The sequence below is a fragment of the Aegilops tauschii genome, chromosome 2, assembly GCF_002575655.3.
Source record: "Aegilops tauschii subsp. strangulata cultivar AL8/78 chromosome 2, Aet v6.0, whole genome shotgun sequence".
NCBI classification, from domain to species: Eukaryota; Viridiplantae; Streptophyta; class Magnoliopsida; order Poales; family Poaceae; genus Aegilops; species Aegilops tauschii.
Genome location: NC_053036.3, coordinates 498,816,220 through 498,888,308, shown reverse-complemented (window position 1 = coordinate 498,888,308; position 72,089 = coordinate 498,816,220). Strand labels below are relative to the sequence as shown.

The 72,089-nt window shown below is 46.8% G+C and overlaps 2 protein-coding genes and 1 pseudogene across 2 annotated transcripts; all 3 read left to right on the top strand.

Annotated features, from left to right (window-relative positions):
* Window positions 1–43,797: 43,797 nt before the first annotated feature.
* LOC109755412 (AUGMIN subunit 6) lies at window positions 43,798–46,596 on the top strand. The gene has a single exon (XM_020314325.4). The coding sequence runs from the start codon at window positions 43,981–43,983 to the stop codon at window positions 46,081–46,083; it is 2,103 nt and encodes a 700-aa protein (XP_020169914.1). The 5' UTR covers window positions 43,798–43,980; the 3' UTR covers window positions 46,084–46,596.
* A 16,865-nt stretch (window positions 46,597–63,461) lies between these two features.
* On the top strand, window positions 63,462–65,205 carry LOC109755413 (probable carboxylesterase 12). The gene has a single exon (XM_020314326.3). It carries the CDS (start codon window positions 63,684–63,686, stop codon window positions 64,656–64,658), a length of 975 nt encoding a protein of 324 aa, XP_020169915.1. The 5' UTR covers window positions 63,462–63,683; the 3' UTR covers window positions 64,659–65,205.
* Window positions 65,206–67,249: 2,044 nt separating this feature from the next.
* Window positions 67,250–68,400, top strand: LOC109755414 (probable carboxylesterase 12; annotated as a pseudogene).
* The last annotated feature ends 3,689 nt before the right edge of the window (window positions 68,401–72,089 follow it).

The following is a 72,089-nucleotide window of genomic DNA, read 5'->3' as shown; positions in this document are numbered from 1 at the left end:
TCTGAGGATAGATCGGAATCTGGTGGCAAAACCGTCGTTTATTCCGGCGACGAGTCATCGACCGGAGAGACCGAGTTGTTATATCAGTTGCAAGATGGCCGGATTGGGGGCTGTTCCGACGGCGACAGTATTCTGGACCCCTTTGATCTGCCAAACCGGGTTGCGATCTTCATGGCCGGTACGCAGCCAGCGCTCCACTCTTTGACCACAGTGGCGATGATTTTCGGATCGGCAGCAGTGACAGCGGCCGGGGCAGGAGGCCCCGTGCGACCGCTGGCTCAGGTTCTATCTGATTTGTTTGATGTGTTGGCAACGCTAATGGCGGAGGTTAACCCGGCGGATCAGGATGCACACAATGCGGAAATCACGAAGGTGAAAGATCATATCACCCAGGCAAAAGCCGACTTGGCAGCTGAGGATACCAGGATGGCCACGGAGCGGGCCGCTTTGGATGCACAGGCTTACCAGATTATGTTGGATCAGAGTTCGTCGAACGAAGTCCTGAAGAGGAGGTACCAATCTCGCCTGCCGCCGGTTTATGACGCTGGAAACCTCTTTAACACCCCAGGAGCAGGGGCCAGTAATCCGCCAGTGGTAAACCGGGCGGAGGCACCTGGAGCGGGGGCGCCGGTTCAGCCACGTTTGGTGGATCCGCCTCGTCAGAACAACATTGTAACACTGCATGTCCCAACGCCACTGGGTAATTACTCTAAACCGATGGACAACATTGTCGCTGCCGCTTCACGGTTGGCGGCCATCCCGATCGAAGGCTAGTCTCCGGCGGCGGTTGAGACGCGTCGGGTTAGGGAGCTTCTTCAGACAGCTTTGGTTCAGCAGGAGGCTTATTCATATAGTCGCGATCGGATCCATTCCACTCCCCGCCCAAGCCGGAGTTACAGCAGGCGTATGGATGAGCCGACAGTGTCAAGCAACGCGCGGAACCGTGATCCGCCCCGTGGCAATAACCCGGCAGGTGGTGCTGGTGATGCTCAGGAGGTGGTGGACCGGGCTCGGGCACGTAGAGAGGCCGAGTTAGCGGCGCAGCATGAAGCCCGTCAGCTTACTCCGGTTCGTCCAACCACGTCGGTGGAACCAGGAGTTACTTCTAGTTCATTGGGAGTACTGTGTCTCATCCCAGCGTTGCGCAATGTGCGCCTGCCCAAGGATTTCAAAGGCCTGCGCAAGGTGCCGAATTACACCGCCGATTTATCCCCTGAGACATGGGTTGAAAGCTATGAGATGGCCATGGAGATGCTGGATGTGGACGATGCGGTGTGTGCGAAATAATTCACCATGATGCTAGAGGGGACGGCCCGCACTTGGCTGAAGAGCTTACTGGCTAATTCTATCAGGTCATGGGCCGAGTTGAGAGCCCGGTTTATCCAGAATTTCAAGGATACATGCAAGCAGCCCATGCAATTGTGGACCTAGCTGCCTGTGTCCAAGAGGAAGGAGAGTCAACAACCCGTTGGGTGCGCCGAGTTTCAGAGATTTTGCATTCATTGGACCGCATCAACGCTGATACCGCAGTTTTAACATTGGAAGGCAATTGCCGGTTTGAACCCCTGAAGTTGAAGTTGGGACGGCTCAAACGTCATTGTAATGACATGGGAACTCTCATGGCCGCTCTGGTGAAGTACGCCGACTCTGATAGTACCAAGGATCCCGAGTCTGACGATGATAAGATAGGGAAGGGAAAAAGGAGCGGCAACGCCAAGGGGCAGCACCACAACCCGGCGGGTCATGGAAACGGCGGCAAGTGTAAGGCGGACCACAGTTTAGACTTTGTGGCTAATACCAACACACATGACAAAGGCCAGCGGCGTAAGGGTACACTGCCCCAGCGCGGCGGAGGACCAAGTCCTAATCCGGATCGCCTGTCTTATCTGTTGAACCAGCCTTGCCCGAAGCACGGGACAAAGGAGAACACGTCCACGCATCTCTGGAAAGATTGTTACATCATGCAAGAGTTCAAAAATTCTGATTCTTTTCGGTATGATCATGGACCAGGCGGCGGTTCAGGCCCCGGATCTCATGGGCCGGGTTATGGCGGAGGAAATTCCGGTTCAGGCTTCCATGGTAATCAGGGTGCACATAACAATCAAGGTAATCAGGGCAACCAAGGTGGTTATAATCATCAGGGCAATCAGCAACAGTAGCAGCGGCAGTCGGGTTACTAGAGCAATCCGAATCAGTTGAATAGTAGGCAGTATCATGTCTTCACCACTAGCCTGGATAAGCGCGATCAGAAGCTTCATAAAAGGGTAGTGAATTCTGTTGAACCGGCGGTTCCCTGATACTTACGCTGGTCTGAACAGCTGAAGAACTTGTCGGAGACTTCATATCTCTCAACCTGGGCATGAGCTTGGAAAACCATTTTCAGCTCTTCGAACATCTCATATGCTCCATGTTTCTCAAAACGCTTTTGGAGACCCGGTTCTAAGCTGTAAAGCATGCCGCACTGAACGAGGGAGTAATCATCAGCACGTGATTGCCAAGCGTTCATAACATCTTGGTTCTCTGGGATTCGTGCTTCACCTAGCGGTGCTTCTAGGACATAATCTTTCTTGGCAGCTATGAGGATGATCCTCAGGTTCCGGACCCAGTCCGTATAGTTGCTGCCATCATCTTTCAGCTTGGTTTTCTCTAGGAACGCATTGAAGTTGAGGACAACGTGGGCCATTTGATCTACAAGACATATTGTAAAGATTTTAGACTAAGTTCATGATAATTAAGTTCATATAATCAAATTATTCAATGAACTCCCACTCAGATAGACATCCCTCTAGTCATCTAAGTGAAACATGATCCGAGTTAACTAGGCCGTGTCCGATCATCACGTGAGACGGACTAGTCAAGATCGGTGAACATCTCCATGTTGATCGTATCTTCTATACGACTCATGCTCGACCTTTCGGTCTTCCGTGTTCCGAGGCCATGTCTGTACATGCTAGGCTCATCAAGTCAACCTAAGTGTATTGCGTGTGTTCCGAGGCCATGTCTGTACATGCTAGGCTCGTCAACACCCGTTGTATGCAAACATTAGAATCTATCACACCCGATCATCACGTGGTGCTTCGAAACAACAAACCTTCGCAACGGTGCACAGTTAGGGGGAACACTTTCTTGAAATTATTATAAGGGATCATCTTACTTACTACCGTCGTTCTAAGCAAATAAGATGCAAAACATGATAAACATCACATGCAATCAAATAGTGACATGATATGGCCAATATCATTTTGCTCCTTTGATCTCCATCTTCGGGGCACCATGATCATCTTCGTCACCGGCATGACACCATGATCTCCATCATCATGATCTCCATCATTGTGTGTTCATGAAGTTGTCACGCCAACGATTACTTCTACTTCTATGGCTAACGCGTTTAGCAATAAAGTAAATTAATTTACATGGCGTTATTCAATGACACGCAGGTCATACAAAAAATAAAGACAACTCCTATGGCTCCTGCCGGTTGTCATACTCATCGACATGCAAGTCGTGATTCCTATTACAAGAATATGATCAATCTCATACATCACATATATCATTCATCACATCTTCTGGCCATATCACATCACATAGCACATGCTGCAAAAACAAGTTAGACGTCCTCTAATTGTTGTTGCAAGTTTTTACGTGGCCTGTATAGGTTTCTAGCAAGAACGTTTCTTACCTACGTAAAACCACAACGTGATATGCCAATTTCTATTTACCCTTCATAAGGACCATTTTCATCGAATCCGTTCCGACTAAAGTGGGAGAGACAGACACCCGCTAGCCACCTTATGCAACTAGTGCATGTCAGTCGGTGGAACCTGTCTCACGTAAGCGTACGTGTAAGGTCGGTCCGGACCGCTTCATCCCACAATATTGACGAAACAAGATAAGACTAGTAGCGGCAAGAAGAATTGGCAACATCTACGCCCACAACTGCTTTGTGTTCTACTCGTGCATAGTAACTACGATAGGCCTGGCTCATGATGCCACTGTTGGGGATCGTAGCAGAATTTTAAAATTTCCTACGCATCACCAAGATCCATCTATGGAGTATACTAGCAATGAGGGGAAAGGAGTGCATCTACATACCCTTGTAGATCGCGAGCGGAAGCGTTCTAATGAACGGGGTTGATGGAGTCGTACTCGCCGTGATCCAAATCACCGATGACCGAGTGCCGAACGGACGGCACCTCCGCGTTCAACACACGTACGGAGCAGCGACGTCTCCTCCTTCTTGATCCAGCAAGGGGGAAGGAGAGGTTGATGGAGATCCAGCAGCACGACGGCGTGGTGGTGGAAGTAGCGGGATCCCGGCAGGGCTTCGCCAAGCACAAGCGGGACGGAGAGGTGTTGCAGGGGGAGAGGGAGGCGCCAGGGGCTGTGGTGCTACTGCCCTCCCTCCCCCCACTATATATAGGGACCCATGGGGGGCGCCGGCCCTGGGAGATCAGATCTCCAAGGGGGGCGGCGGCCAAGGTGGAAGGGGGGTGGCTTCCCCCCCAAGCCAAGTGGGGCGCCCCCCTCCCCCAGGGTTTCCAACCCTAGGCGCAGGGGGAGGCCCATGGGGGGGCGCCCCAGCCCACTAAGGGCTGGTTCCCTTCCCACTTCAGCCCATGGGGCCCTCCGGGATAGGTGGCCCCACCCGGTGGACCCCCGGGACCCTTCCGGTGGTCCCGGTACAATACCGATAACCCCCGAAACTTTCCCGGTGGCCGAAACTGGACTTACTATATATAATTCTTCACCTCCGAACCATTCCGGAACTCCTCGTGACGTCCGGGATCTCATCCGGGACTCCGAACAACTTTCGGGTTTCCGCATACTAATATCTCTACAACCCTAGCGTCACCGAACCTTAAGTGTGGAGACCCTACGGGTTCGGGAGACATGCAGATATGACCGAGAGGCCTCTCCGGTCAATAACCAACAGCGGGATCTGGATACCCATGTTGGCTCCCACATGTTCCACGATGATCTCATCGGATGAACCACGATGTCGAGGATTCAATCAATCCCGTATACAATTCCCTTTGTCAATCGGTACGTTACTTGCCTGAGATTCGATCGTCGGTATCCCAATACCTTGTTCAATCTCGTTACCGGCAAGTCACTTTACTCGTACCGTAATGCATGATCCCGTGACTAACTCCTTAGTCACATTGAGCTCATTATGATGATGCATTACCGAGTGGGCCCAGAGATACCTCTCCGTCGTACGGAGTGACAAATCCCAGTCTCGATCCGTGTCAACCCAACAGACACTTTCAGAGATGCCCGTAGTGTACCTTTATAGTCACCCAGTTACGTTGTGACGTTGGGCACACCCAAAGCACTCCTACGGCATCCGGGAGTTACACGATCTCATGGTCTAAGGAAAAGATACTTGACATTGGAAAAGCTCTAGCAAACGAACTACACGATCTTTTATGCTATGCTTAGGATTGGGTCTTGTCCATCACATCATTCTCCTAATGATGTGATCCCGTTATCAATGACATCCAATGTCCATAGTCAGGAAACCATGACTATCTGTTGATCAACGAGCTAGTCAACTAGAGGCTTACTAGGGACACGTTGTGGTCTATGTATTCACACATGTATTACGATTTCCGGATAACACAATTATAGCATGAACAATAGACAATTATCATGAACAAAGAAATATAATAATAACCATTTATTATTGCCTCTAGGGCATATTTCCAACAGTCTCCCACTTGCACTAGAGTCAATAATCTAGTTACATTGTGATGAATCGAACACCCATAGCGTCCTGGTGTTCATCATGTTTTGCTCTAGGGAGAGGTTTAGTCAACGGATCTGCTACATTCAGGTCTGTATGTACTTTACAAATATCTACGTCTCCATTTTGAACACTTTCACTAATGGAGTTGAAGCGACGCTTGATATGCCTGGTCTTCCTGTGAAACCTGGGCTCCTTCGCAATGGCAATAGCTCCAGTGTTGTCATAGAAGAGAGTCATCGGGCCCGACGCATTGGGAATCACCCCTACGTCGGTAATGAACTCCTTCATCCAGATTGCTTCTTGCGCTGCCTCCGAGGCTGCCATGTACTCCGCTTCACATGTAGATCCCGCCACGACGCTTTGCTTGCAACTGCACCAGCTTACTGCCCCTCCATTCAAAATATACACGTATCTGGTTTGTGACTTCGAGTCATCCAGATTTGTGTCGAAGCTAGCATCGACGTAACCCCTTACGACGAGCTCTTCGTCACCTCCATAAACGAGAGACATATCCTTAGTCCTCTTCAGGTACTTCAGGATATTCTTGACCGCTGTCAAGTGTTCCATGCCGGGATTACTTTGGTACCTTCCTACCAAACTTATGGCAAGGTTTACATCAGGTCTGGTACACAGCATGGCATACATAATAGACCCTATGGCTGAGGCATAGGGGATGACACTCATCTTTTCTCTATCTTCTGCCGTGGTCGGGCATTGAGCCGTGCTCAATTGCACACCTTGCAATACAGGCAAGAACCCCTTCTTGGACTGATCCATATTGAACTTCTTCAATATCTTGTCAAGGTACGTACTCTGTGAAATACCAATGAGGCGTCTTGATCTATCTCTATAGATCTTGATGCCCAATATATAAGCAGCTTCTCCAAGGTCCTTCATTGAAAAACACTTATTCAAATAGGCCTTTATACTTTCCAAGAATTCTATATCATTTCCCATCAATAGTATGTCATCCACATATAATATGAGAAATGCTACAGAGCTCCCACTCACTTTCTTGTAAACACACGCTTCTCCATAAGTCTGTGTAAACCCAAACGCTTTGATCATCTCATCAAAATGAATGTTCCAACTCCGAGATGCTTGCACCAGCCCATAGATGGAGCGCTGGAGCTTGCATACCTTGTTAGCATTTTTAGGATCGACAAAACCTTCCGGCTGCATCATATACAATTCTTCCTTAAGAAAGCCGTTAAGGAATGCCGTTTTGACGTCCATTTGCCATATCTCATAATCATAGAATGCGGCAATTGCTAACATGATTCGGACGGACTTCAGCTTCGCTATGGGTGAGAAAGTCTCATCGTAGTCAACCCCTTGAACTTGTCGATAACCCTTAGCGACAAGTCGAGCCTTATAGATGGTCACATTACCATCCGCGTCTGTCTTCTTCTTAAAGATCAATTTATTTTCTATGGCTTGCCGATCATCGGGCAAGTCAGTCAAATTCCATACTTCCTTTTCATACATGGATCCTATCTCGGATTTCATGGCTTCTAGCCATTTGTCGGAATCCGGGCCCGCCATCGCTTCTTCATAGTTCGAAGGTTCACCGTTGTCTAACAACATAATTTCCAGGATAGGCTTGCCGTACCACTCTGGTGCGGAATGTGTCCTTGTGGACCTACGAAGTTCAGCAGTAACTTGATCCGAAGCTTCATGATCATCATCATTAACTTCCTCCCCAGTCGGTGTAGGCACCACAGGAACATCTTCCCGTGCTGCGCTACTTTCCGGTTCGGAAGGGGTGACTATCACCTCATCAAGTTCCACTTTCCTCCCACTCAATTCTTTCGAGAGAAACTCTTTCTCCAGAAAGGACCCGTTCTTGGCAACAAAGATCTTGCCTTCGGATCTGAGGTAGAAGGTATACCCAATAGTTTCCTTGGGGTATCCTATGAAGACGCATTTTTCTGACTTGGGTTCGAGCTTTTCAGGTTGAAGTTTCTTGACATAAGCATCGCATCCCCAAACTTTTAGAAACGACAGCTTAGGTTTCTTCCCAAACCATAGTTCATACGGTGTCGTCTCAACGGATTTCGACGGAGCCCTATTTAAAGTGAATGCGGCAGTCTCTAAAGCATAGCCCCAAAATGAGAGCGGTAGATCGGTAAGAGACATCATAGATCGCACCATATCTAATAGAGTGCGATTACGACGTTCGGACACACCATTTCGCTGAGCTGTTCCAGGCGGCGTGAGTTGTGAAACGATTCCACATTTCCTTAAGTGCGTACCAAATTCGTGACTTAAATATTCTCCACCACGATCTGATCGTAAGAACTTTATTTTCCTGTCACGTTGATTCTCAACTTCACTCTGAAATTCCTTGAACTTTTCAAAGGTTTCAGACTTGTGTTTCATTAGGTAGACATACCCATATCTACTTAAGTCATCAGTGAGAGTGAGAACATAACGATATCCTCCGCAAGCCTCAACACTCATTGGACCGCACACATCGGTATGTATGATTTCCAATAAGTTGGTTGCTCGCTCCATTGTTCCGGAGAACGGAGTCTTGGTCATCTTACCCATGAGGCATGGTTCGCACGTGTCAAATGATTCATAATCAAGAGACTCCAAAAGTCCATCTGCATGGAGCTTCTTCATGCGCTTGACACCAATGTGACCAAGGCGGCAGTGCCACAAGTATGTGGGACTATCGTTATCAACTTTACATCTTTTGGTATTCACACTATGAATATGTGTAACATCACGTTCGAGATTCATTAAGAATAAACCATTGACCAGCGGGGCATGACCATAAAACATATCTCTCATATAAATAGAACAACCATTATTCTCGGATTTAAATGAGTAACCATCTCGAATTAAACGAGATCCAGATACAATGTTCATGCTCAAAGCTGGCACTAAATAACAATTATTGAGGTTTAAAACTAATCCCGTAGGTAAATGCAGAGGTAGCGTGCCGACGGCGATCACATCGACCTTGGAACCATTCCCGACGCGCATCGTCACCTCGTCCTTCGCCAATCTCCGTTTATTCCGGAGTTCCTGTTTTGAGTTACAAATATGAGCAACCGCACCGGTATCAAATACCCAGGAGCTACTACGAGTACTGGTAAGGTACACATCAATTACATGTATATCACATATACCTTTGGAGTTGCCGGCCTTCTTGTCCGCTAAGTATTTGGGGCAGTTCCGCTTCCAGTGACCACTTCCCTTGCAATAAAAGCACTCAGTCTCAGGCTTGGGTCCATTCTTCGACTTCTTCCCAGCAACTGGCTTACCGGGCGCGGCAACTCCCTTGCCGTCCTTCTTGAAGTTCTTCTTACCCTTGCCTTTCTTGAACTTAGTGGTTTTATTCACCATCAACACTTGATGTTCCTTTCTGATCTCCACCTCCGCTGATTTCAGCATTGAATACACCTTAGGAATGGTCTTTTCCATCCCCTGCATATTGAAGTTCATCACAAAGCTCTTGTAGCTCGGTGGAAGCGACTGAAGGATTATGTCAATGGCCGCGTCATCCGGGAGATTAACTCCCAGCTGAGACAAGCGGTTGTGTAACCCAGACATTCTGAGTATGTGCTCACTAACAGAACTATTTTCCTCCATTTTACAGCTGAAGAACTTGTCGGAGACTTCATATCTCTCAACCTAGGCATGAGCTTGGAAAACCATTTTCAGCTCTTCGAACATCTCATATGCTCCATGTTTCTCAAAACGCTTTTGGAGACCCGGTTCTAAGCTGTAAAGCATGCCGCACTGAACGAGGGAGTAATCATCAGCACGTGATTGCCAAGCGTTCATAACATCTTGGTTCTCTGGGATTCGTGCTTCACCTAGCGGTGCTTCTAGGACATAATCTTTCTTGGCAGCTATGAGGATGATCCTCAGGTTCCGGACCCAGTCCGTATAGTTGCTGCCATCATCTTTCAGCTTGGTTTTCTCTAGGAACGCATTGAAGTTGAGGACAACGTGGGCCATTTGATCTACAAGACATATTGTAAAGATTTTAGACTAAGTTCATGATAATTAAGTTCATATAATCAAATTATTCAATGAACTCCCACTCAGATAGACATCCCTCTAGTCATCTAAGTGAAACATGATCCGAGTTAACTAGGCCGTGTCCGATCATCACGTGAGACGGACTAGTCAAGATCGGTGAACATCTCCATGTTGATCGTATCTTCTATATGACTCATGCTCGACCTTTCGGTCTTCCGTGTTCCGAGGCCATGTCTGTACATGCTAGGCTCATCAAGTCAACCTAAGTGTATTGCGTGTGTTCCGAGGCCATGTCTGTACATGCTAGGCTCGTCAACACCCGTTGTATGCAAACATTAGAATCTATCACACCCGATCATCACGTGGTGCTTCGAAACAACAAACCTTCGCAACGGTGCACAGTTAGGGGGAACACTTTCTTGAAATTATTATAAGGGATCATCTTACTTACTACCGTCGTTCTAAGCAAATAAGATGCAAAACATGATAAACATCACATGCAATCAAATAGTGACATGATATGGCCAATATCATTTTGCTCCTTTGATCTCCATCTTCGGGGCACCATGATCATCTTCGTCACCGGCATGACACCATGATCTCCATCGTCATGATCTCCATCATTGTGTCTTCATGAAGTTGTCACGCCAACGATTACTTCTACTTCTATGGCTAACGCGTTTAGCAATAAAGTAAAGTAATTTACATGGCGTTATTCAATCACACGCAGGTCATACAAAAAATAAAGACAACTCCTATGGCTCCTGCCGGTTGTCATACTCATCGACATGCAAGTCGTGATTCCTATTACAAGAATATGATCAATCTCATACATCACATATATCATTCATCACATCTTCTGGCCATATCACATCACATAGCACATGCTGCAAAAACAAGTTAGACGTCCTCTAATTGTTGTTGCAAGTTTTTACGTGGCCTGTATAGGTTTCTAGCAAGAACGTTTCTTACCTACGTAAAACCACAACGTGATATGCCAATTTCTATTTACCCTTCATAAGGACCATTTTCATCGAATCCGTTCCGACTAAAGTGGGAGAGACAGACACCCGCTAGCCACCTTATGCAACTAGTGCATGTCAGTCGGTGGAACCTGTCTCACGTAAGCGTACGTGTAAGGTCGGTCCGGACCGCTTCATCCCACAATATTGCCGAAACAAGATAAGACTAGTAGCGGCAAGAAGAATTGGCAACATCTACGCCCACAACTGCTTTGTGTTCTACTCGTGTATAGTAACTACGATAGGCCTGGCTCATGATGCCACTGTTGGGGATCATAGCAGAATTTTAAAATTTCCTACGCATCACCAAGATCCATCTATGGAGTATACTAGCAACGAGGGGAAAGGAGTGCATCTACATACCCTTGTAGATCGCGAGCGGAAGTGTTCTAATGAACGGGGTTGATGGAGTCGTACTCGCCGTGATCCAAATCACCGATGACCGAGTGCCGAACGGACGGCACCTCAGCGTTCAACACACGTACGGAGCAGCGACGTCTCCTCCTTCTTGATCCAGCAAGGGGGAAGGAGAGGTTGATGGAGATCCAGCAGCACGACGGCGTGGTGGTGGAAGTAGCGGGATCCCGGCAGGGCTTCGCCAAGCACAAGCGGGACGGAGAGGTGTTGCAGGGGGAGAGGGAGGCGCCAGAGGCTGTGGTGCTGCTGCCCTCCCTCCCCCCACTATATATAGGGACCCCTGGGGGGCGCCGGCCCTGGGAGGATCTCCAAGGGGGGCGGCGGCCAAGGGGGAAGGGGGGTGGCTTCCCCCCAAGCCAAGTGGGGCGCCCCCCTCCCCCAGGGTTTCCAACCCTAGGCGCAGGGGGAGGCCCATGGGGGGCACCCCAGCCCACTAAGGGCTGGTTCCCTTCCCACTTCAGCCCATGGGGCCCTCCGGGATAGGTGGCCCCACCCGGTGGACCCCCGGGACCCTTCCGGTGGTCCCGGTACAATACCGATAACCCCCGAAACTTTCTCGGTGGCCGAAACTGGACTTCCTATATATAATTCTTCACCTCCGGACCATTCCGGAACTCCTCGTGACGTCCGGGATCTCATCCGAGACTCCGAACAACTTTCGGGTTTCCGCATACTAATATCTCTACAACCCTAGCGTCACCGAACCTTAAGTGTGGAGACCCTACGGGTTCGGGAGACATGCAGACATGACCGAGACGCCTCTCCGGTCAATAACCAACAGCAGGATCTGGATACCCATGTTGGCTCCCACATGTTCCACGATGATCTCATCGGATGAACCACGATGTCGAGGATTCAATCAATCCCGTATGCAATTCCCTTTGTCAATCGGTACGTTACTTGCCCGAGATTCGATCGTCGGTATCCCAATACCTTGTTCAATCTCGTTACGGGAAAGTCACTTTACTCGTACCATAATGCATGATCCCGTGACTAACTCCTTAGTCACATTGAGCTCATTATGATGATGCATTACCGAGTGGGCCCAGAGATACCTCTCCGTCATACGGAGTGACAAATCCCAGTCTCGATCCGTGTCAACCCAACAGACACTTTCAGAGATGCCCGTAGTGTACCTTTATAGTCACCCAGTTACGTTGTGACGTTGGGCACACCCAAAGCACTCCTACGGCATCCGGGAGTTACACGATCTCATGGTCTAAGGAAAAGATACTTGACATTGGAAAAGCTCTAGCAAACGAACTACACGATCTTTTATGCTATGCTTAGGATTGGGTCTTGTCCATCACATCATTCTCCTAATGATGTGATCCCGTTATCAATGACATCCAATGTCCATAGTCAGGAAACCATGACTATCTGTTAATCAACGAGCTAGTCAACTAGAGGCTTACTAGGGACACGTTGTGGTCTATGTATTCACACATGTATTACGATTTCCGGATAACACAATTATAGCATGAACAATAGACAATTATCATGAACAAAGAAATATAACAATAACCATTTATTATTGCCTCTAGGGCATATTTCCAACAATGTTCATGCCTATGTGGATGATATTGTGGTAAAATCAAGGAGGAAGGAGACATTGATTGATGACTTGAAGGAAACCTTTGATAACCTACGGATTTATAAAATGATGCTTAATCTGGCCAAGTGCATCTTTGGTGTACCTGCAGGCAAGCTCTTGGGCTTTTTGGTGTCTAACAGGGGCATTGAAGCTAATCCGGAAAAGATCAAAGCCATCACCTCCTTGGCCAAACCGAAGTGTATCAATGATGTTCAACGCCTGGCAGGCCGGATTGCCGCGTTGAGCCGGTTTATCAGTCGCCTTGGCGAGAAGGCAATCCCTTTGTATCAGATGCTGAAGAAAACGGATAACTTCGTCTGGAGTGACGCCGCAAATGAAGCACTTGAGGACTTAAAGCGGCAGCTGGCTAATCCGCCGGTTCTTGCTGCTCCGGTTGACAAAGAGCCATTGTTGCTATATGTGGCAGCTAACGCCCAGGCTGTTAGTGTGGCTATTGTGGTGGAGCGTAAGGAGGCCAGAAAGGAATATCCGGTTCAACGTCTGGTTTACTATATTAGTGAGGTACTTATTGAGTCCAAGCAGAGGTACCCGCATTGGCAGAAGTTGGTATATGGAGTTTTCATGGCAAGCCGGAAGCTTAAGCAATATTTTCAAGGTCATTCCATCATGGTGGTCAGCTCTGCTCCTTTGGGAGATATAATCCAGAACAGGGAAGCAACTGGCCGGATTGCTAAGTGGGCTATCGAGATCGGGCCTCACGGGTTGAAGTACATACCCCGAACAGCAATCAAATCTCAGGCACTTGTGGATTTCATCAATGATTGGACAGAACTGCAAGCGCCAGAAGAGAAGCCCGATCATACTTATTGGACTATTCATTTTGATGGGTCCAGGCAATTGGAGGGCTCGGGGGCTGGAGTCGTATTAACTTCCCCACGAGGTGATAAGTTTTGTTATGTTCTCTGTTTAATGTTCCCCTGCACTAACAATGCAGCTGAATATGAGGCCTTACTCCATGGTCTTCGGATGGCTAAGGAGATGAACCTAAGCCGAGTTAAGTGCTTCGGTGACTCGGACCTGGTGGCTCAACAAGTGTCCGGCACTTGGGATTCCAAGGACCCACTCATGGCAGCATATCGTCGTGAGGTGGATGTTGTTGCAGGTCACTTCAAAGGTTATCAGGTGGATCATGTGGACCGGTGGAAGAATGAAGCGGGGGACGGCTTAAGCCGCCTGGGTTCCCAACGTAAACCAGTTCCACCTAATGTTTTCCTGGATGTTCTGCATAATTCGTCCGTCAAGCTCCCTGGTGAAGAGGATTTGGCTGTTCCTGATCCGGAAGCTCAGTTGGTGGCGGCTCTTCATGTTATTCCGGATTGGACGGTTCCATATTTGGCGTATATGAACCGGGGCGAGTTACCAGAGGATGAAACTTTGGCCAGGCAGATAATCCGACGGTCCAAGTCCATGACTATTATCAATGGAGAGTTACATCATTGCAGTGTGACAGGGGCATTTCAACGTTGTGTGTCTCCTAAAGAAGGCCGTGAAATTTAGCGTGAGATCCACGAAGGAGATTGTGGTCACCATGCCGGTTCAAAGTCTTTGGTGGCCAAGGCGTTTCGTCACGGTTTCTATTGGTTGACAGCTCATGCTGATGCCGGGGACTTGGTCAAAAGATGTGATGGCTGCCAGAAATTCTCAAGGCGCGCTCATGTACCGGCTCAAGAATTGAGGATGATTCCAATCACCTGACCGTTTGCAATTTGGGGGCTAGATATGGTTGGGCCTTTCAAGAGATCCAAGGACAAGAAGACCCACCTCTTGGTGGCGGTTGATAAGTTCACGAAGTGGGTGGAGGCAGAGCCAGTTAGTAAGTGTGATGCAGCTACGGCGGTTCAATTCATCAAAAAGGTGATCTTCCGGTTTGGCTTTCCACACAGCATTATAACAGACAATGGTACCAATCTGTCAAAGGGTGCCATGAAGGAGTTCTGTCAATGTGAGCACATCCGGCTTGACGTGTCATCAGTGGCTCACCCCCAGTCCAATGGCCAAGCGGAGAGGGCCAATCAAGAGATCTTGAGAGGCATCAAACCCCGGCTTATGGTTCCTTTGCAACGGACGTCGGGTTGTTGGGTTGAGGAGTTACCTTCTGTGTTATGGAGCATCAATACCACACCCAACAGATCGACAGGATACACACCGTTCTTCATGGTTTATGGAGCAGAAGCGGTTCTTCCTAGTGACATACGTCATGACTCACCTCGTGTAGCGGCATATGTTGAAGCTGACAACGAGAAGGCACGGCAGGAAGCTCTTGACCTGTTAGATGAGGAGCATGACATGGCGGCAGCCCGTTCGACGATTTATCAGCAAGATTTACGTCGTTATCATAGCCGCCGGGTTAGAACCAAAACCTTTCAAGAAGGCGATTTGGTGCTTCGACTCATCCAGGATCAGACGGATATGCACAAGTTATCCCCTCCTTGGGAAGGACCCTTTGTGGTCAGCAAGAATCTACACAACAGGTCATACTACCCCATAGATGTTCAAGAGCGCAAAGACTCACGTAAATCGGAGGAGGAGACCCACCGGCCATGGAATATCGCTCATCTTCGGCCCTACTATACTTGAGCCATAGGCTCTGCTTATGTACATATTATGACAATGTATATATTATGATCAATATAATAAACCGGAACCTCAGCTAAAGCGGGGTATCTGTTGTTTTTCTTACATCATGTGTGGTTACATGGAGCTTCTGTTTATAAAGCGCCGTCCGGTTTACCCCTTGATTTAGCTTCTCAAAGCTTTATAGTACATCACTTGGGGGCTTGGTCGTATCCGAACCATAGCTACACCTCTTGATCGGCACAATGCCACAACATCACTTGGGGGCTTGGTCGTATCCGAACCATAGTCACACCTCTTGATCGGCTCAAAGCCAAATCAATCCAGGGCCAAAGAGAGTGTTGTAAAACAACAACTCAAACATAGGCACCCGCTTAGCACAGCTCAAAATGTTACTTGGGGATTCTTTGTTGTCGAAATGAACTAAGAATCTACACTTGTAATAGGCTATCAAGCCATGGCTTGGAAGCCTGGTGTATACACTTAAAACCCCGGGTTAACCTGCCTATTTAAGTAAGTCACTCCGCCCAGGTAAACCTGGTATGACCCTTCGAACTTTGACAATTTACTCTAAAATAAAGACCCTGAACTTGTCAAGTTAAAACGATGATTGGTTAAGGATTGAGGACCATCTTAAAAGGCTTTGCGAAAATGGTTTAACTCGGTGGTCTGGCAGCCCATGAAAAGCCTCGAATTTGGGGCCTGGCAGCCCGTGAAAAGCCTCGACTACAACGGTTTTTATTTGCCTTTTGCTAAGTTTTTCTTTGTTTTGATAAGATTTGTGGTGTTTTCAAACCGGGGTTTATCAACCCGGTTAGGCTGTCAACTACAAGTTGCCAGTACACGATCAAATTATAATCCGGAGACTATCAGCCCGGTCTGGTTTTGACTCAAAGTCACCAGTATGGAATAAACCGGTGTTTATCACAACCCGGAACAGTTTTATTATAAACCGGCATCATATAACAGGAGTTACTTATCCTCCAGAGTAGGGTTATGACCCTCGCTACAAAGTTGGTCAGCCAACATTATGCCTAAAGGTCACAGGTATTATATATTTCCATATTTGGTTATCTTTTACAACCTTGGTTATAAACCTTGGTCATATATATATATATATATATATATATATATATATATATATATATATATATATATATATATATATATATATTTGGGTATCATGACCCGCCCGGTGGTAAACCGCCAGGGCGCTTTAAGCTTCTTATCGGCAGGAACAGCTTGAATAAATGGCTATGGATTATGAACATCATATTATAAGCATGTCGGATTAAGCAAGCATCAGTCGCAGATAAATATGCACGAAGGCATACCAGACCAAGTATTTTAACTAGCCTATTACAAGGCATTTCAGTGCCCAAAAGGATAATTGTTTTCTCAAATACATGTTGCAGCATGTAGAAGACTAAATCGGCCTCCGGTTCATGATTGGTCACCAGCTTGGCCTGACAGCTGCGAATCATCTCGCACCGGTTCAACTCCCTCCTCTCTACCAAGTGGCTGGAAGTCAACAGTTGCCCAGTCGATCCCAGTTAGGGCTTGGAATACAGCTTCATCGCTTATAAGCGTGGACGGTTCAATGTCAGGGGCATAAGTGTGCTTACGGATTGGTGGGATAAGATTTTGCGCTTCTGGAATTGGTGCAGCAACCCGTCTGTTCTTGTCATCATAACTCGCCTGATAGTACGAGAGATCCGCTTCTTCAACCAGTTGACAAGCCAATGGGCGTACTTCCCGGTTTATGATTCGGAGATCATCATTGCCAAATTATGTTCCGTCTTCCTTCAAACTGGGATAGCCTTGGGCCGCTTCCACTGGATCAAAGTCAGGTACCCATGCTTTTGCCCGGGTTAGTGCGGTCAAAGCGCCCGTTCTTGCGGCAGACTTTTTTAGCTCGTCTACCCAGGCAGGAAGCATAGATAACCTTTCTAAGGTATCCTTGATCAAAGTGGGAGGAGGATTATTGTGTGAAGCAGTATAAATGATCCGCTGCGCGCCGGTGTACAACTGTTCTATTAGAGTGTACGCAGCTTTTAGTTTCTTCTATACATCAGAGCCTAGGTGGCTAATACGAGTTCCTGCACCATTGTCCACATCAGTAAACCGACAACACATGAGAAGATATGTTGAAAGTATTAAGGAAAAGATGTTTACCGAACACAGCAGCAGTCATGGCATGAATCTGCCGCTTTACACCGGTCAGTTCATCAACCACCGGTTTAAGAGCTGCTTCTGCGTTCTCGACTCTTTCTATCAAAGGGGATTTTTCAGTCTCCCAATCCGCCCGCTCCTTGTTGAAGCCCTCTTTCAGTTTTTCCATAGCACCTAGAGCGCTGGTCAACTCCTCCCTGGCTTTGGAGGTTTCGGCTTGCTGGGATTTGAGGTTCTCTTGCAGATCAGCGGTTTGGCTTTCTTTCTTGCTCAGTTCAGCCTATAAAGAGACAGATATATAATGAGTTGACAGTACATATTTGAAGTACCAAGAACATAACAAGTTATGCCCTTGGTACTTGGGGGCTAATGCATATTTGCTTCTTATCAGAAATTTCTACAAGTCCCAAGCACAATACAAGTATTAAACTTGGCACTTGGGGGCTAATGTGTGTTTGCTCATAATTGCTGATATGGGAATTCTTCTACAAAGTCCCGGTTCATCTTTCTAAAGTTAAACCAGACCTTGGGGGCTACATCAGTGAAGTTAAAATGCATTGTTGCAAACATGAATTTGTTACTAAGTCCCGGTTTAGATTAGTATCTTAAACCGTCACTTGGGGGCTACTGGAGTTGATAAGCTACAATTGAATGTAAGAGATAAACACTTATGTAGTTACCTCATATTGCTCCTTCATCAAATTTACCAAACCGGCTTCATAGTCACGGCTGGTGTACAGACGGTTCAAGAAGCCTGAGTGAAGGTCTTGAGCATTCAGATGGGCATAATTTGACAAATCGGCGTTCCATTTGCCTTTGCCAATTGCAGAGAGCTCGTCTTTGGCAGTATGCTTGGACAAAGCGACAGGATTGCCAGGAGTGGTATGGCCAGTGCCAGTAATCATAATGTCGTCATCTTTGTCATCAGCAGCCATTACTGGGGTTGGCGGTTTGTCAGTATTTTTAACTGGACTTGCCGGTTTGTCATTAGTAAGGACAGGGCTGGTAGGCTGGTCAGCATGGCTTGTGGTGTCAACTTCTACCTGCTCAGCAACAAAGTCATGATCTTGAGGCGCTGGGTCATTCAGTATGGCATCAACATTGGTCTCTTCAGGATCTGGTGTCACGACCGGTTTTTCAATAAAATAATTATTGAGAAACCAATCCCTGCTACGGACCAGCGAGGAAGAATTCCTTCTCACTGATAGACAATACATTGGTCACAGAAGAAAAAAATACCAGGAGTACTAAATATAATACAAAGTTGAGCAGAGACTGCCCAACAATTTATTACATGCACGCCGATAAAACAATACGGCGGATAGGGTGGCAGACTACTAACTCACGATAAAGACGATGGTGGAGATATCACCGCGAGGCGAGTGATATGTCTCCAGAAGACTACAGCTCTTCGAGCGTCGGAGTGAGACTCGAGAAGACTTATTGCGGGTAGCGGAAGCGAATACAATACAAGTGACCAAAAACCGGGATCGCGCAGGACTGACTGGGACTCCTCTAGGCATCGGACGCGCTATCAAACTCTTCATCCAAGAGATCGCCTTCGTCAACATCTGGCCAAATCAACAAGCCAGGTGAGTACTATGAAAGTACTCACAAGACAGTTCGGACATAAGGTATAACAAATGCAAACATGAAACACATGAATAAGTTAACCAGTGCGATCAGACATAGAGATAATAAATACTGGGTGCCAAGCAAGGGTCTGAATGACGCCTCGAGCGGAAACTGCCGAATAGTAATACGGGTGCCAAACTAGTGTCTGAAAAACTCCTCGAGCGGAAAATGCGGAATAATAATGCAGGTGCCAAACGAGTGTCTGAAAGACTCCTCGAGCGGAAAATGCGGAATAATAATGCAGGTGCCAAACGAGTGTCTGAAAGACTCCTCGAGCGAAAAATGCGGAATAATAATACAGGTGCCAAACGAGTGTCTGAAAGACTCCTCGAGCGGAAAATGCGGAATGATAATGCCACAGTCGGGCGTCGGGGCGACACCATATAAAGGGCTTATAACAGAAAGTAAAGGCAGTGCATGCCGCAGTCGGACGTCTGAGCGACATCACATAAAGGGCTTATATCGAAAGTGAGAAACGAGTACACGCCACAGTCGGACGTCTACGCGACGTCACCTAAAGGGCTTATATCACATTTCATTATTACAACAGCTCGGAGACATAAATTATCACAAGCATGAGACACAAAATAAAGCTTGTCCATCCACTGGAATAACAATAAAACCTGAGATTTTACCACTTGAGCTTGTTCACCGGGGACAAGTTTTTCACATGGATAGATATGGATATAATGTATACACTACTGATCATGGATACGATGATTTGGAAAGAATTGACTCTGCAGAGTTTGTACTTAACCACAGCCAACGGATTTCAGTAGTCACGGGGACTAGTTCCGTCTACGGTGTTCTGGAAGGAACACGTCTAACCAGTACACACCCAATTCAACCATCCGAAGCCAGGGATCACCCTCGGCAACATTCAAGAAAAACCTTGAGTCGGGGAGGCTACAACCTCGCGTAGCATGGGATCAAATTTCTATACGCGCGCTATAAGGGGGTGCCCCCCCTCTCGGTCCCAACCGGAAACACCCATGCCCCCTGACCGAATGACTGGCTTTAATCCTGGGCCAAGGTACCATCATCCCGGCCTCTCTGTTTGGTGTGTACACGGAAAGAGGTTACCAACTTACTAAACCGTATCCTGGCAATGAGACATGTGGTAGCACGGAAAGGGGAAGGGACGATAACACGGCTCCAACCATGTTAACGTCGGAAAAGTCGGATGACACAAGGCTGGCATGCTACAACAGTACCACCTTGCTGCCCTTCATGTCACCACATGATTAGGCCACCTCTCATCAGAGGTCATCGCAACTTTGGAACATGCGGGAAAAGATCGATAACGTGGCTCCAACCATGTTAACGTCGAAGAAAGTCGGATGACGCAAGGCTGGCATGCTACAACAGTACCACCTTGCTGCCCTTCATGTCACTACATGATTAGGCCACCTCTCATCAGAGGTCATCGCAACTTCGGAACAACCGGGTCGTTGCCTTACGAGCAACGAGATATTTACCGACACTCATATGCCACACACAAACTTTCACATGAACATGCAAAACTTCTGCCATATCAAATGTCCAAACATGCTTGCCTGGTTCGGAGAAGTCGGAATCTAGTTCGGCGAAGTTCGCGGCTCCGTCACCTCTCCCGGAACCTACGGCAATCACGAAATGGGTACTAACGTGAAAACCAACACATGCACAGAAACTTTGCCAAATATTTCCCAAATAAATCCCATAAAAAACTAGACAAAATTTTAAGAATGTCAGAAAAAGAATCACTCAAAAATACCTTTTTATTAAAAAGTTATAAAGGTTTCTGTCCAGGGACCTTTCTGTAATGAAACAGAAAAGTTCCAGGGTTTTAACTGAGAAAACAGAAAACGGTTCGTTTGGAAATGCGCAAGCGCAAGAGAGAAAACGTATTTTGCCCGAAGGCGTCAACAGAAAATGGTTCGGGGAAATAGAACAGAGGCTGACACGCGGGGCCCGCATGTCAGGTTTGAAAAGGCTCGCCGGCGCCCGAAGACGGCGGTGGACGCCGGCGTCGAACCACGGCGAGTTAGGAGAAACGGAGGGTACCAAGAGCTTCGGTGTCTTCTTCCGCGTCGGTGGGTGGTGGACTCGTCCAACGGGGAGCACCACGTCGACGGCGACACTATCTCCGGCGGACGGCGGCTCGGGTGAGGATGGGGAACTCCGGTGGAGGGCTGCAAGCTTCAAATTGAAGTGCGGGTCAGAACGAGAGATGCATGGTGAAGTTACTGGCAAGAGAATGGAGGCTGCGGAGCACACACGGGGGCGAATCGGGCTGGATCCCGTGGCGGGTCGCGGCGGCCGGAGTCGAGGAAGGAGACCTCCTCGGGGCTCTTCCAGTGGCTAGGCGTGCTCTAGAGGAAGTGCAGGGCTGGTGGGTGCTCGAGTTGAAGCTCGGGACCTCTATTTATAAGCAGATCGACGGGGTGGCCGTGAACAGAGAATCTCCGGCGAGCGATTACGGCGGAGCAGTGGGTTCGCAGAGGGTTTGAGCGGTCGGGCAGCATCGGTGGATGTTACGGGACTCGTTTTGCAGCTAAACGGAGCTGGTCCTGGCGTAATGGCGTCTGCCCACGGTGAGGTGACCGCACGGGCTCAACGGCGGCAAAGAGCGCGCTCCGCGCCCTGCAGTTCACGACGAGAGCGGCAGCGCATTCGGGGGAGTGGACGGCCACGCGGCGGGCTCCGGTGGTTTGGGCGGCGCTGGGTGGAGTCGTCGGCGTCGTGTCTCCCGCTGGCGTCCGCAAAGCCGCCGCCGGCGTCGGTCACGGAGCGGCGCACCTCCTGCTGCCCGTCGCCGACGCCCGCAAGGTGCCAGGCGCTCGTGCGGTGCAGGAACAAGTGGGCGAGGACGAGGAGCAAGGCGACGCGGCGGTACTGGCGAGATCGATGCCCGTTTCTGAAGAAAACGACAGCAAGCACTGAACTGAAACTCTGAAGTTACTGAAACTTGACAGTGACCATGCATTGCAGGTGTTCGACAGTAGGTTTTGGTAAAGAGGTAAATTTTGCTGGAGCTGTAACTTGGTGAGATGACCACTCAAAGCACCCAGGGGCTGCATGAATTTATTTGGAATTTTTGGAGAAGGTTTTGAATGAATTTCACCAAATTTGCCAAATCTGGTCCAAACTTGCAGCTGATGTAGTTTGAAAATTTTGAACTGGAGACCAGTGGATCTTCATGGTTCTAGGTTGAGGGTTCAAAGGACTAGGAGGGGAAAGAAGTTTGGTGGTAAAAGTCCAAACAGAAAATGGAGTTCCTTTGTAAATCTCCAAGAGGTAGAATAGAAGGCAGAAAATATATGAATAGAATTTGAATGGAAAATAAATACATGGGGAGGTTCAACTTGCTGGATTTGATGTAAATCATGATCCAGAGGTGAGGGAGTGTTTAGGAGAGAGGATTTGCACTTATGCCATGGCAAGAAGGAATAGTTGAAAGTGGCAAAGTACCTTCCAAAAGCCATAGTGCAAATTCAGAAAAAGGTTTTCAAAAGTTCTTTTCCCAAATGAAAAAAAAACATTTTGTCTTGAGTCCAAATGAAGAGCAAGAACTCCCAAGGTCAAAGGCAGATCTTGGGTGAATCCAAATAAAATTTTTGCCATAAAGAAAATATATGAGAGGGAGAGTTCTCTTGAAGAAAAAATTTTAAATCACTCCCCTCAAGTCAAATAAAATCTTTTCAAAAAAATCCAAATAAAAACTTGGGTGCCACATCTGGAGTTTTTCCGGTTCAACATCCGCGTTATCATCAGTCAGTTTATTCAATCGAGCCTTCTTGCTGGGTCTGGGCTTGGCACTGAGGAAAATAAACATGAGGATCAGTACAGTATATAAAAATAACATATCAAGGATAAAACAAGTATATAGCTCACCCAAGAACTGTTTTGAGGGGTGGAAGTTTTGTGGCCGACGACTCGCCAGAAGATGAGTGAGAAGTGCCCTGATAATTTGAATCAGACGGGTTAAGAGGCTGGCGGAAACAACCTGCTTTGGGGCATGAAGTGTCAAGGGGATAAGAGACCTTTGATCGGTGTTTCCGAACTGGGCTGTTCGGTAAACCGGCGGAGGTAACTACCTGGCCGCTGTGTCGGGTTGTGTGGCGAGCCTCGTGCTGTTGTGTCTTCAAAAGAAAGTTTGGGTCCAAGTAAGCAAGGGGGTGAGAAAATTTTACTTTCCGGTTTGCTCGACGCATTTTTGATGTTGGCAGAGGATCTGAATCGGAGGAAAGAATGGTTACCTCTACATCATCAGCGTGACTGCCTTCAGCGTCGTCCTGATAATAATCATTGTCAATGAGGTGTACGAAAACTGAACCAAGAGAGTCAAGTTCTACCTCTGATTCCGGGATACCCACATCGTCATCAGCTGGTAGCTCGGAGGATGCAGTGGTCCTTTTCTTGCCAGGTTTCTTAACAACCTTGGTCTTTGGGCGAAGTGGCTTGGCCGGTTTGTCTTGCGGTTTTGCCGGTTTTTCTTGTGGTTTCTTGTTCCAGAACGGATCATTACCCTATCAGAAGATAATCGCAATTTCAGAAAATATTTGGACAGAAGCAACTTCAGATAAAAAGATTATATGATTCTTACAGCTGGCGGTTTGTGGAAGGTGCAGAAAGGGAGCAGTCCGGTTTGGGCACAGACAGCCTCCGGTTCGTTCAGCATCTTCTTTACAGCCTCAGTAACTTCCGCATCTGTAAGCTGAATGTCAATGTGTCGTTGAGCATCCTTCAAACTCCCCGTGTACTCACACATCAAACCGGAGCGCGGCTTATGGGCAGAATACTCCAGCTTATCCAACAACGAGCAAGATCAACTCCTGTCAAACCATTCGCCATGAAGGCTCTAAGCTTTGATAGTTGAGGAGCATAGTTGGCCCTTTCTTTTGCAGTCAACCTCTGAGGAAAAGGATGTGTATTCCTAAGGCGTTCAGGGCGGTAACCCGGTAGGGGGTTTTCATCAGGTGGAGATGTATCCTTGCAATAAAACCAGGTCTGGTTCCACTCTTTGGGGTGACTGTGGAGCTTAGGATGAGGGAAGGTGACTTCCTTCCTTTTCTGAACCGCCATTCCGCCCAATTCAGTATTGGGTCCATCCGTGAATTCTGTGCAACAGTTTAAGTGAAAGAAATCCCTAAACAGTTCGATTGTAGGTTCTTCTTGTAGGTAAGCCTCACAGAAGACTTGGAAGTGGCAGATGTTGGTCACAGAATTTGGACCGATGTCTTGAGGGCGCAGTTGAAAACTGGCCAGTACATCCCGGAAATTTTTTGAACCGGGAGGGCTAAAACCTCGATTCAGGTGATCAGCAAACACAACTACCTCTCCATCCTTGGGTATAGGAGGATTTTCCGGGCCAGGGACCCTCCAGTGGATGACATCTTTCTTGGCTAAAGCGCCCGTTTTAACATAGTTGTTTAATTGCTCTTCGGTTACTCGAGAAGGAGCCCAATTGCATTCATAGACTTGCTTGGCCATGGTAATGCAGATCTGAAACATGATTATTGCCGGTTTAAGATTTACAGTGGACAACTATACAGCGGTATAAGGATGCAGGCATATTGTTAAAACAGATTTGGTTATTCGTAAACCGGAGTCTGGCAATGGAAACAGTACAATGATGAATGCATTGGCGGTTCAACAGGGGACTAATGGTATCTACTGGGTCATCATTTTTTCTGTGAAGTTAAACCGCCTAATCTAGTATTAAAGGTATAAGTATAAAGATGTATAAGTAAAGGAAAAAAAACAAGTTTCACAGTTTGGCATGGGAATTTCAGATTTGCCGTGCGTTGGATAATCAAAATATATTCTGGTCTAATATCAAGTGCTCAAAAAGTTCAGTAAGTTCAGATGAGTTGGATATCAAGCAGATGCCTTAACAAGAAGAAAGGAGTTTAAACTACAAAAGGCGCTGAAAACAGTCAGATCTAACCGGCCATTGGTATTACCGAAGGAAGAACAGCTTCAAGCTATGAAGAAAACCGAACCCTAATGGCGGATCTAGGGCGAGGAGAAGAGGAACTTACTGGTGCAGGAGGAAGCAGCGGAGGATCACCACATTTCTCTGATACGATCAGGTTGATGCAGCGGCCGTTGTCGAAGCAGGGGCGAAGGACGACGGCGGCAGCAGAGCTCGAGGGTCGGTCGGCGCGAGGAAGACGACGACGCGAAGAGACACGAGGGGGAAAAGTGAAAGTGACCCCTCGGCCCTATTTATAAGATGAATGGATAAAAGGCAGGCGCGAGAATCGAGGAGCCCGAAAAATGGGGTGTGTGACAGCTCTGTTGCCTCGATCCTCGGAGGCCCATTAATGAAGATGGGTTATACACAGTTTTAAATAACAGATGATGTCATGGTGGTTTACCATGGTCCTGGAAGGTGACGTCACGGCGGTTTACAAGATTATGTGAAGATGTTGAAGAAGAAATTTTCTTAAGTATTGAGGATTGACATGAACCAGTTCAAATCAATCTGGGGCCTAATGTTGGGGATATTACCACTGGGCGTAAACCGGCCAGGAGAGGCCGGGTTAACCCCATCAGTAGTTCATTATATCTGAAGCCCATGAAGACAGATGGTGACGCTTTATGAAGGCCCAGGGCCCAAAACCGGTTTAAGGCGTGTAGACATAAACCGGTATTGATATGTAAACTTGTGTTTAAGATAGAAAGAGCGGAGACCGAGCCGGACACGTTTATGAGTCGGCCTCGGGATTCTATAAACCGACGGGCGTCAACCCATGTATATAAGGGGACGACCCGGCGGCGGTTCAAGGACAACATACAACAACTCGAGACTCAGGCAAAGCGTATTCGCTCCCTGGTCATCGAAACCCAAGCAATCCCACAACAACTAGATCGTAGGCTTTTACCTTCACCGTAAGGGGCCGAACCAGTATAAACTCTCTTGCATCCCTTGTCCGCTTTAACCCCTTTAAGTTAACCCGTAGCGATGGCTCCATGACTAAGTCCTTTCTCTAGGACATCTGCCGTGACAAAACCACGACATGACTTGTGGGGGAATCATAGTCTCCATCATCCTTTCCTCGCTGGGACAATGTTATAATAATGAAGATCATCACACTTTTATTTACTTACAACTGAAGAATTACAACTCAATACTTAGAACAAAATATGACTCTATGTGAATGCCTCTGGCGGTGTACCGGGATGAATCAAGAGTGACATGTATGAATTATGAACGGTGGCTTTGCCACAAATACGATGTCAACTACATGATCATGCAAAGCAATATGACAATGATGTAGCATGTCATAATAAATGGAACAGTGGAAAGTTGCACCGCAATATATCTCGGAATGGCTATGGAAATGCCATAATAGGTAGGTATGGTGGCTGTTTTGAGGAAGGTATATGGTGGGTGTATGATACCGGCGAAAGTTGCGCGGTATTAGAGAGGCTAGCAATGGTGGAAGGGTGAGAGTGCGTATAATCCATGGACTCAACATTAGTCATAAAGAACTCACATACTTATTGCAAAAATCTATTAGTTATCGAAACGAAGTACTACGCGCATGCTCCTAGGGGGATAGATTGGTAGGAAAAGACCATCGCTCGTCCCCGACCGCCACTCATAAGGAAGACAATCAATAAATAAATTATGCTCCGACTTCATCACATAACTGTTCACCATACGTGCATGCAACGGGAATCACAAACTTTAACACAAGTATCTCTCAAATTCACAACTACTCAACTAGCATGACTCTAATATCACAATTTTCATATCTCAAAACAATCATAAGGAATCAAACTTCTCATAGTATTCAATGCACTTTATATGAAAGTTTTTATTATACCCATCTTGGATGCTCATCATATTAGGACTAAATTCATAACCAAAGCAAATTACCATGCTGTTCTAAAAGACTCTCAAAATAATATAAGTGAAGCATGAGAGATCAATAATTTCTATAAAATAAAACCACCACCGTGCTCTAAAAAGATATAAGTGAAGCACTAGAGCAAAATTATCTAGCTCAAAAGATATAAGTGAAGCACATAGAGTATTCTAATAAATTCCGATTCATGCGTGTCTCTTCAAAAGGTGTGTACAGCAAAGATGATTGTGTTAAACTAAAAATAAAAGACTCAAATCATACAAGACGCTCCAAGCAAAACGCATATCATGTGGTGAATAAAAATATAGTCTTAAGTAAAGTTACCGATAGACGAAGACGAAAGAGGGGATGCCTTATGGGGCATCCCCAAGCTTAGGCTTTTGGTTGTACTTGAATTTTACCTTGGGGTGCATTGGGCATCCCCAAGCTTAGTCTCTTGCCACTCCTTATTCCAAAATCCATCAAATCTTTACCCAAAAACTTTAAAACTTCACAACACAAAACTTTAACAGAAAATCTCATGGGCTCCATTAGTATAAGAAAATAAACCACCACTTTAAGGTACAATAATGAACTCATTCTTTATTTATATGGATGTTAAACCTACTATTCCAACTTATCTATGGTTCATACCCCCCAATACTACTCATAGATTCATCAAAATAAGCAAACAACACGAAAAACAGAATCTGTCAAAAACAGGACAGTCTGTAGCAATCTGGTTTGTTCGAATACTTCTGTAACTCAAAAAATTCTGAAATAAATTGGTGGACGTGAGGAATTTGTCCATTAATCATCTTCAAAAAGAATCAACCTAAAAGCACTTTCCAGTAAAAAATGGCAGCTAATCTCGTGAGCGCAAAAGTTTCTGTTTTTTACAGCAAGATCGCAAAGACTTCACACATGTCTTCCCAAAGGTTCTACTTGGCACAAACACTAATTAAAACATAAAACCACATCTAAACAGAGTCTATATGAATTATTTATTACTAAATATGAACAAAAATAAAAAATAAAAATAAAATTGGGTTGCCTCCCAACAAGCGCTTTTCTTTAAAGCCTTTTTAGCTAGGCATTGATAATTTTAATGATGCTCACATGAAAGACAAGAATTGAAGCGCAAAGAGAGTGTCATAAAACACATGACAAACACATCTAAGTCTAACATACTTACTATGCATAGGCATTTTATAAGCAAACAAATTATCAAGGCAAGCAAAAACTAGCATATGCAAGGAAGAAGAAAGAGACGATAGCAATCTCAACATAACGAGAGGTAATTTAGTAACTTGAAAATTTCTACAACCATATTTTCCTCTCTCATAATAATTACATGTAGGATAATAAGCAAATTCAACAAAATATCTATCACATAACATATTCTCAACACGATCCACATGCATGCGAAGTTGACACTCTTCCAAAATAGTGGGATTAACATTAACTAAGGTCATGACCTCTCCAAACCCACTTTTATCAAAAAATTCATAAGATTAAACATTCCTCAAATATGTGGGATCTAAAGTTGACACTCTTCCAAACCCACTTTCAATATTATTGCAAACATTATTATCAATCTCATATTCATCATGGGGCTTAAATAAATTTTCAAGATCATAAGAAGAATCACCCCAATCATGATCATTGCAACAAGTAGTAGACATAGCAAAATTAGCATCCCCAAGCTTAGGGTTTTGCATATTATTAGCACAATTGACATTAAGGGAATTTATAGTAATATCATTGCAATCATGCTTTTTATTCAAAGATCTATCGTGAATCACTTTATAAAGCACTTCATCACAATTTCCAGATTCATGGATTTCAAGAAAAACTCCATAAATATAATATAGTGCACTCAACTCACTAGAAATTGGTTCATCATAATTGGATCTCTTAAAAATATTAGCAAGTGGATGAGGATCCACAAACTTTTAGCAAGCGAAGATGCAAGTAAAAAGAAGGCAAATGGTAACACAAGATCGAACGGGATAGGGGCGAAGAAAAGGTGAATCTTTTCGAAAGTCGTTTTATAAGTGGGGGAGAGGAAAATGAGAGGCGAATGGCAAACAATGTAATGCGAGGGAGAAGAGTTTATGATGGGTACTTGGTATGTATTGACTTGGGCGTAGATCTCTCCGGCAACGGCGCCAGAAATCCTTCTTGCTACCTCTTGAGCATGTGTTGGTTTTCCCTTGAAGAGGAAAGGGTGATGCAGCAAAGTAGCGTAAGTAATTCCCTCAGTTTTGAGAACCAAGGTATCAATCCAGTAGGAGACAACGCTCAAGTCACCTAGTACCTGCACAAACAATCAAGAACCTTGCAACCAACGCGATAAAGGGGTTGTCAATCCCTTCACGGTCACTCGCAAAAGTGAGATCTAATAAAGATAGTTAATATTTTTGGTATTTTTGTTGTATAGATTAGAAAGTAAAGATTGCAAAATAAAGGAACGGCGACAAAAATTGGCAAGTTAACGGGAAACTAATATGATGTAAAATAGACCCGGGGGCCATAGGTTTCACTAGTGGCTTCTCTCAAGATATAGCATGTATTACGGTGGGTGAACAAATTACTGCCGAGCAATTGATAGAAAAGCGCATAGTTATGATAATATCTAGGGCAATGATCATGAATATAGGCATCACGTCCGTGTCAAGTAGATCGAAATGATTCTGCATCTACTACTATTACTCCACACATCGACCGCTATCCAGCATGCATCTAGAGTATTAAGTTCATAAGAACAGAGTAACGCATTAAGCAAGATGACATGATGTAGACGGATAAACTCAAGCAATATGACATAAACCCCATATTTTTATCCTCGATGGAAACAATACAATACGTGCCTTGCTGCCTCTACTGTCACTGGGAAAGGACACCGCAAGATTGAACCCAAAGCTAAGCACTTCTCCCATTGCAAGAAAGATCAATCTAGTAGGCCAAACTAAACCGATAATTCGAAGAGACTTGCAAAGATATCAAATCATGCATATAAGAATTCATAGAAGAATCAAATAATATTCATAGATAATCTTGTTCATAAATCCACAATTCATCGGATCTCGGCAAACACACCGCAAAATAGTATTACATCGAATAGATCTCCAAGAACATCGAGGAGAACTTTGTATTGAGAATCAAGAGAGAGCAGAAGCCATCTAGCTAATAACTATGGACCCGAAGGTCTGTGGTAAACTACTCACGCTTCATCGAAGAGGCTATGGTGTTGATGTAGAAGCCCTCCGTGATCGATTCCTCCTCCGGCAGATCGCCGGAAAAGGCCCCAAGATGGGATCTCACTGTTGGGGAACGTAGTAATTTCAAAAAAATTCCTACGCACACGCAAGATCATGGTGATGCATAGCAACACAAGGGGAGAGTGTTGTCTACGTACCCTCGTAGACCGTAAGCGGAAGCGTTTTATCTACGCAGTTGATGTAGTCGTACGTCTTCACGATCCGATCGATCCAAGTACCGAACGCACTGCACCTCCGAGTTCTGCACACGTTCAGCTTGATGACGTCCTCGCCTTTCTCGATCCAACAAGAGGGGTGAAGTAGTAGATGAGTTCCGGCAGCACGACGGCGTGGTAACGGTGTTGGTGAAGAACAATCTCCGCAGGGCTTCGCCTAAGCACTACGAAAACTATGACAGAGGATAAACTAGAGGGGACGGGGTTGCCAGCACACGGCTTGGTGTTTCTTGATGTGTCTTGGGTGCTAGCCCTACCCCTCTATTTATTTGTTGAGCCTTGGGGTCGAAACTTGGAGTAAAAGCCTCCACAAAGTCGGTTTCACCCGAAAGGCAAGAGTCCTTCTCGGACTCCAGGGCTAGATGCCAGGGTTCCAGGCGTCTGGACCCAGACGCCAGGGACCCTGGCGTCTGGCCCCTGGACTCCGCAAAAATTCCTTTTGCGCTTTCCAAAAACGTCGTGGGCTTTCCCCTTTGGCCTAGATAAAGTGTTCTCGTGCCCAAACATTTCGGGAAACATCCGGAACCCCTTCCGATGGATTCCAGAACCTTTCCGGAGATCAAACACTACTATCCACATATCAATCTTTACTTCCGGACCATTCCGGAGTTCCTCGTCATATCCGTGATCTCATCCAAAACTCCGAACAACATTCAGTCACCAACATACATAACTCATAGTACTATATCGTCAACGAACGATAAGCGTGCGGACCCTACGGGTTCGAGAACTATGTAGACATGACCGACACCTGGATGCCCATATTGGCTCCTACATATTCTACGAAGATCTTTATCGGTCAGACCGCATAACAACATACGTTGTTCCCTTTGTCATCGGTATGTTACTTACCCGAGATTCGATCGTCGGTATCTCAATACCTAGTTCAATCTCGTTACCGGCAAGTCTCTTTACTCGTTCCATAATACATCATCCCGCAACTAACTCATTAGTTGCAATGCTTGCAAGGCTTATAGTGATGTGCATTACCGAGTGGGCCCAGAGATACCTCTCCGACAATCGGAGTGACAAATCCTAATCTCGAAATACGCCAACCCAACAAGTACCTTTGGAGACACCTGTAGAGCACCTTTATAATCACCCAGTTACGTTGTGACGTTTGGTAGCACACAAAGTGTTCCTCCGGTAAACGGGAGTTGCATAATCTCATAGTCATAGGAACATGTATAAGTCATTAAGAAAGCAATAGCAAAATACTAAACGATCGAGTGCTAAGCTAACGGAATGGGTCAAGTCAATCACATCATTCTCCTAATGATGTGATTCCGTTAATCAAATGACAACTCATGTCAATGGCTAGGAAACATAACCATCTTTGATCAATGAGCTAGTCAAGTAGAGGCATACTAGTGACACTCTATTTGTCTATGTATTCATGCAAGTATTATGTTTCCGGTTAATAAAATTCTATCATGAATAATAAACATTTATCATGATATAAGGAAATAAATAATAACTTTATTATTGCCTCTAGGGCATATTTCCTTCAGTCTCCCACTTGCACTAGAGTCAATAATCTAGATTACACGGTAATGATTCTAACACCCATGGAGCCTTGGTGCTGATCATGTTTTGCTCGTGGAAGAGGCTTAGTCAACGGGTCTGCAACATTCAGATCCGTATGTATCTTGCAAATTTCTATGTCTCCCACCTGGACTAGATCCCGGATGGAGTTGAAGCGTCTCTTGATGTGCTTGGTTCTCTTGTGAAATCTGGATTCCTTTGCCAAGGCAATTGCACCAGTATTGTCACAAAAGATTTTCATTGGACCCGATGCACTAGGTATGACACCTAGATCGGATATGAACTCCTTCATCAAGACTCCTACATTTGTTGCTTCCGAAGCAGCTATGTACTCCGCTTCACACGTAGATCCCTGTAACACCCACGATGCGGCTATATCTCCCACGTGTCGAGGCACGACTTAGAGGCATAACCGCATAGTGGTTTTGTCGCAAGAAGGGTCATCTTCACACAATCCCATGTAATGAACAAGAATGGGATAAAGAGTTGGCTTACAATCGCCACTTCACACAATACAAAAATATCAATCATACATCATCCAAAAATACAATCATATAGACCGACTACGGTCAAAATCCAGATGAAAATAAGACAACCCCAAATGCTAGATCCCCGATCGTCCCAACTAGGCTCCACTACTGATCATCAGGAAAAGACACATAATAACGACCACGTTTCTCGTCGAACTCCCACTTGAGATCGACGCCATCGTCTCCACTAGCATCGTCGGCACCTGCAACTGTTTTGGAAGTATCTGTGAGTCACGGGGACTCAGCAATCTCACACCCGCGAGATCAAGACTATTTAAGCTTGTAGGACAAGGAGGAGTAGTGAGGTGGAGCTGCGGCGGAAAAGCATATATGGTGGCTAACTTGCGCATATGAGAGCGAGAAGAGAAGCAACGGAACGGACGTCATCTAGCACTGACCAAGAAGTGATCCTGAACACCTGCTTACGTCATACATAACACAGACCGTGTTCACTTCCCGGACTCCGCCGAGAAGAGACCATCATGGTTACACACGCACTTGGTGTATTTTAATTGGGTCAGGTGACAAGTTATCTACAACCGGACATTAACAAATTCCCATCTGCCTCATAACCGCGGGCACGGCTTTCGAAAGATAATACCCTGCAGGGGTGTCCCAACTTAGCCCATCATAAGCTCTCACGGTCAACGAAGGATAAACCTTCTCCCGGAAAGACCCGATCAGTCTCGGAATCCCGGTTTACAAGACATCTCGACAATGGTAAAACAAGACCAGCAAAGCCGCCCGAATGTGCCGACAAATCCCGATAGGAGCTGCACATATCTCGTTCTCAGGGCACACCGGATTGTCCAAGCTTCCGATAGGCCAGTCCAGAGTTGCCCCTGGTGGCCACCGGCGACTGACTGTTTGGACCAATACTCAAAGGAGCACTGGCCCGGGGGTTTAAAATAAAGATGACCCTCGGGCTCTAGAAAACCCGGGGGAAAAAGGTATAGGTCGCAAATGGTAAAACCAAGGTTGGGCCTTGCTGGAGGAGTTTTATTCAAGGCGAACTGTCAAGGGGGTCTCATAAATCACCCGACCGCGTAAGGAACGCAAACTCAAGGAACATAATCCCGGTATAACAGTAACTAGGGCGACAAGAGTGGAACAAAACACCAGGCATAAGGCCGAGCCTTCCACCCTTTACCAAAATATATAGATGCATTAATTAAATAAGAGATATTGTGATATCCCAACATATCCATGTTCCGACATGGAACAAACTTCAACTTCACCTGCAACTAGCAACACTATAAGAGGGGCTGAGCAAAAGCGGTAACATAGTCAAACAACGGTTTGCTAGGAGAGGATGGTTAGAGGATGACATGGCTAAAAATAGGAGACATGATATAGCAAGTGATAGGTAGCGAGCATGGCAATAGAGCGAACAATTAGCATAGCAAAGATAGAAGTGATTTCGAGGGGTGGTCATCTTGCCTGCAAGATTCTCAGAGTTGTCGAAAGCTTGATCCTCGTAAGCGTACTCGACAGGTTCCTCGTTCATGAACTCGTCTCCCGGCTCTACCCAAGACAAGAGCACAAACAAACGGAACCACAATCAACAACGAGAAATGCGCAAGCAACATGATGCAAAACATGTATGATATGCAAGATATGATATGCGATGCATATGCGTGCTCCGGAAGGAAAAAGATGAACATGGCAGTAAATTAGCAAACCAAGCATGCCACTGGAAAGATGAGATGATTTCGGTCGAAATCGATATAAAGACCACCGGAATCGGATGCACGGGTTGCAAATGGCAAGCAAAACAAGAATGACACTAATCTGCGATAAACAGCAAGATAGCACTTAAAATGCAACAAGTAACAATGCTACAGCACCCCAACATAGCAACAAAGCACATGTCAGTAATCGACAGGAGATGCTTGACAAAAGATGAACACTGAGCTACGGCTAGTTCACAACATATCAAGCTCAAACAAGCATGGCAAAAGTGCAAAAGATTACAGGTTCACAGACTTGGTGAAAAACTGGACATGGCAGAAATCATCATCAGGTAGCAATGTTCAGAGCACGGAATCAACATGCTACAGGAACTTAACATAGCAAAACAAGGCATGGCAGTGTTCTACTAAATGCACATGACAAAAGTCCCTTACTGACCATAAGCAAAAAAGGATCAGAAGATATGATGGAAAGCATGTAAACATAGCAAGTTTCGTTATCAGGTTTCAGACTTAGCAGAAAACAGAGCATGGCAGAAATATTAATATGTAGGCCTCTTTGTGAGCTTGATGCACTCACTACACAGAAATGCGTGACAAACCAAGCATACCTATAGCAAGATGGCATGTTTATGAAGCTATCCATGGCAAGAACAATTGCATAGCATGTATGGGTCAACTACAATAAGCTTGGCAAAAATGCATATCATGTTAAGAATCTGCCAGAAATATTTTATAGCAAAAGTAGATCAAGATTGAGTCATGCTATGGTACTCTAAAATTGCAAACAATTGCAGGAATGGATCTATTACAACTATAGCTACAAAACATCCTTACTGAACATCTCCAAAATATGCATGGATCTCTCTGTAGCATCAAGTTTACATGGCAACAAAATTACAGCAGACAGACAGAGAAATCACTAATTCCCTGAAATCAGAAATATTACGGGGCCTACTTTGCATGCTTGTGCTAGTCACCACAGAGATCACAAAAATACATGGACTACACCGCTGGAAAGATGGCATGTCATACTTCAAAACACATGTAGAGCTCATGCTCAAAAGATGCACAGAATAAATGATACAAAAATGACAAATCTCCAAGTTCTGTTGAGAACCAGAGAATAACAGCGACTAGCCCTCTTCCAATGAAGATTTGGGCATCAATATGACCTCTAATGAACATGGTGCAATTGAACAAAATGAAGAGCATCACGAGGCGAACAATTTGACATATTACATGCGCGAATCGAAGCTACATGCAAGAAATTACGTCATCGGGAACAAGTGCATATACTGATAAGATTCCAGGACTTGGAAGAAAAAAGGGGGGACGAAGTCAACGCGTCCTATAGCTCGGGCGATCGGATCTGGGGGAGGTCGAGGGAGCTCGAGCTCGGCTCGGCCGATGGCGGCGAGGCAGGGGCCGGCGGGGGCCCGGCCGGAGGAGGGCGCCGGCGGCGGAGGAGGGGCGCCGGAGGTGGGGGTCGCCGGCGGGGGCGGCGAGCGCCGGCGGAGGCGCGGCGGCGGGGGCCGGCCGGCGGCGGGCAGCGGCGGCGGCCGGTGGCGGCGGCGGGCGAGCCGCGGGAGGCGACGGACGGTGGCGGCGGGGGAGGAGCGGGCCGCGGGGGCCGGCGATGGGCCTGTGGGCCGGCGGCGGCGGGAGAACCCGGCGGCGACATGGCGCGCCGCGATTCGTCGGTTGCGGCGGCGGACGTGTCCGGCCGACGGCGGACGCGTCCGGCGGCGCGGAGGGAAAAATTTAGGGTTTCGACTGCAGTTTCATTTTTCGGGATGCCCACATATAAATAGGTAGAGGGAGTTAGGAGACTCCAAATGAGGTGCGGTTTTCGCCCACACGATCGTGATCGAACGACCTAGAGCATGGAAGAGAGTTTGGTGGGTTTTGGGCTGGTTTTAGAGGGGGTTTTTGCTGGATACTCAAATGGACTTTGCGGATGCCCGGTTAACCGTTGGAGTACCAAACGACCTCCGAATGGAACAAACTTGACCGGTAGTCTCCGGGTGGTATATTAAGGCCACTTGACAAGCCTCGGTCCATTCCGAGAAAGTTTGACACACGCACACGAAAGAAAACAAGAGGGGTGCACCGGAGGAGATAGGAGCGCCGGATTGCAAAACGGACAACGGGGAAAATGCTCGGATGCATGAGACGAACACGTATGCGAATGCAATGCACATGATGACATGATATGAAAATGCATGACATGACAAAATACAAAACGAAAAACAAAACCCGACAACGGAGGGAAAATCATAACACATAGCCGGAAATGGCAAGAGTCGGAGTTACAAATATGGCAAGTTACATGCGGGGTGTTACAATCCCGCCACGACGCTTTGTTTAGAACTGCACCAACTGACAGCTCCACCGTTCAATGTAAACACGTATCCGGTTTGCGATTTAGAATCGTCCGGATCACTGTCAAAGCTTGCATCAACGTAACCATTTACGATGAGCTCTTTGTCACCTCCATAAACGAGAAACATATCCTTAGTCCTTTTCAGGTATTTCAGGATGTTCTTTACCGTTGTCCAGTGATCCACTCCTGGATTACTTTGGTACCTCCCTCCTAAACTTATATCAAGGCACACATCAGGTCTGGTACACAACATTGCATACATGATAGAGCCTATGGCTGAAGCATAGGGAACATCTTTCATCTTCTCTCTATCTTCTGCAGTGGTCGGGCATTGAGTCTTACTCAACTTCACACCTTGTAACACAGGCAAGAACCCTTTCTTTGCTTGATCCATTTTGAACTTCTTCAAAACTTTGTCAAGGTATGTGCTTTGTGAAAGTCCAATTAAGCGTCTTGATCTATCTCTATAGATCTTGATGCCCAATATGTAAGCAGCTTCACCGAGGTCCTTCATTGAAAAACTCTTATTCAAGTATCCCTTTATGCTATCCAGAAATTCTATATCATTTCCAATCAGCAATATGTCATCCACATATAATATCAGAAATGCTACAGAGCTCCCACTCACTTTCTTGTAAATACAGGCTTCTCCAAAAGTCTGTATAAAACCAAATGCTTTGATCACAATATCAAAGCGTTTATTCCAATTCCGAGAGGCTTGCACCAGTCCATAAATGGATCGCTAGAGCTTGCACACTTTGTTAGCTCCCTTTGGATCGACAAAACCTTCCGGTTGCATCATATACAACTCTTCTTCTAGAAATCCATACAGGAATGCAGTTTTGACATCCATTTGCCAAATTTCATAATCATAAAATGCGGCAATTGCTAACATGATTCGGACGGACTTAAGCATCGCTACGGGTGAGAAGGTCTCATCGTAGTCAATCCCTTGAACTTGTCGAAAACCTTTCGCAACAAGTCGAACTTTATAGACAGTAACATTACCGTCAGTGTTAGTCTTCTTCTTGAAGATCCATTTATTCTCGATGGCTTGCCGATCATCGGGCAAGTCAACCAAAGTCCACACTTTGTTCTCATACATGGATCCCATCTCAGATTTCATGGCCTCAAGCCATTTTGCGGAATCTAGGCTCACCATCGCTTCTTCATAGTTCGTAGGTTCGTCATGGTCTAGTAACATAACCTCCAGAATATGGTTACCGTACCAATTTGGTGCGGATCTTACTCTGGTTGACCTACGAGGTTCAGTAACAACTTGATCTGAAGTTTCATGATCATCATCATTAACTTCCTCACTAATTGGTGTAGACGTCACAGGAACCGGTTTCTGTGATGAACTATTTTCCAATAAGGGAGCAGGTACTATTACCTCATCAAGTTCTAATTTCCTCCCACTCACTTCTTTCGAGAGAAACTCCTTCTCTAGAAAGGATCCAAATTTAGCAACAAAAGTCTTGCCTTCAGATCTGTGATAGAAGGTGTACCCAACAGTTTCCTTTGGGTATCCTATGAAGACACATTTCTCTGATTTGGGTTCGAGCTTCAGGTTGAAGCTTTTTCACATAAGCATCGCAGCCCCAAACTTTAAGAAACGACAACTTTGGTTTCTTGCCAAACCACAGTTCATAAGGCGTCGTCTCAACGGATTTTGATGGTGCCCTATTTAACGTGAATGCAGCCGTCTCTAAAGCATAACCCTAAAACGATAGCGGTAAATCAGTAAGAGACATCATAGATCGCACCATATCTAGTAAAGTACGATTACGACGTTCGGACACACCATTACGCTGTGGTGTTCCGGGTGGCGTGAGTTGCGAAACTATTCCGCATTGTTTCAAATGTAGACCAAACTCGTAACTCAAATATTCTCCTCCACGATCAGATCATAGAAACTTTATTTTCTTGTTATGATGATTTTCCACTTCACTCTGAAATTCTTTGAACTTTTCAAATGTTTCAGACATATGTTTCATTAAGTAGATATACCCATATCCGCTTAAATCATCTGTGAAGGTGAGAAAATAACGATACCCACCGCGAGCCTCAACATTCATTGGACCACATACATCTGTATGTATGATTTCCAACAAATCTGTTGCTCGCTCCATAGTTCCGGAGAACAGCGTTTTAGTCATCTTGCCCATGAGGCACGGTTCACAAGTACCAAGTGATTCATAATCAAGTGGTTCCAAAAGTCCATCAGTATGGAGTTTCTTCATGCGCTTTACACCGATATGACCTAAACGGCAGTGCCACAAATAAGTTGCACTATCATTATTAACTTTGCATCTTTTGGCTTCAATATTATGAATATGTGTATCACTACGATCGAGATCCAACAAACCATTTTCATTGGGTGTATGACCATAGAAGGTTTTATTCATGTAAACAGAACAACAATTATTCTCTAACTTAAATGAATAACCGTATTGCAATAAACATGATCAAATCATATTCATGCTCAACGCAAACACCAAATAACACTTATTTAGGTTTAACACTAATCCCGAAAGTATAGGGAGTGTGTGATGATGATCATATCAATTCTTGGAACTACTTCCAACACACATCGTCACCTCGCCCTTTACTAGTTTCTGTTTATTCTGCAACTCCCGTTTCGAGTTACTACTCTTAGCAACTGAACTAGTATCAAATACTGGGGGGTTGCTATAAACACTAGTAAAGTACACATCAATAACATGTATATCAAATATACCTTTGTTCACTTTGCCATCCTTCTTATCCGCCAAATACTTGGGGCAGTTCCGCTTCCAGTGACCAGTCCCTTTGCAGTAGGAGCACTTAGTCTCAGGCTTAGGTCCAGACTTGGGCTTCTTCACTTGAGCAGCAACTTGCTTGCCTTTCTTCTTGAAGTTCCCCTTCTTTCCTTTGCCCTTTTCTTGAAACTAGTGGTCTTGTTAACCATCAACACTTGATGCTTTTCTTGATTTCTACCTTCGTCGATTTCAGCATCACGAAGAGCTTGGGAATCGTTTCCGTTATCCCTTGCATATTATAGTTCATCATGAAGTTCTAGTAACTTGGTGAACGTGACTAGAGAATTCTGTCAATCACTATTTTATCTGGAAGATTAACTCCCACTTTATTCAAGCGATTGTAGTACCCAGACAATCTGAGCACATGCTCACTGCTTGAGCTATTCTCCTCCATCTTATTGGCAAAGTACTGTCAGAGGTCTCATACCTCTCGACATGGGCACGAGTATGAAATACCAATTTCAACTCTTGGAACATCTTATATGCTCCGTGGCGTTCAAAACATTTTTGAAGTCCCGGTTCTAAGCCGTAAAGCATGGTGCACTAAACTATCAAGTAGTCATCATACCGAGCTTTTGTCAAAACGTTCATAACGTCTGCATCTGCTCCTGCAATAGTTCTGTCACCTAGCGGTGCATCAAGGACATAATACTTCTGTGCAGCAATGAGGTTAATCCTCAGATCACGGACCAAGTCCGCATCATGGCTACTAACATCTTTCAACTTTGCTTTCTCAAGGAACGCATTAAAATTCAACGGAACAACAGCACGGGCCATTTATCTACAATCAACATAGACAAGCAAAATACTATCAGGTACTAAGTTCATGATAAATTTAAGTTCAATTAATCATATTACTTAAGAATTCCCACTTAGCATCTTCGAAGCACCGCCATGATCACCATCATCACCGGCGCGACACCTTGATCTCCATCGTAGCATCGTTGTCGTCTCACCAACTATTGCTTCTACGACTATCGCTACCGCTTAGTGATAAAGTAAAGCAATTGCAGGGCGATTGCATTGCATACAATAAAGCGACAACCATATGGCTCCTGCCAGTTGCCAATAACTCGGTTACAAAACATGATCATCTCATACAATAAAATATAGCATCATGCCTTGACCATATCACATCACAACATGCCCTGCAAAAACAAGTTAGACATCCTCTACTTTGTTGTTGCAAGTTTTACGTGGCTGCTACGGGCTGAGCAAGAACCGTACTTACCTACGCATCAAAACCACAACGATAGTTCATCAAGTTAGTGTTGTTTTAACCTTCTCAAGGACCGGGCGTAGCCACACTCGGTTCAACTAAAGTTGGAGAAACTGACACCCGCCAGCCACCTGTGTGCAAAGCACGTCGGTAGAACCAGTCTCGCGTAAGCGTACGCGTAATGTCGGTCCGGGCCGCTTCATCCAACAATACCGCCGAACCAAAGTATGACATGCTGGTAAGCAGTATGACTAGTATCGCTCACAACTCACTTGTGTTCTACTCGTGCATATAACATCAACGCATAAAACCTGGCTCGGATGCCACTGTTGGGGAACGTAGTAATTTCAAAAAAAATCTACGCACACGCAAGATCATGGTGATGCATAGCAACGAGAGGGGAGAGTGTTGTCTACGTACCCTCATAGACCGTAAGCGGAAGCGTTTTATCAACGCGGTTGATGTAGTCGTACGTCTTCATGATCCGACCGATCCAAGTACCGAACGCACGTCACCTCCGAGTTATGCACACGTTCAGCTCGATGACGTCCTCGCCTTTCTTGATCCAGCAAGAGGGGCGAAGTAGTAGATGAGTTCCAGCAGCACGACGGCGTGGCGACGGTGTTGGTGAAGAACAATCTCCGCAGGGCTTCGCCTAAGCACTACGAAAACTATGACGGAGGATAAACTAGAGGGGACGGGGTTGCCGGCACACGGCTTGGTGTTTCTTGATGTGTCTTGGATGCTAGCCCTACCCCTCTATTTATATGTTGAGCCTTGGGGTCGAAACTTGGAGTAAAAGCCTCCACAAAGTCGGTTTCACCCGAAAGGCAAGAGTCCTTCTCGGACTCCAGGGCTAGACGCCAGGGTTCCCGGCGTCTGGACCCAGACACCAGGGACCCTGGCGTCTGGCCCCTGGACTCCGCAAAACTTCCTTTTGCGCTTTCCAAAAACCTCGTGGGCTTTCCCCTTTGGCCCAGATAAAGTGTTCTCGTGCCCAAACATTTCGGGAAACATCCGGAACCCCTTCCGATGGATTCCGGAACCTTTCCGGAGATCAAACACTACTATCCACATATCAATCTTTACTTCCGGACCATTCCGGAGTTCCTCGTCATATCCGTGATCTCATCCAAAACTCCGAACAACATTCGGTCACCAACATACATAACTCATAGTACTATATCATCAACGAACGTTAAGCGTGCGGACCCTACGGGTTCGAGAACTATGTAGACATGACCGAGACACCTCTCTGGTCAATAACCAATAGCGGGACCTGGATGCCCATATTGGCTCCTACATATTCTACGAAGATCTTTATCGGTCAGACCGCATAACAACATACGTTGTTCCCTTTGTCATCGGTATGTTACTTGCCCGAGATTCGATCGTCGGTATCTCAATACCTAGTTCAATCTCGTTACCGGCAAGTCTCTTTACTTGTTCCGTAATACATCATCCCGCAACTAACTCATTAGTTGCAATGCTTGCAAGGCTTATAGTGATGTGCATTACCGAGTGGGCCCAGAGATACCTCCCCGACAATCGGAGTGACAAATCTTAATCTCGAAATACGCCAACCCAACAAGTACCTTTGGAGACACCTGTAGAGCACCTTTATAATCACCCAGTTACGTTGTGACGTTTGGTAGCACACAAAGTGTTCCTCCGGTAAACGGGAGTTGCATAATGTCATAGTCATAGGAACATGTATAAGTCATGAAGAAAGCAATAGCAGAATACTAAACGATCGAGTGCTAAGCTAACGGAATGGGTCAAGTCAATCACATCATTCTCCTAATGATGTGATCCCGTTAATCAAATGACAACTCATGTCAATGGCTAGGAAACATAACCATCTTTGATCAACGAGCTAGTCAAGTAGAGGCATAATAGTGACACTCTGTTTGTCTATGTATTCATGCAAGTATTATGTTTCCGGTTAATACAATTGTAGCATGAATAATAAACATTTATCATGATATAAGGAAATAAATAATAACTTTATTATTGCCTCTAGAGCATATTTCCTTCACTCACGGGTACAGAAGGTTGCGGCGGTGGAAAAGTGGTTTCGTGGCTCCCCCTGATGTTTTTAGGGTATAAGAGTATATATAGGCGAAAGAAGTACGTCGGTGGAGCTACGAGGGGCCCACAAGGGTGGGGGGCACGCCTATCCCCCCGGGCGCGCCCTCCTGCCTCGTGGCCACCTCGTGGCGTTCCAGACTTCAACTCCAAGTCTTTTGGTTTGCTTTCGGTCCAAGAAAGATCATCGCGAAGGTTTCATTCCGTTTGGACTCCGTTTGGTATTCCTTTTCTACGAAACTCTAAAATAGGCAAAAAAAACAGAAGCTGGCACTGGACCTCCGGTTAATAGGTTAGTCCCAAAAATAATATAAAAGAGCATATTAAAGCCCATTAAACATCCAAAACAGATAATATAATAGCATGGAACAATCAAAAATTATAGATACGTTGGAGACGTGTCACGACCCTTGGCAGGCGTCCCTTCTCCTGCTACGGTGGCGGCGCTGAACGCCCACACGCTGGCCTTAGTGGATGCGATGGTGGCCATGCCTTGTGGATGCGATGGGGAAGTTGGTGGGTACGGCGGCCGTGCTTGGGCGGTGTCGTCGCGACCGAGAATGGGCAATGGCGGCGAGAGGTGGGAAGAGTGTGAAAGGGGAAGAGGGAAAGAAATGCCGCTCTGTCACCGACTGGCGGACCAGGCGGAGGACAAGGACGTTGCGCGCATCCGCGCCTTTGTCGCGCCGACGCAAAACCGACTCAAATTTGGGCTCGAAATGGGTCGCGGCGGAAAAAAAACGGACGCCCGTTCGTTTGCGTCGTTGCGTTGGGCCGGACCGTCTTTTCTATTAGTAACGATTCAAACGAGTGTGGCCGAACCAAATGGGTTGCCACCTTGAAGTTGGGCTTAGCTATTCTTAAACAAAAATCTGGACGCACAGTGGAATGGAATGGATCCACAACATGAGTAGCGTCCACTCCACCTTGCGCCATTCGGCATCCTATCCTGGAGGCCGGGTACCGGACTGAAAAGGGACAAGATTGGCCTCTTCGTAGGAGCCCGAACCGGCCCTGAATAAAATTGTTGCCATTTCGACTCGACCCGGCTGGCCTGCTTTTCTTTGTTTGTTTGTTCGTCTCCCACCTCCACCTCCGCCTCCGCCTCGCGAGATCTCCCGACTCCAATGCCGCCCGCCTCCCCCCGCTCCTCCTAAACCTAGCCCCAACCCAGCCCCCCTGCAGAAGCCGGCGGCCATGTCGATGGATCGGGAGAAGGAGCGGGAGGCGGAGCTGGAGGGCGCCATGTACACCAACTGCCTCCTCCTCGGCCTCGATCCCGCCGTCCTCGGCTCCCCCGCCGGCGCCGGCGCCGCCCCCGCGCGCGTCGGCCTCTTCCGCCACTCCAACCCTCGCCTCGGCGAGCAGCTCCTCTACTTCCTCCTGTCCTCGCTCCGCGGCCCCGCGCAGTCCGCCAAGGACTTCGACAAGGTGTGGCCCATCTTCGATTCCGCGCAGTCCAGGGAGTTCCGCAAGATCGTGCAAGGCGTCATCAGCGAGCTGGAGCAGCAGGGGGCGCTGCCGCGGAGCAACTCCAGGGTTTCGTCCCTCGCCACCTGCTGCGGGCCGAGGTTCGTTGAGCTTTTGTGGCAGCTCTCTGTCCATGCCTTGAGGGAGGTCCACAGGAGGACGTTTCCGGCTGATGCGGCATCAAATCCACTGCCGGCGGCGCTCACAGATGTCTCTTATCTTCATGCTGCTGCATTGCTTCCTGTAACCAAGGCAAGGATTGCTCTCGAGAGGAGAAAATTTCTAGAAAATGCAAATATTGCTGTTCAAAGGCAAGCAACCTGGTCCAATTTAGCACATGAAATGACTGCTGAATTCCGAAGTCTATGTGCTGAAGAGGCATGTCTGCAGCAGGAGTTAGAGAAGCTACAAGTTATGAGAAACAAAGCCAAGCTAGAGGGGGAGCCGTGGGACGAACGCATCTCAAGCTCGTCTGGACAGAATTCACATTTGGTATCTAAGGCAACACGTTTGTGGGAATCGATATTGGCTCGCAAAGACCAGCATGAGGTTTTAGCTTCCGGTCCAATTGAAGATCTTATAGCTCATCGTGAGCATAGGTATCGTATATCTGGATCGCAGTTGCTAGCAGCAATGGATATGGGTTCAAGTTTGGACAAGCAGGAGCAGATATCTTTGTTCCAGGGAAAGGAAGAAGCCCTTTCAAGATTGGATGATAGGAATGGGCGTGCCCAACAAACTGTTGACGTAGCTGAAATTCTTCGACGGTGGACTCATGCTTTGCAGCGTATTCATAAACAATCTCTTCATTTGGCCAAAGCAAATGATGGGGAGGGGCCAGAATTACTCCGTAGTGCGTCTGACGGCGAAAGTAGTAGCCATGCTGACTCATTAACTGCAACACTGGCCGAACATCGCCAGCATTTAGTCAGTATACAGGGCCTAATTAATCAACTCAAGGAAGCTATTCCAGCAATGCAGCAGTCAATAGCAGAACTTTCAGAAGAAGTGAATAGTGTACCTAGTAATCCAATGGATCAAACAAACTCCAGACAGTTATCTGTGCAAAATACAGTGCTTGGAAGATCAGAAGAAAGCAGCAGCGAAGTTTCAGAGATGACTTCTAAGCTCTCTTCAATGCGCATTGACAAGGCTGGGAGTAGTCCTGCTCTGAAGCTTCCTCCTTTATTTAGCCTGACTCCAAGTTCTTCTGGAAAAGGAACACAGACACAAAGACGGAATGCCCTAGCACGCCAACCTAGCAAAGAAATTATGCCGGAAGAGAAAGCACTTATTGACCTCTCAACCAAAGATCAAGCAAATGGTTCAGTGCACGAAAATGATGGTTATTTTGCCCATGACATCAGACGTTCTGTTCGTGAAGCTGCTCTGTCAAAGCCATTGAGCAGCAGGGAGAGTGCACAGGACAAGAGTAGTGACGATGGTTCAGAGCACTTTTTCATTCCCCTATCAACAGTTGCTTCAAGGAAGGATGTGGGTGCTGTGGCAAATCGAAGAAAACAAAGGACAGGTCTACCGTCGTCACAGCCGAAGTTGCCCAAGAGCACAGGTGATCCTTACTTCAATCCTGACAGCCCAATGCCTGCAGTCCCAGCTCTGTCAGGTAAACTGAATGGTTATGATGATCCAAGCAGTGCTACAAACTTATTTGATCCAGTCAGTAGTCAATCGTTTATGACGGATGATGCTCTTGATCAAGTGTTCTCCCCGCCACTTATGTTGGAGCCTTCCTTGTTCCACGACACGTACGCGTACGAGGACTTGCTTGCACCATTATCAGAAACTGATGCGGCTTTAATGGAACATTAGGCTTCACGTGTACAACATGTAATGCTTTAACCACTGCCTGAAGCTTCAGTGCTGAAGTGCAGCCCAGAGGTTCTGATGGATTATGTCCAACTGTGGGGACATACGGGGTTGACTCTTTGGAATTCTTTTGCTGGTTAAGTTGCATGCCAGTTGCCACCAGCTCGTGAGAGGAATCAGGGATGCTTCTGCATCCGATGTTGGGCGATTCTGTTTGGAGAGAAGGGCGCCAAGAGGTGATATGGATGTATGGGATAGTGTGTGCAGTAAAAAGATGCCCGATCTTATGTATTTAGTGTATACATCATTTGCATTTGTGTTGTAGTGATTTTATCCTCTTATTCAAGTGCCTGTTTTGATGTCTTTGTGCCAGTTGTTATGCTGCGGGTGTTGTGTGATTCTTCCATATCTTAGGGCTGTCAGGCTATCGGAGTGTGATGGACTGAGAAAATGGTTCCTTTCTTTGGGAAGGAACTCTGGTACTCCCTCCAATCTGTATTAATTGTCGCTGATTTAGTATAAAGTAATAGATAATAGTCCCTCCGTAAAGAAATATAAAAGCGTTTAGATCATTTTTATATTTCTTTACGAAGGGAGTAGTTAATCCTAGAGGGAGTGAATTCAACAGTATCGCTACTGCCACTGGTTGGGTTTACAAGTCAATTTAGGTTTTTAGGTCTTTGATTTATGTTTTTTATGAATTTTACATATGTTTTGTTATCCAAATTGACCCGACTAGCAGAGTATAAGAAAATCAAGAGAGGGTTGCTGGGTCGCGGCTCGATGATCCTACATCTACGTAAGCTTGTCGCGGCTCGATAATCTTACATCTACGTAAGCTTACTTAAACTCTTAGGTAAATTTCCTGAACCAACTCTCCTGCCCCCTGATTTTCAAGGGGGCTGCCATGGAAGCTTGTTGAGTCGTGAGAAAGCGAGGCGAGGGAGGCTTCCCGTGTGCTGCTCTCGTCGTCTCGGCCCGGGCTGTCCTGTTCGGTGCAATGTGTGACTGATCCCAAAAGTCCATGGTAGAACAACCACTGCAAAGAAGATTTATGTGTAAATAAATTAAATAAATATCGCATTGTGTGACTGCTGCTTATAAAATGGTTCGTCGAGACTGCGAGCTGACGTGCTTGATCGGTACCGGTCCTAAAAAATGGAGTAGGATCTCAGAAGAGCATTTCTATCAGACCCCTTAGAGCATCTTCACTCGTTCGGCCCCAGGGGTTTGAAATAGCACCGCCTGGGAGTGAGCCAGCGAAAAAATCAGCATGGGGGGCTATGGTTCCCAGTCGCCGACTCAAAGGTCGGCCCACACGCCGCTTTTTGAAAACCAAATTCGGCCAAAATTCGTATAAAAAGACACAAATTAGAGGAAATTCACGCGGTTTCATTGAAATTTATACAAACTGAAAACATAATTTAAAAACAAACTAAAAATATCACGCCGAATTTAAAAACTACTACTACTAGCCGTCGCCGTCCTGCATGCCGCCGCCGCCTTCTACATGCCGAGGAGCCTGTAGAAGTTGGTGTAGTCGCCGCCGCCGTCGTTGTCGTCGCCACTGCCGTCCTGCACGCCGCCGCCGTCCTTGCTGCACCCCTACCTTGGGTCGCCGTGGCGGAAGGGGTTGGACGGCCCGGGCGCCTCCTCGTCGCTGTTGTCAAGGATGACGATGCCGCCCTCCTCGCGGCCACGGCGCCGGGCGGCGATCTCCTCGAGGGCGCGGCGCTGGCACTCCATCTCCTGTCGGACGTAGTCCTTCCGCGCCCATTTGAGGCCGGTCTCCTCGTCGACGGCCATGGCCTCGTGCTCCTTCTTCACGGGAAGGAGCGCCGGCTCGGTCTTCGGCTTGACGAAGCGGGAGGAGGGAGGAGAAGGGACGCCGCCCGAGCGGCGTGTCCCGTGGCTCCGGCTTGACGGTAGGAGCGCCGGCGAGCCGGAGGAAAGGGAGCCCGACGACGAGGAGGACGCCGTCTCCATTTGCCGCAACGTCTAGGAGCTGCCGCGGTGGCGAGAGAAGGAGGGAGCGCCGGGTACTCCAACCGCTGCGAGTTGCCAGCCTCGATGTGCTCGAGGACGGCTTCGAGCGTGCGGCCGGGGACGCCCCACCATTGGCGTCGTCCCTCGAAGTTGAGGCGGCCGCGGGGCTCGACGCTGTTCGTGGAGGCGGTCGACGTGCGCCGTCCACAGCGTGTGGCTGTCGGGGGCGTACCTCGGCTGCTGTCGCGCGTGCTCCGGCAGCGACAACCGGATGCGTGCGATCTTGGCGCGCCGATCAGCACCGGTCGGCGCGCCTTCACTGCGCCGCCCGTGAGGAATCAATGGAAGGCTGGCCGGCAGGAGCCTTCGCATTGATTCCCCGCGGAAAAACAAGGCGATGAGGACGACGAACGCGCCTAGTCGTTGACTCGGCGGGTCCACCAGGCTTCCGCGCCATAAATGTTTCCCCTGGCGCCCCTGGGCGCCCCCCAGCGGCCAGCGCGCCGTGTTCGGTCTGGGTCCGCCGGGCCAAAATCGGCCCTAGCTGGCAAAAAATGGGCTTTTGGGGTGCGACTGGGCCTTTTTTCCACGCCGGCGATAAAAAAGGGCCTTCAGGGGGGGCTGTTGGGGGCGAGTGGAAATGCTCTTATATCGTGCCGAACTGCAAAATAATCTTCATTTTACAGTTTTTGCGTCAAAAAGGTGGCCCGAACAGATACTGTATTGGACTGCGGCCTTTAAATTTTTTTACGGGGCACGGCAAATTCTCCTCCTCGACCTTTAGAAACACGGGGCGGGAGGCCGACCCAAGGGTGACCCCTATTGCTAGCGAGATTTGACGGGAGGGACATTTCCGCGTGGCACTTCCCGCTCTCCGTTCCCTCCGCCGCCATTGATCTTCCTCGCCCGCTTCGGACCACCTTCCCCGGCTTTGTAGAGCCACCATGGATGCCTCCCAACCGCCGCCCGTCACCGTGGAAGTCATGGACGCGCCAACCCTCAAGCAGATCTCGTCACCGGCTGTTTCACGCCCGTCTTCGTCCAAGCCTCCACCGCCCATCCCCGCAAGCGCCAGGGCAACTTCATCGTCCAGAGCGGCGTTCCCGCAGCCGCCGTCGGGAAGGCACGTGCGCCCGTTGCCGCCGCCGCCGTTGCGAATTCGTTCCAGTCCGTCCCCACCCCGCTGGTGAAGATGTGCAAGGTGGCGGGGGGGTGAATGAAGGAAATATGCCCTAGAGACAATAATAAGTTATTATTTATTTCCTTATATCATGGTAAATGTTTATTATTCATGCTAGAATTGTATTAACCGGAAACATGATACATGTGTGAATACATAGACAAACAGAGTGTCACTAGTACGCCTCTACTTGACTAGCTCGTTAATCAAAGATGGTTATGTTTCCTAGCCATGGACAAACATTTGTTATTTGATTAACGGGATCACATCATTAGGAGAATGATGTGATTGACTTGACCCATTCCGTTAGCTTAGCACTTGATGGTTTAGTTTGTTGCTATTGCTTTCTTCATGACTTATACATGTTCCTATGACTATGAGATTATGCAACTCCCGTTTATCGGAGGAACACTTTGTGTGCTACCAAACGTCACAACGTAACTGGGTGATTATAAAGGTGCTCTACAGGTGTCTCCGAAGGTACTTGTTGGGTTGGCGTATTTCGAGATTAGGATTTGTCACTCCGATTGTCGGAGAGGTATCTCTGGGCCCACTCGGTAATGCACATCACTTAAGCCTTGCAAGCATTGCAACTAATGAGTTAGTTGCGGGATGATGTATTACGGAATGAGTAAAGAGACTTGCCGGTAACGAGATTGAACTAGGTATTGAGATACCGACGATCGAATCTCGGGCAAGTAACATACCGATGACAAAGGGAACAACGTATGTTGTTATGCGGTTTGACCGATAAAGATCTTCGTAGAATATGTGGGAGCTAATATGAGCATCCAGGTTCCGCTATTGGTTATTGACGGGAGACATGTCTCGGTCATGTCTACATAGTTCTCGAACCCGTAGGGTCTGCACGCTTAAAGTTCGATGACGCTTATATTATGAGTTTATGTGTTTTGATGTACCGAAGATTGTTCGGAGCCCCGGATGTGATCACGGACATGACGAGGAGTCTCGAAATGGTCGAGACATGAAGATTGATATATTGGACGACTATATTCGGACACCGGAATGGTTCCGGGTGTTATCGGATATATATCGGAGTACCAGGGGTTACCGGAACCCCTCCCCCCCCCCCCCCGGGAAGCTATTGGGCCTTATGGGCCTTAGTGGAAAGGAGAGAAGGATGCCAGGAGGTGGCGCGCGGCCCCCCTTGCCCCAATCCGAATTGGGAAAGGGAAGGGGGCAGCGGCCCCCCTTCTCCTTCCTTCTCTCCACCTCCTCATCCCCCCTTCTCCTAGTTGGAATAGGAAAGGGGGGCAAAACCTACTTGGAGTAGAATTGCCCCCTTGGACGCGCCTCCTCCCCTTGGCCGGCCCTCTCCTCCTCCTCCCTTTATATACGGAGGAGGGGGCACCCCATAGACACAACAATTGATCTCTTGATTTCTTAGCCGTGTGCGGTGCCCCCCTCCACCATAATCCACCTCGATAATATCGTAGCGGTGCTTAGGCGAAGCCCTGCGTCGGTAGAACATCATCATCGTCACCACGCCGTCGTGCTGACGGAACTCTCCCTCAAAGCTCGGATGGATCGGAGTTCGAGGGACGTCATCGAGTTGAACGTGTGCTGAACTCGGAGGTGTTGTGCGTTCGGTACTTGATCAGTCGGATCGTGAAGACGTACGACTACATCAACCGCGTTATGCTAATGCTTCCGCTTTCGGTCTACGAGGGTACGTGGACACACTCTCCCCTCTCGTTGCTATGCATCACCATGATCTTGTGTGTGCGTAGGATTTTTTTTTTGAAATTACTATGTTCCCCAACAGTGGCATCCGAGCCAGGTTTTATGCGTTGATGTTATATGCACGAGTAGAACACAAGTGAGTTGTGGGCGATACAAGTCATACTGCTTACCAGCATGTCACACTCTGGTTCGGCGGTATTGTTGGATGAAGCGGCCCGGACCGACATTACGCGTACGCTTACGCGAGACTGGTTCTACCGACGTGCTTTGCACACAGGTGGCTGGCGGGTGTCAGTTTCTCCAACTTTAGTTGAACCGAGTGTGGCTACGCCCGGTCCTTGAGAAGGTTAAAATAGCACTAACTTGACGAACTATCGTTGTGGTTTTGATGCGTAGGTAAGAACGGTTCTTGCTCAGCCCGTAGCAGCCACGTAAAACTTGCAACAACAAAGTAGAGGACGTCTAACTTGTTTTTGCAGGGCATGTTGTGATGTGATATGGTCAAGGCATGATGCTAAATTTTATTGTATGAGATGATCATGTTTTGTAACCGAGTTATCGGCAACTGGCAGGAGCCATATGGTTGTCGCTTTATTGTATGCAATGCAATCGCCATGTAATTGCTTTACTTTATCACTAAGCGGTAGCGATAGTCGTAGAAGCAATAGTTGGCGAGACGACAACGATGCTACGATGGAGATCAAGGTGTCGCGCCGATGACGATGGTTATCATGACGGTGCTTCGGAGATGGAGATCACAAGCACAAGATGATGATGGTCATATCATATCACTTATATTGATTGCATGTGATGTTTATCTTTTATGCATCTTATCTTGCTTTGATTGACGGTAGCATTATAAGATGATCTCTCACTAAATTATCAAGGTATAAGTGTTCTCCCTGAGTATGCACCGTTGTGAAAGTTCTTCGTGCTGAGACACCACGTGATGATCGGGTGTGATAGGCTCTACGTTCAAATACAACGGGTGCAAAAACAGTTGCACACGCGGAATACTCAGGTTAAACTTGACGAGCCTAGCATATGCAGATATGGCCTCGGAACACTGAGACCGAAAGGTCGAGCGTGAATCATATAGTAGATATGATCAACATAGTGATGTTCACCATTGAAACTACTCCATCTCACGTGATGATCGGACATGGTTTAGTTGATTTGGATCACGTGATCACTGAGAGGATTAGAGGGATGTCTATCTAAGTGGGAGTTCTTAAGTAATATGATTAATTGAACTTAAATTTATCATGAACTTAGTACCTGATAGTATTTTGCTTGTCTATGTTTGTTGTAGATAGATGGCTCGTGTTGTTGTTCCGTTGAATTTTAATGCGTTCCTTAAGAAAGCAAAGTTGAAAGATGATGGTAGCAATTACACGGACTGGGTCCGTAACTTGAGGATTATCCTCACTGCTGCACAGAAGAATTACGTCCTGGAAGCACCGCTAGGTGCCAAACCTGCTGCAGGAGCAACACCAGATGTTATGAACGTCTGGCAGAGCAAAGCTGATGACTACTCGATAGTTCAGTGTGCCAGGCTTTACGGCTTAGAACCGGGACTTCAACGACGTTTTGAACGTCATGGAGCATATGAGATGTTCCAGGTGTTGAAGTTAATATTTCAAGCAAATGCCCGGATTGAGAGATATGAAGTCTCCAATAAGTTCTGCAGCTGTAAGATGGAGGAGAATAGTTCTGTCAGTGAGCATATACTCAGAATGTCTGGGTATAACAATCACTTGATTCAACTAGGAGTTAATCTTCCGGATGATAGCGTCATTGACAGAATTCTTCAATCACTGCCACCAAGCTACAAGAGCTTCGTGATGAACTATAACATGCAAGGGATGGATAAGAGAATTCCCGAGCTCTTCACAATGCTAAAGGCTGCGGAGGTAGAAATCAAAAAGGAGCATCAAGTGTTGATGGTCAATAAGACCACCAGTTTCAAGAAAAAGGGCAAAGGGAAGAAGAAGGGGAACTTCAAAGAACAGCAAACAAGTTGCTGCTCAAGAGAAGAAACCTAAGTCTGGACCTAAGCCTGAGACTGAGTGCTTCTACTGCAAGCAGACTGGTCACTGGAAGCGGAACTGTCCCAAGTATTTGGCGGATAAGAAGGATGGCAAGGTGAACAAAGGTATATGTGATATACATGTTATTGATGTGTACCTTACTAATGCTCGCAGTAGCACCTGGGTATTTGATACTGGTTCTGTTGCTAATATTTGCAACTCGAAACAGGGACTATAGATTAAGCGAAGATTAGCTAAGGACGAGGTGACGATGCGCGTGGGAAATGGTTCCAAAGTCGATGTGATCGCGGTCGGCACGCTACCTCTACATCTACCTTTGGGATTAGTTTTAGACCTGAATAATTGTTATTTGGTGCCAGCGTTGAGCATGAACATTATATCTGGATCTTGTTTGATGCGAGACAGCTATTCATTTAAATCAGAGAATAATGATTGTTCTATTTATATGAGTAATATCTTTTATGGTCATGCACCCTTGAAGAGTGGTCTATTTTTGTTGAATCTCGATAGTAGTGATACACATATTCATAATATTGAAGCCAAAAGATGCAGAGTTGATAATGATAGTGCAACTTATTTGTGGCACTGCCGTTTAGGTCATATCGGTGTAAAGCGCATGAAGAAACTCCATACTGATGGACTTTTGGAACCACTTGATTATGAATCACTTGGTACTTGTGAACCGTGCCTCATGGGCAAGATGACTAAAACGCTGTTCTCCGGAACTATGGAGCGAGCAACAGATTTGTTGGAAATCATACATACAGATGTATGTGGTCCAATGAATGTTGAGGCTCGCGGTGGGTATCGTTATTTTCTCACCTTCACAGATGATTTAAGCGGATATGGGTATATCTACTTAATGAAACATAAGTCTGAAACATTTGAAAAGTTCAAAGAATTTCAGAGTGAAGTGGAAAATCATCGTAACAAGAAAATAAAGTTTCTATGATCTGATCGTGGAGGAGAATATTTGAGTTACGAGTTTGGTCTACATTTGAAACAATGCGGAATAGTTTCGCAACTCACGCCACCCGGAACACCACAGCGTAATGGTGTGTCCGAACGTCGTAATCGTACTTTACTAGATATGGTGCGATCTATGATGTCTCTTACTGATTTACCGCTATCGTTTTAGGGTTATGCTTTAGAGACGGCTGCATTCATGTTAAATAGGGCACCATCAAAATCCGTTGAGACGACGCCTTATGAACTGTGGTTTGGCAAGAAACCAAAGTTGTCGTTTCTTAAAGTTTGGGGCTGCGATGCTTATGTGAAAAAGCTTCAACCTGATAAGCTCGAACCCAAATCAGAGAAATGTGTCTTCATAGGATACCCAAAGGAAACTGTTGGGTACACCTTCTATCACAGATCTGAAGGCAAGACTTTTGTTGCTAAATTTGGATCCTTTCTAGAGAAGGAGTTTCTCTTGAAAGAAGTGAGTGGGAGGAAAGTAGAACTTGATGAGGTAATAGTACCTGCTCCCTTATTGGAAAGTAGTTCATCACAGAAACCGGTTCCTGTGACGTCTACAACAATTAGTGAGGAAGTTGATGATGATGATCATGAAACTTCAGATCAAGTTGTTACTGAACCTCGTAGGTCAACCAGAGTAAGATCCGCACCAGAGTGGTACGGTAATCCTGTTCTGGAGGTTATGTTACTAGACCATGATGAACCTACGAACTATGAAGAAGCGATGGTGAGCCCAGATTCCGCAAAATGGCTTGAGGCCATGAAATCTGAGATGGGATCCATGTATGAGAACAAAGTGTGGACTTTGGTTGACTTGACCAATGATCGGCAAGCCATCGAGAATAAATGGATCTTCAAGAAGAAGACTGACGCTGACGGTAATGTTACTGTCTACAAAGCTCGACTTGTTGCAAAAGGTTTTCGACAAGTTCAAGGGATTGACTACGATAAGACCTTCTCACCCATAGCGATGCTTATGTCTGTCCGAATCATGTTAGCAATTGCCGCATTTTATGATTATGAAATTTGGCAAATGGATGTCAAAACTGCATTCCTGAATGGATTTCTGGAAGAAGAGTTGTATATGATGCAACCGGAAGGTTTTGTCGATCCAAAGGGAGCTAACAAAGTGTGCAAGCTCCAGCGATCCATTTATGGACTAGTGCAAGCCTCTCGGAGTTGGAATAAACGTTTTGATAGTGTGATCAAAGCATATGGTTTTATACAAACTTTTGGAGAAGCCTGTATTTACAAGAAAGTGAGTGGGAGCTCTGTAGCATTTCTGATATTATATGTGGATGACATATTGTTGATCGGAAATGATATAGAATTTCTAGATAGCATAAAGGGATATTTGAATAAGAGTTTTTCAATGAAGGACCTCGGTGTAGCTGCTTATATATTGGGCATCAAGATCTATAGAGATAGATCAAGACGCTTAATTGGACTTTCACAAAGCACATACCTTGACAAAATTTTGAAGAAGTTCAAAATGGATCAAGCATAGAAAGGGTTCTTGCCTGTGTTACAAGGTGTGAAGTTGAGTAAGACTCAATGCCCTACCACTGCAGAAGATAGAGAGAAAATGAAAGATGTTCCCTATGATTCAGCCATAGGCTCTATCATGTATGCAATGTTGTGTACTAGACCTGATGTGTGCCTTGCTATTAGTTTAGCAGGGAGGTACCAAAGTAATCCAGGAGTGGATCACTGGACAGCGGTCAAGAACATCCTGAAATACCTGAAAAGGACTAAGGATATGTTTCTCGTTTATGGAGGTGACAAAGAGCTCGTCGTAAGTGGTTATGTTGATGCAAGCTTTGACACTGATCTGGACGATTCTAAATCGCAAACCGGATACGTGTTTATATTGAATGGTGGTGTGACGCCCGGATAGTTAAGCTACAGTAATCCCACGTTAACGATGCCACGTCACCAGGATACTGTTGCTAAATCTCGCGTTAGTTCGAAACCGATTCAAATTCAAATTCAAAATCGAATCAAGCGGTAAAAATTTACAAACATTAAAACTAAAATGTCCAAGATGTGTCAAATAAACCATGGATAATACTAGTGGGGAAACCACACTTTTATAAAATGTTTAAAGGCTCTAAAGTAATTAAAACAGCAGCTATGTCAATTAATTAAATGCCTTTTTAAAAATTATAATAATGCAAACTATTTTAATTAGGTGTCAAATTTTTTGGGGCAGTAGAATAAGTTATAACATTTATCTAGGAGTTGCATTTATATTTTATAAAACAAAAGTTAAAAAAATAGAAAAGAAATTAGATACAGAAAAGAAAACAGAAAAAGAAAACAAAAGAACCCCCTCTCCCCGGGCCGAATGGCCCAGCTAGCCACAGGCCGGCCCAACCCCACTCCCCTTATCCCCTCACCCCCCCGAAACCCTAACCCCCCACCACTCGCCCCCGATCCCCACCTCGCCCTCTCGTCCCACTCCTCTGCCTCCCTCTCCCCGATCCAGATCGGATCGGGGCAATCGAGGCCCGATCCCGTCGCCCCATCGCCGACCCTCGCCGCCACCGTTCGCCGTCTCCGTCCTCACCTCGTCGGACGCCTCCTCATCTCCTCCCTGGCGGCCTCCTCCTCGCCTTGATGCCAACGCCGCGTCGCCGCCGCCCAAGGCCTCGTCGCCGGAGACACCTCGTCGGACGCCATCGCCTCCATCCACCCCGCCGCCGGACCTCGGCGCCCCGCCGCACGCGCGTCCCCGTCTTCCACCCCGAGCCCCGCTGCCCTAGTCCCTACGGCCCACAGTGAGGAACCCCGGCGTCCGCCCCTGCTTCACCCCGCTCTGTTCCGCCTCCGGCCGCGGCCAAGCCCGCGCCGCAGCCTGCCCGCACCCTCGGCCCCTGCTGCTCCCTCGCCCGCAACACCTCTGCCGCACTGGAGTCCCGACCGTGGCCGCTGGCCGCACGGGCCATGGCCTCGTCGGCTCTGCCTCCACCGCCGCACTAGGCCACCAGCCCTGCTCGCTTCGTCGCCGCCTCCACCGCGCCTGCTCGCCGCAGCCGCCGGCGCCCCGGCGCCTCCACTGGCCTCGGCGGTTGCCCAAACGGGTTGACGCCTGCCGTGCCCGCTGGCGCCCAGCGCCCATCGCCCGCGCCCGATTGGCCCCTTGGGCCACAGACAGGTGGGCCCCCGCGCCCACCGAACGAAAAGAAAAAAAATGAAAATGATTAAAAATAAATACATAAATAATAATAATAATAATAAAATAATTAATAAAAATTAATTAATAAATAATAATAATAATAATAATAATAAAATAATTAATAAATAAAAATATAAATTTAAATAAAACAAATCTAATTAATTAATTAATTAAGTTAATTAATCCTGTTTAAATTAATCTAATTAATTAGTTAATTTAATTAAACAGTAATTAATTAGCTAAACCCTAATTAACCTAAACAGAGAATGACAGGTGGGTCCCACTTCAGTTTGACTTAGTCAACCCCTGTTGACTGCTGATGTCAGCATGACATCATGCTGATGTCGTAAATACAATTTCGAATTAAATTAAATAATTAATTAAATTCCAGAAATTATTAAAATCTTTAGAAAATCATATCTTTTAATCGGTAACCCGGATGGAAATACTTTGTACATGAAAGTTGCTCAGAACGACGAGACGAATCCGGATACGCAGCCCGTTCGTCCACCACACATCCCTAACCTATTGAACCTGCAACATTACACCTCTGGTTCATCTGTCCGAAAACGTGAAACACCGGGGATATTTTCCCGGATGTTTCCCCCCTTCACCGGTATCACCTCATACCGCGTTAGAACACGTCTAGCTCTGCCTGTTGTCCTGTTATGCACTTGCTTGCTATGTATTTACTGTTAGACCCCGTGACGATGCTGATGCCCCTGTGGTCGACTACGTCACTGACGACCCCTCCTTCTTGTCTGAGCAACCAGGCAAGCCCCCCCCCCCTTGATCACCAGATATCGCCTATTCTTCTCTATACTGCTTGCATTAGAGTAGTGTAGCATGTTACTGCTTTCCGTTAATCCTATCCTGATGCATAGCCTGTCATTGTTGCTACAGTTGTTACCCTTACCTGCTATCCTACTGCTTAGTTAGGATTCTAGTGTTCCATCAGTGGCCCTACACTCTTGTCCGTCTGCCATGCTATACTACTGGGCCGTGATCACTTCGGGAGGTGATCACGGGTATATACTATATACATTATATACATGACACATGTGGTGACTAAAGTCGGGTCGGCTCGAGGAGTACCCGCAAGTGATTCTGATGAGGGGGCTGAAAGGACAGGTGGCTCCACCCCGGTAGAGGTGGGCTTGGGTTCCTGACGGCCCCCGACTGTTACTTTGTGGCGGAGCGACAGGGCAGGTTGAGACCACCTAGGAGAGAGGTGGGCCTGGCCCTGGTCGGCGTTCGCAGATACTTAACACGCTTAACGAGATCTTGGTATTTGATCTGAGTCTGGCCATTTGGTCTATACGCACTAACCATCTACGCGGGAGTACTTATGGGTATCCCGGCGTCGTGGTATCAGCCGAAGCTCTTCTTGACGTCAGCGACGGAGCAGCGCGCGCCGGATTGGACTGGAACGCCTGCTAGGCTAGGTCTACTTCCGGCCGCCCTCGCAACGTGCAGGTGTGCATAGGGCGAAGGGCCCAGACCCCTGCGCGCATAGGGTTAGACCGGCGTGTTGACCTCTCTGTTGAGCCTAGGTGGGGCTGCGACGCGTTGATCTTACGAGGCCGGGCATGACCCAGGAAAGTGTGTCCGGCCAAATGGGATCGAGCGTGTTGGGTTATGTGGTGCACCCCTGCAGGGAAGTTTATCTATTCGAATAGCCGTGTCCCTCGGTAAAAGGACGACCCGGAGTTGTACCTTGACCATATGACAACTAGAACTGGATACTGAATAAAATACACCCTTCCAAGTGCCAGATACAACCCGGTGATCGCTCTATAACAGGGCGACGAGGAGGGGATCGCCGGGTAGGATTATGCTATACGATGCTACTTGGAGGACTTCAATCTACTCTCTTCTACATGCTGCAAGATGGAGGCTGCCAGAAGCGTAGTCTTCGACAGGATTAGCTATCCCCCTCTTATTCTGGCGTTCTGCAGTTCAGTCCACTGATATGGCCCCTTTATACCTATACACATGCATATGTAGTGTAGCTCCTTGCTTGCGAGTACTTTGGATGAGTACTCACGGTTGCTTTTCTCCCTCTTTTCCCCTTTCTATACCTGATTGTCGCAACCAGATGCTGGAGTTCCAGGAGCTAGAGATCCCGAGGATGATTCTACATGGAGTTCGGCTTCGAGGAGTAGTTAGGAGGTCCCGGGCAGGAGGCCTTGCCTTTTCGATCGTTGCTACTTTTGTGCTAGCCTTCTTAAGGCAAACTTGTTTAACTTATGTCTGTACTCAGATATTGTTGCTTCCGCTGACTCGTCTGTGATCGAGCACTTGTATTCGAGCCCTCGAGGCCCCTGGCTTGTATTATGATGCTTGTATGACTTATTTATGTTTTAGAGTTGTGTTGTGATATCTTCCCGTGAGTCCCTGATCTTGATCGTACACATTTGCGTGCATGATTAGTGTACGGTTAAATCGGGGGCGTCACAGCTGGAGCTGTCAGTTGGTGTAGTTCTAAACAAAGCGTCGTAGCAGGATCTACATGTGAAGCGGAGTACATAGCTGCTTCGGAAGCAGCAAATGAAGGAGTCTGGATGAAGGAGTTCATATCCGATCTAGGTGTCATACCTAGTGCATCGGGTCCAATGAAAATCTTTTGTGACAATACTGGTGCAATTGCTTTGGCAAAGGAATCCAGATTTCACAAGAGAACCAAGCACATCAAGAGACGCTTCAACTCCATCCGGGATCAAGTCCAGGTGGGAGACATAGAGATTTGCAAAATACATACGGATCTGAATGTTGCAGACCCGTTGACTAAGCCTCTTCCACGAGCAAAACATGATCAGCACCAAGGCTCCATGGGTGTTAGAATCATTACTGTGTAATCTAGATTATTGACTCTAGTGCAAGTGGGAGACTGAAGGAAATATGCCCTAGAGGCAATAATAAAGTTATTATTTATTTCCTTATATCATGACAAATGTTTATTATTCATGCTAGAATTGTATTAACCGGAAACATGATACATGTGTGAATACATAGACAAACAGAGTGTCACTAATATGCCTCTACTTGACTAGCTCGTTAATCAAAGATGGTTATGTTTCCTAGCCATGGACAGAGAGTTGTTATTTGATTAACGGGATCACATCATTAGGAGAATGATGTGATTGACTTGACCCATTCCGTTAGCTTAGCACTTGATCGTTTAGTTTGTTGCTATTGCTTTCTTCATGACTTATACATGTTCCTATGACTATGAGATTATGCAACTCCCGTTTATCGGAGGAACACTTTGTGTGCTACCAAACGTCACAACGTAACTAGGTGATTAGGAAGGTGCTCTACAGGTGTCTCCGAAGGTACTTGTTGGGTTGGCGTATTTCGAGATTAGGATTTGTCACTCCGATTTTCGGAGAGGTATCTCTGGGCCCACTCGGTAATGCACATCACTTAAGCCTTGCAAGCATTGCAACTAATGAGTTAGTTGCGGGATGATGAATTACGAAATGAGTAAAGAGACTTGCCGGTAACGAGATTGAACTAGGTATTGAGATACCAACGATCGAATCTCGGGCAAGTAACATACCGATGACAAAGGGAACAACGTATGTTGTTATGCGGTTTGACCGATAAAGATCTTCATAGAATATGTGGGAGCCAATATGAGCATCCAGGTTCTGCTATTGGTTATTGACCGAAGACATGTCTCGGTCATGTCTACATAGTTCTCGAACCCGTAGGGTCCGCACGCTTAAAGTTCGATGACGGTTATATTATGAGTTTATGTGTTTTGATGTACCGAAGATTGTTCGGAGTCCCGGATGTGATCACGGACATGACGAGGAGTCTCGAAATGGTCGAGACATATTGATATATTGGACGACTATATTCGGACACCGGAATGGTTCCGGGGGTTGTCGGATATATATCGGAGTAGCAGGGGTTACCGGAACCCACCCCCCCCCCCCCCCCCCCCGCGAAGCTATTGGGCCTTATGGGCCTTAGTGGAAAGGAGAGAGGGAGGCCAGGAGGTGGCGCGCGGCCCCCCTTGCCCCAATCCGAATTGGGAAAGGGAAGGGGCGGTGGCCCCCCTTCTCCTTCCTTCTCTCCACCTCCTCCTTCCCCCTTCTCCTAGTTGGAATAGGAAAGGGGGGGCAAAACCTACTTGGAGTAGGATTGCCCCCCTTGGGCGCGCCTCCTCCCCTTGGCCGGCCCCCTCCTCCTCCCCCCTTTATATACGGAGGAGGGGGGCACCCCATAGACACAACAATTGATCTCTTGATCTCTTAGCCGTGTGCGGTGCCCCCCTCCACCATAATCCACCTCGATAATATCGTAGCGGTGCTTAGGCGAAGCCCTGCGTCGGTAGAACATCATCATCGTCACCACGCCGTCGTGCTGATGGAACTCTCCCTCAAAGCTCGGCTGGATCGGAGTTCGAGGGACGTCATCGAGTTGAACGTGTGCTGAACTCGGAGGTGCCGTGCGTTCGGTACTTGATCGGTCGGATCGTGAAGACGTACGACTACATCAACCACGTTGTGCTAACGCTTCCGCTTTCGGTCTACGAGGGTACGTGGACACATTCTCCCCTCTCGTTGCTATGCATCACCATGATCTTGTGTGTGCGTAGGATTTTTTTTTGAAATTACTACGTTCCCCAACAGTGAAACGCAAGAAGGCGGCCAAAACAGGTACTGCGAGCACCGCGCCACCTCCTTCGATCGCCACCACAAGAGCTTCCCCGAGGACGCCCGCTGACGACGCTGCTGCTGCCGCCCCCGAGTTATTCGATGGAAAGGGCGCAAGGTATTGAACTTTGGTTTTCTTCTAGTTGTTTTCACTTTTCGCCATTGCAATTGTTCGTGACTTGTGGAGCGAAATTGTGGCCCCGATTTGCATGATGCGCCTGCTGAGTTTGTGCACATGTTGGACGACAACGCCGTCGACATTGATCAAGCCCTGATCGGTGATTACGACTACTATGAGATGGATGGTGGTGTGGATGGTCCCGGTGAGGAAGAAGATGAGGTGGAGGAGATTAGGGAGGGGGTGTTCGACCAAGCGCAAGCAAAAGTGCGTGCGAGATTGAAGAACTAAACGCAATTGGAAGATCAAGTCTTGATCAAGGCTTGGGAATCTGTGTCTCTTGATGCGTGCACCGGCACTGACCAAACCGGCAAGCAGTATTGGCAAAGGATAGAGGATCAGTTCTTTCGAATGATGGCAAAGTATCCCTCAAGGACGCCACACACCTATAGGTCACTCCAAGGTCGTTGGGATGTGATCAAGCCGATTTATAGCCGTTGGAGTGGTTACTTGAAGCAAGTCCGCAATGTACCTCCAAGTGGTACCGTTGAAGCCGATTATGTGAGTTTGTTTTCACGTCCCAAGTAGTGCAAATGATTTGTAGCCGTTGGAGTTATTGCATGTGACATACTTTGACATTGTTTTCATTTTGTAGGACAAAATTGCGCAAGAAAGGTACAAGGACATGGAAGCTTTCAATGGCAAGTCATTTACACTAGAGCATTGTTGGAAATTGCTTCAAAATAGCGAGAAGTGGATGTTGATTGACAAAGAATCCCCACCAAAGAGAGGTTCACTCACCAAGATGGATGATGATGATGGCCCAAGAAACAAGAACGCGCCCGATGGAAACAAGAAGGCCAATGACAAGATCAAGAGGGAAGCGGAGGCATCAAGCTTGCGGGACAAGATAGATGCCATGGTGCAATCAAATGAGTTGATGATGGCCAAGACATTGGAGGCAAAGAATGAGTTGGTCGACAAGAAGGCGCAAGAGAAGCAAGAAAAGTAGCAATTACTCAAGGAAGAGGGGTTGCGCAAGGCCGCCATTGAGGAGAGAAGAGCCTTTGCCGAGGAGAACAAGGCCTTGGCCAAGCTTCTTCAAGAGGAGAACAAGATCATGACGATGAACTGCAATGACATGGACGACGTCACCAAAGAATGGCATGATATTGCAAGGAGGAGAATCTTGGAGAGAAGGAAGCAAGCGGCGACAGGTGGTGGCTTCGGTGGTGGTGGTGGAGAGTGATGATGATGATGATGATGATGATGATGATGATGATGGTCCTGGAGGTGGTGGTGGCTTCGGTGGCTTCGGTGGCGATGGTGGAGAGTGATGATGATGATGATGGTCATGAAGGTGGTGGTTTTTGCATGAGATTCTTTTGGGTCATGGACAAAAACTATGTTAATTTTTCACGTAAACTATATTTGATTGTTCGAATTTGCAGCCGTTTATCAGAATTACTGTCAAATTGTCAAATTTGTATTTTTTTTATTTAAGGGCTGGTGCGGGCTGCGGCAAAACAGACTCCGGAAGACGGAACAATTCGGCCGCAACCCATCTCAATTCTCAAAACATGTTTTCCGCGGTCTTGTCCTTATTTTAAAGGTCCGCGCAATAATGGATTTGCAACTGCTACGATAACCCATCACAGAACCTGGCCAGCTCTCTCCTCGTTACACCGCTTGCCGTCTTGCACTACGCCGCGAAGCCAAAGGCCGCCGCCCGCCGTCCGCCGTCATGGACGCAGGCTCCGAGATCGTGTACGAGATGCCCGGGTTCATACGCATCCACAAGAGCGGCCGCGTGGAGCGCTTGCAAGGCACCGAGACCGTCCCTCCCTGCCCCTCCGGTGACCCCGCCAACGGCGTCGCCTCCAAGGACGTCGTCCTTGACCCGGCGGCCAACGTCTCCGCCCGTCTCTACCTCCCCGCCGCCGGCGCGGCGGAGCCTGGAAAGAAGTTCCCCGTTGTCGTCTACTTCCACGGTGGCGCGTTCGTTGTCCACACAGCGGCCTCACCGATCTACCACAAGTACGCCGCCTCCCTCGCCGCCGCGGCGCCCGCCGTCGTCGTCTCCGTCGACTACCGTCTCGCTCCGGAGCACCCCCTCCCGGCCGCGTACGACGACGCCTTCGCGGCCCTCAAGGCGGTCGTCGCCGCGTGCCGCCCGGACGGCGCCGAGCCCTGGCTCGCCGCGCACGGCGACGCCTCCCGCGTCGTCCTCGCCGGCGATAGTGCCGGCGCCAACATGGCGCACAACACGGCGATGAGGCTCCGGAAGGATGGCATCGAGGGCTACGGCGACAAGGTCAGCGGCGTCGCGCTCTTGCATTCCTACTTCTGGGGGACTGAACCGGTGGGCGGCGAGTCCCCGGACGCCGCCTTCTTTTACCCCGGCGACGTGGAGCGCGTGTGGGATGTGGCCTGTGGTGACAAGTTCGGCCGTGATCACCCGTACATCAACCCGGCGGCGTCGCCGGAGGAGTGGCGCCAGCTCGGGTCCGGCCGCGTGCTGGTCACCACGGCGGAGTTGTGCTGGTTCGTGGAGAGGGCGCGCGCGTACGCGGAAGGGATCAAGGCGTGCGGGTGGGCCGGCGAGCTCGAGTTCTACGAGACCAAGGGCGAGAGTCACACCTACTTCCTGTTCAATCCCGACTGCGACGATGCCGCCAAGGAGCTCGCCGTCGTGGCCGACTTCGTCAGGCGCTGCTGAGTCTGCTTCGCTTGCTCATCCAGTGAGTGATTGTGATTCAGTAATAAAGGAACACCTACTGTAATTTCTACGAATTCGGTAATTGATTGCACTTGTGAGTTGCAACACGAACGGAAACAATTTTTGCTCCTCTGAATCAGTTGCTAATTGCAGCTTCATTGCATAGTTGAAGCAAAACGGACTGAACTGTAAGCTGTTTTGGTTGTGGTGCCTGTAGAATTTCCTCTGAAACACCTGTAGAATTTCCTTGTGCTTTCTGTTGCGGTGCCTGTAAGCTGTTTTGTAGCACCTGTATCTGCCGTTTTCAGTTCATTGTTTTTCTTTCCAGTTGTATGGGCCGATGTAATTCCTGGCCAGTTGATGGCTTCATTAATTCAAAGCCAGGCTCTCTTTGAGGCTTTGTTCTAAAAAGAAAGACTGAACTGATATTCTGGTTGACTCTGAATTTCTGATGTGCATTACAAATTAGTACAATATACTGCAAAGTTCTGACCGTGAGTTGTAACACAAAGAAAACAAGTTAGCGGAAATCCACATTGGCTATAGGGAGCATATGCTCCCGCATGTCAAAAATGAATTTTACAAATGTCATTTAAAACAAAGAAATATATGGGTTCATTGTCACACCCAAATGCTACATGCAAATTTCCAGACGAAAAACTTAAACATTTAGGTTTGTGCAAAAAAAAAGTCAAATGCCCAATGTTACACTTAATTTTTTTTCACTAACGAAGCACTACTATCCCGCATCGCATGAAAATTATCAAGCACACTTGCTAACATGAATATCTATGAAAAATATCAGAATTTTTAAAATTCATTTACTATTTATTTCAATTTTGCTGTTTATTTAGGGAGCATATGCTCCCAGAGCCAAAAATCCATGGCGGTTAGCGGGTGTTCAAAAAGTAGTTGGTGGGGATTCAGCCTAGGCTTAAGGCTTAAATCCGAGTGGTGGTATGCATTTAGTCTGGGCGATCTGGCATTGCTCATAAATCATAAGGTATTTTTAACTGAACGGAAGTTTCCAGACATTTTTTATTTTATTTCAGAAATTATAACTAGCGAACATCAGATTTTTCATCAGTTCCAGCGAACGCATCAACTACTGTTGGATCAGAATCACGGATCACGATGCGCTATGTGTTGCCACGTCGAAGAAATCCATTCGTTCACTCGTAACAAAAGTTGCGCAAACAACATCTTAGTTAAACGGAAGGCTCACCGGACTAGCAAGTCTGGGAAGCCTCCACCTAGGAAACTTGGGATTGGTTCCTAGTTCCTTCTTTTATTTTTATTTTTCCTAGGTAGCAAAAAATGGCATTTAAAAAAAACATGCCAATTCGTGAATTTATAAGTACATGGCATTTTTCAAAAAAAAACACATGGTAGATTATAAATTTTCGAACTTGCCTCATGACAAATTTTAAACTTATTTTTTTGTAATGTTTTAAAGCATGGTAAATCCCTATGTACGTATTTTTTTAATATATGCAAATTTGTGACTTAGTTTTTTCTGTGCCAACACTGTTTTTACACTGATTTTGATGAATGGCCTGTGGTTGGCCACTTTTTTTGGCCTAGAGCCACGCTGGCAAAGTCGCTTGGAAATAGGCTGGGAGCGAACCAAATTGGTTCGATCGATCAAGCCATCCCCAGCGAAAAGATCGTTCACTGGAAGCCCCCCCTCCCCGCCCCCGCCCCCACCCAGCCGACGTCCCCTAGCTATTGGGGTCCTTTTATTTTCAAGTCTATCGACTGGATCCACGTGTGATGCTATCGTTGTGTGTGGAGGCGTTGTAGTCCCTGGGCTCTTGGTGCAGGCACCAGAGACACTACCATAGGCTATGTTCCACCGATTAGATGATAGTGCACTAATAGGATTAATGAAGTATCATTGGTTATGTAGTCTTATTGCCGTCTGGTTTTACCAGCTTTCTGTGATCCTTATATGACATGTTTGGATCTTTAAACTTTGAAAAAATACATAGGGTTGTGTGCATCAATCGCTGTGGAGGCCAATGGTTACCCTCCTTTTCAAAAAGGAAAAACACGAAGGGAAGATGACATACAAAGGAAAAAACAACTTGATCTCTAAAGATTCATTTATCGACATGGAAACTGACCACCCGGTCCATCAGTTGTTTGCCCATAACACACCAGATGGCTAGGGAGGAACACATGCTCCTCTCCCTTGGACTCCATCATGAATTTCTAATAAGTAAGAGGTGACCTGATTTTTAAATGAGATGAAATGAATTGTTGTTGGAGGGGACTTTGACGATTCGACAACATCGAACACTCACTCAATGGTGTGCCTTAGCAGCCGTCTCGGCCCGGCCCGGTGTGCTTCTCTCGCCGTCTCGGCCCGGCCTGTCCTGTTCAGTGCAATGCGTGACTGATCCCAAAAGTCCATGGTAGATCAACCACTGCAAAGAAGATTTATGTGTAGATAACTATCGGACGCTGTGATTGCTGCTTATAAAATGGTTCGTCGAGACTGCGAGCTGACGTGTTCGATCGGTACGAGGTGCTACAAAATGGAGTAGTAGCTCATAGCCCATCGTGCAACTGCTACGATAACCCATCACAAAACCTGGGCAGCTGAGTAGCTCTCTCCTCGTGGCTCCGATTGCCGCCTTGCACTACGCCGGGAAGCCAAAGGCCGCCGTCCGCCGTCCGCCGTCATGGACCCAAGCTCCGAGATCACGTACGACGTGCCCGGGTTCATACGCATCCACAAGAGCGGCCGCGTGGAGCGCTTGCAAGGCACCGAGACCGTCCCGCCCTCCCCCTCCGGTGACCTCGCCAACGGCGTCGCCTCCAAGGACGTCGTGCTTGACCCGGCGGCCAGCGCCTCCGCTCGCCTCTACCTCCCCGCCGCCGCCGCGGCGGAGCCGGGAAGGAAGTTCCCCGTCGTCGTCTACCTCCATGGCGGCGCATTCGTTGCTCACACAGTGGCCTCACCGATCTACCACAAGTACGCCGCCTCCCTCGCCGCTGCCGCGCCCGCAGTCGTCGTCTCCGTCGACTACCGTCTCGCTCCGGAGCACCCCCTCCCGGCCGCCTACGACGACGCCTTCGCGACCCTCAAGGCGGTCGTCGCCGCGTGCCGCCCGGACGGCGCCGAGCCCTGGCTCGCCGCGCACGGCGACGTCTCCCGCGTCGTCCTCGCCGGTGACAGTGCCGGCGCCAACATGGCGCACAACACGGCGATAAGGCTCCGGAAGGATGGCATCGAGGGCTACGGGACAAGGTCAGCGGCGTCGCGCTCTTGCATTCCTACTTCTGGGGGACTGAACCGGTGGGCGGCGAGTCCCCGGACGCCGCCTTCTTCTACCCCGGCGACACGGAGCGCGTGTGGGATGTGGCCTGTGGTGACAAGTTCGGCCGTGATCACCCGTACATCAACCCGGCAGCGTCGCCGGAGGAGTGGCGCCAGCTCGGGTCCGGCCGCATGCTGGTCACCACGGCGGAGTTGTGCTGGTTCGTGGAGAGGGCGCGCGCGTACGCGAAGGGGATGAAGGCGTGCGGGTGGGCCGGCGAGCTCGAGTTCTACGAGACCAGGGGCAAGAAGCACACCTACTTCCTGTTCCGTCCCGACTGCGACGATGCCGCCAAGGAGCTCGCCGTCGTGGCCGACTTCGTCAGGCGCTGCTGAGTCTGCTTCGCTTGCTCATCCGGTGGGTGATTAAGTAATAAAGGAACACGCGATTTCTAAATCGGTAATTGGTAACACTTGTGAGTTGCCAGATATTTGCTCCTCTGAATAAGTTGTAGTTGCAACTTCATTTGAAATATTTTGTTGGGTTATATCTCTATTACTATAGTACACGAATTTTTGAATTTTTGAATTTGGCTTCTTCTCTTACGTTTTACCCACCACTTCCAGAATGGAATCATCTGTAGCCGTCAACTTCATTAGATCGAACGGCCTGAGTCACCCGGATTCGCCAACCACGCACATTCCCGCCAAAGGTGAAAACCAGTAGCCCCTTCGAGAGAACTCCACAACCCATGGTAGCCTCCTGGCTCCAAGCAAATCAATTCCCCGCCAACCTCCACTTCTCATCTCACGCTAATCTCTCCCCCGAATGTTTTGTATCCAATTTCTGTAGCCCCCAGCACCTCCATCGGTCCATCCCCCCGTCCACACCCCTGGCACCTCCGAATCACCTCCCACATCCAGATTGCAACTCCACCCCCGTCTCCTTGCAGTCTCTGATTTGCTTCAAATTTTGTTTACGCCTGGTCAGTCCAGGCTCATAGGAGCTGGATATCCATCTACGGCCAGCTGACCATAGTGCCACTAACCAGAGGTGACTGTGAGGTTGCTGATACTTCTGTTCCTATTGGGATTTTGTGATGATTCTTTTGTATGAGAATGTTGTACAAGTGATTCTTCTTGCTGTTTTTTTTTCTACTTTTCTTGCACGCAAGGTCTGATTTTAGTTTTATATCAGGTGATTCTTCTTCCACTGGTCTGATTGTGGCTTGCTGACTTTTTCTACTTTCCCTGCACACAAGGTGTTTGTGTTTTTGTCCAAACAGTTACAGTACATTATTAAAGTTAATGCTATCTGAAGATAAAGCGCATGTTCATTCTATTCGTGTCTCTTAGCTATTTGCAAATTTGTATATGCTATAATTATTTTTCTTGGATTTGGCAACCTAAAAATGGTCTAATGCTTATACCGTAGGTTGGGGTTGAAAACACCTGGCTTATAAAAATCAAGTAAAATCGACAAGATAGAACGCCGAGTTCCATTTAGAGATATTACAAATGTTCACTAGACGTGACTTCACCAAAAGGGAGCCGCTGTATGTTTCTTTATTATCTTGATATATAATTATTATCCTTATCGATCCTTTGCCTTGATATACTATGTGTTTTTTGTTTGTTTTCTTTGATGGGGAAATAGTAGTTGTCATTGGAGAGCAGAATGATCCCTTAGGTGAAAACAAAAATTCTACGCAAATGAGTTCTTCCCAGAGGAAAGACTATTTGCAAAGGAATCGTGAGTACAAAAGGATAAGGCGTGAGTGCAGCGCAATTTGTAGCAATACACAACCAGCACCACAGCAGAAAAATACAAGGGCTAATAAGAATATGTGCATGACATGTAACTTTTCTAATCGACGAAATATTCATTTCTCATATTACCGAAAAAGGCTTTCGCCCCGCTTTATAAATAAAATAAATTCATTTCTCATATTATCAATGACCGTTGAATGTTTGTTTACCTCCTTATTATATGATGTATAATTTTTTGATGGGATAAGGTTGAACCTACATTACAGGAAAGGAAGTCGTGTCCAGTTCAAACTATGAAAAGCACGATTCAGTATTTTCTCAACTAGAGTCTTCATCAAAAGGAAAACAAGGTTGTGATACAAAATGAATTAACAAATATCTACTATCATTTGTTTTTCATCACAGCGTCGTTGACACTTTTTCCTTAAAAACAGTGGCGGATAGTGGTGGTTCTGGCACAAGTCATCCAAAATCTGGAACTCAATTCACCATCAGTTCACCTGGCATATATTTATCATCAATATCCTCAGAAGATCAAGCTGCAAAATATGAACTAAAAAACGTAGGTGCGTAAGCGACATCATTGCCCCAACATGCACTCACAACTCTCGCATGATCAGGAAGAAACATACGTACAAGAGATTTGTGGTCATAATAAAAGATAGAGGTCAGGAAAAGAAAGTACTGCACAGGATCGTGGTAGAGAGACCAACAATTTGCATGAAGATATCATTTATGTGCCCCAGGATTCTTTTCCTGCCATTCATGGTAATTTTAGTCATAATTACAATGATTTAATTTGTTGCACATACAAGTATTTCATCTATTTACAACTATAGATAACTTCTCAACAGAATACCTGGCAAATAGTGAAGACACCATTGAGTACGATGATGTGGATGATGAGGGTCTAATGTATTTGCAGGGCTATTATTCTAGCATATACAATACTTAAATCTTATAGATGTACCATTTCTTTTTCAGTAATTGCATATAGCAGAAATCCAGCAACATAAGTGAGCACATATCATTCTTTATGATACAGATCCATTGGGCTTCACATGTATATGCAATATACAGACATTTTTTAGTTTTAACATACAACAGAAACATCCGGTCAACAAACGGGAGCACAGAGCCACAGACCATTTTGCTTTACTCATACGGAATCAATTACAGAACCATCACAAGCCAACTCAGCAAAGGAGGGACATGCCCCATCCATAGATAGATTACAGTTCTAATCTGATGCGCCTGGGACATGCCCCATCCATAGATAGATTACTAATTCTAATCTAATCCACGGATAGACCATGTGTTCAGTTTCTGAATCTGATTATTTTTTGAATAAAAGTTAATCCCATGATGTAACTTACCGTTTTGAGAATATTAATTGCAAGTTTGCCTTTTTTGCGGGAAACTTTACATTTGTAAGTGTTAACCAAAATTACTCTTTACATGTTCTCGAAATATAAGAAAATCAAATTTGTTCATGAACATTGTAAATTGGCAAGAGGCTGCGAAGCTAAAACTCCATATAAAAAGTGCTTTGTTTATATATAAAACTTTCCTGCTTGTATGAAATTTTTAGTTAAGAACGCACACGTGCAAAGCACGTGCCTCCAACTAGTAAACGTAATGCATATTAAATTTCACATGTAGAGAATAGATAGCATGATGATTAAAGTTCAGTTCACTTGCAATGTAAATTGATAACAAAGTCAATTTGACGATGTATACATATAGAGCGATTGTCCAACTCAAAATCTGTTACAAATTAAGATCTACTTGACGCACTTAAAAAAATCTCACATAATATCGGGAATGTTGTCATTAGCTTCATTCGCACGATATTTGAGCAAGTATAATAAAAAAATATTCCTCAACTCATACCCATTCTACACAAGCAATATATGTAGTTAGCAAAAATACTTCACGTCGAAGGTCTTAAAATGTGTAACGGAAAATATTCAGCGTGCAAACCATACGAGCCAATTCTTTACCGTTTCGCCAGAGCATAAAATAAAAGAAAATAACCAGACACATCCCAATAATTTCCTAAATTAATATTAACATGAATATAGTGATAAAAATGCTTATTTGTGCATGTTATGATAAAGAAATATATAAATTTATTACCTGCCTATGCTCGTTGGAATACTAGGCAGGAATAAATGTTGTCATCTAGATATATCGGAATTCCTGCCAGATTGCTTTATTTCAATAAATGCCTCAGAGTTTTAACCCCTGGCGGCTGTGATATATGTATAAGTTCCAGAATATATACACTATGTGGATGTTTGTCAATGACATACAAGATGTCTTCGCGTTGCTGCAGACAAAATGCAAGTAAATGAATCAATCCAGTTATCTAACGACATGTCTAATGTCTTTTA

What these genes read in the sequence shown, in the direction of transcription:
- LOC109755412 (XM_020314325.4), top strand. Translation starts at nt 43,981, where the DNA reads ATGTCGATGGATCGGGAGAAGGAGCGGGAGGCGGAGCTGGAGGGCGCC.
- LOC109755413 (XM_020314326.3), top strand. Translation starts at nt 63,684, where the DNA reads ATGGACGCAGGCTCCGAGATCGTGTACGAGATGCCCGGGTTCATACGC.